This window comes from Miscanthus floridulus, chromosome 7 (assembly GCF_019320115.1).
Source record: "Miscanthus floridulus cultivar M001 chromosome 7, ASM1932011v1, whole genome shotgun sequence".
NCBI lineage: Eukaryota > Viridiplantae > Streptophyta > Magnoliopsida > Poales > Poaceae > Miscanthus > Miscanthus floridulus.
Window position 1 is genome coordinate 119,802,541 of NC_089586.1, and position 70,794 is coordinate 119,873,334.

General features: G+C 46.7%; 3 protein-coding genes and 2 long non-coding RNA genes across 7 annotated transcripts; 3 read left to right on the forward strand and 2 right to left on the reverse strand.

Annotated features, from left to right (window-relative positions):
- Nucleotides 1–18,594: 18,594 nt before the first annotated feature.
- LOC136464482 (casparian strip membrane protein 3-like) lies at nucleotides 18,595–19,664 on the reverse strand. The gene is made up of 3 exons (XM_066463430.1): nucleotides 19,408–19,664; nucleotides 19,154–19,277; nucleotides 18,595–18,991 (listed from the first exon to the last, which is right to left on the reverse strand). The coding sequence occupies exons 1-3, from the start codon at nucleotides 19,662–19,664 to the stop codon at nucleotides 18,776–18,778; spliced, it is 597 nt and encodes a 198-aa protein (XP_066319527.1). The 3' UTR covers nucleotides 18,595–18,775.
- A 1,333-nt stretch (nucleotides 19,665–20,997) lies between these two features.
- Nucleotides 20,998–22,805, forward strand: LOC136464483 (photosynthetic NDH subunit of subcomplex B 4, chloroplastic-like). 2 transcript variants are annotated; one of them, XM_066463431.1, is made up of 6 exons: nucleotides 20,998–21,170; nucleotides 21,260–21,304; nucleotides 21,800–21,947; nucleotides 22,053–22,108; nucleotides 22,203–22,274; nucleotides 22,415–22,805. In XM_066463431.1, exons 1-6 carry the CDS (start codon nucleotides 21,066–21,068, stop codon nucleotides 22,526–22,528), a joined length of 540 nt encoding a protein of 179 aa, XP_066319528.1. In that variant the 5' UTR covers nucleotides 20,998–21,065; the 3' UTR covers nucleotides 22,529–22,805. The 2 variants fall into 2 exon arrangements, with proteins under 2 accessions (XP_066319528.1, XP_066319529.1); XM_066463432.1 differs by having other exon boundaries at nucleotides 20,998–21,164.
- A 6,728-nt stretch (nucleotides 22,806–29,533) lies between these two features.
- LOC136464486 (uncharacterized) lies at nucleotides 29,534–30,582 on the forward strand. The gene is made up of 4 exons (XR_010761192.1): nucleotides 29,534–29,667; nucleotides 30,010–30,042; nucleotides 30,140–30,329; nucleotides 30,419–30,582. It is a non-coding gene; the product is annotated as an uncharacterized lncRNA (long non-coding RNA).
- Nucleotides 30,583–35,432: 4,850 nt separating this feature from the next.
- LOC136464487 (uncharacterized) lies at nucleotides 35,433–51,633 on the reverse strand. The gene is made up of 3 exons (XR_010761193.1): nucleotides 51,418–51,633; nucleotides 35,863–35,935; nucleotides 35,433–35,749 (listed from the first exon to the last, which is right to left on the reverse strand). It is a non-coding gene; the product is annotated as an uncharacterized lncRNA (long non-coding RNA).
- Nucleotides 51,634–61,468: 9,835 nt separating this feature from the next.
- LOC136464488 (uncharacterized) lies at nucleotides 61,469–69,342 on the forward strand. 2 transcript variants are annotated; one of them, XM_066463433.1, is made up of 6 exons: nucleotides 61,469–61,701; nucleotides 61,796–61,891; nucleotides 62,451–62,669; nucleotides 62,774–62,870; nucleotides 63,198–63,260; nucleotides 69,054–69,342. In XM_066463433.1, exons 1-6 carry the CDS (start codon nucleotides 61,501–61,503, stop codon nucleotides 69,245–69,247), a joined length of 870 nt encoding a protein of 289 aa, XP_066319530.1. In that variant the 5' UTR covers nucleotides 61,469–61,500; the 3' UTR covers nucleotides 69,248–69,342. The 2 variants fall into 2 exon arrangements, with proteins under 2 accessions (XP_066319530.1, XP_066319531.1); XM_066463434.1 differs by having other exon boundaries at nucleotides 61,808–61,891.
- The last annotated feature ends 1,452 nt before the right edge of the window (nucleotides 69,343–70,794 follow it).

Consider the following 70,794-nt stretch of genomic DNA (forward strand, 5'->3'; position numbering starts at 1 on the left):
GCGGCCTTTACTCCTCACAAGACTAGTTTTGTGAAGAATAATGGTCGGTTTTGCACTAGTTGCAAACAAGTTGGTCATGTAGAGCAAAAGTGCATGAACAAGAAGTCACAAACTAATGTATCCTACATTAAGCTTGATTCTTTCTATATGCTTACCAAGGGTACAAATAGTGTAAAGGCTAAGTTCATTGATAAACCATGGATGGGCTCAAACAAGAAAGTCATTTGAGTGCCAAAGAGCTTGGTCACTAACCTTCAAGGACCCAAGCAAGTTTGGGTACCTAAAAAGAACTGATCTTCTTTTGTAGGTCAATTACAAAGCCGGAGGAAGACATTAGGTTCTTAATAGCGGATGCACTCAACACATGACCGGTGATGCAAGAATGATCAACTCAATCAACACTAATGACAATGATGGTTATGATAGTATCACATTTGGTGACAATGGCAAAGGCAAGGTGAAAGCTCTAGTTTGGTTTTGGTGAATTGATGAAACCCTAAGTGCTAACCTAGTTTATCAAGTGATCATGAGATAGGTAGCACATTTCAAGTGGAGAAGCTAATGAAGATCATAACATGACAATGGTGATGGCATGGCGATGATCAAGGGCTTAAACTTGAAAAGCAGAAAGAGAAAAATAAAAAGCTCAAGGCAAAGGTATAACTTGTAGGAGCTATTTTGGTTTGGTGATCAAGACACTTAGAGAGTATGATCACATTTAGGTTTGATAGCCGTACTATTAAGAGAGGTGAAACTCATATTGGAATGCGGTTATCAAAGTGCCACTAGATGCTCTAACTCATTGCATATGCATTTAGGATCTAGTGGAGTGCTAACACCCTTGAAAATGGTTGTGAAAATATGCTAACACATGTGCACAAGGTGATATCCTTGGTGGTTGGCACATTTGAGCAAGGGTGGAGAAGTTAGAAGTGAAATGGAGTTGGTCGAAATGATGCTGGCGTCGGTCAACTGACCGAACGCTGGGTCGCTCTACGACCGGACGCTGAAGGGCTGCGTCCGGTCGTGTTGTCGGTCGGCACAACGATTAGGGTTAAGCACCGGACGCTGGGCTGTGTCCGGTCAAGCATGACCGGACGTGTCTGGTCGGCAAAAACATGTTTTAGACCCTTACTGTAAACGATCGGACGCTGGGGGTCCAGCGTCCGGTCAGCTCTGTTGGAGCGTCCGGTCAATATTTTGACCGTTGAGATCAATCGTTCACTGTTGAACGTAGGGGACACGTGGCCGCCATCGAGCGACTAAACGCTGAGGAGCAGCGTCCGGTCAGTTGGACCGGAGCGTCCGGTCAGCCCGTGTTATGCCCAGTGAAGGGGTATAACGGCTCTATTTCGTGGGGGCTTCTATTTAAGCCCCAAGGTCGGCTGTAGCTCACATCTTTGGCCATTTTCATTGACATAGCAACCTTGTGAGCCTAGCCAAAGCCCTCCCACTCATCTGCATCATTGATTCATCATCATAGTGAGATTGGGAGTGAATCCAAGTGCATTGCTTGAGTGTTTACATCTAGAGGCACTTGGTATTCGTGTTTCACTGCAGATTTTGCTTGTTACTCTTGGTGGTTGCTGCCACCTAGATGGCTTGGAGCAGTAAGGATCGTTGAGCGGAGGGTGGTGATTGTCTCTGGCTCCAATCGTGGTGATTGTGAGGGGTTCTTGACCTTTCCTCGGTGGAGCGCCAAAAGGTACTCTAGTGGATTGCTCATGGCTTGTGTGATTCTCATCTTATGTTGGTTGTGCGGCACCCTATTGAGGATTTGGCGTGTGAAGCCAATTAGCGTGTGAACCTCCAAGTGAGTGAATCGCCACAACGAGTAGTAGCTTGCGGGCAAGCAAGTGAACCTCGGTAAAAATCATTATGTTCATCATTGATTCCGAGGTGATTGGTCTTCATTGTTATTCATCTTTGTGATTAATTGGTTCTTTCATCTACACAGCGGTATAATCTTCTTGATCACTCTCTTTATATTACCGCAAACTAATTGTCAAGCTCTTTAGTGTAGGTAGTTGTGAGAGCTTGCTTGCTTGGTTAGTGTGGCTCTTTAGTTAGCCTTTGAGAGCACACTAACATAGAGTAGTATCATAGCTATTGTGTGAATAGATACTATCTAAACTAGAATTGTGGTAGCTGGCTTGCATTTTGAGTAGGCTAGCGCAACACTTGCTTCACCTTATAATTGTCTAACCATTTTGTTAAGTGTTGTTGTAGAAATTTTTATTAGGCTATTCACCCCCCCCTCTAGCCATTAGGACCTTTCAAGTGGTATCAGAGCCGAGGTCACCGTTATTTGAGGCTTAACAACCTTTAGTGTAAAAATGGCTTAAATCAACAACACCAAGAAGCCACCCCAATTTGATGGTACAAATTATCCTTATTGGAAGTCAAAGATGACCACACACATCAAGTCAATCAATAAAAAGGTGTGGAAGGTGGTAGAAACCAAAAATGAGATTGGTGATCCGGAGAATCCCACCGCTGTCGAAGAAGTGCTTCTCCAAAACAATAACATTGCTCTAAGTGTTACTCATGAAGCAATTGATGAGAGAACATTTGAGTAAATCAAGAATATTGAGATGGCTCATGAGACATGGAAGAAGTTGGAAGAATCATTTGAGGGCACTCAAGTCGTGAAGGGTGCAAAGGCTTACATTCTCAAAGAGAAGTTTGCAAGCTTCAAGATGAAGGAGGATGAGAGTGTGTCGGAGATGTTTCATAGGCTTAAAGTGCTTATCAATGATCTCAAAGCAGTTGGAGAAGAGGTGAAGGATAAGGACTTCTCTCACAAGTTCTTGACATGCTTGCCTTCAAGATTTGGCACATTGGTCACAATTCTAGTGAGGAGTGGTTTGGACACCATGACACCAAACTAAGTGTTGGGAGACATCATGACCGATGATACATATAGAGATGAAGATGAGAAGGAAGAAAAGAAGGAGAAGAAAGATGAGAAGAAGAAGAGAGTGGCATTTAAGGCCACATCATCTAAGGGCAAAGCTAAGCAAGAAACATCAAGTGAAGAAGATGAATCATGGGATGATGATGATGATGAGAAGATGGCTCTATTTGTCAAGAGATTTGGCAAGTTCATGGTGAAGAAAGGCTACCATGCTAGAAGAAAGAAGTCTTCATCCAAGAACAAAGAAGAGTCAAGAAGGTGCTTCAAGTGTGGAAGCAAAGATCATCTTGTTGCTCAATGCCCATACAATAGTGACAATGATGATGACAACAAGAAGAACAAGAAGAAGGACAAGAAGGAAAATAAAGAGAAGAAGGACAAGATGGCATTCAAGAAGAAAAAGGGTGGTTCATATGTAGTCACTTAGGATAGTGATGCTTCCTCAAGTGATGATGATGATGATAGTGATGATAATAAGACCACCAAGAAGAAGGTTCTTGCAAGCATTGCCATCAATGAGAAGCCTTCTCTCTTCGAATCTTCATCATGCTTCATGGCTAAGGCCACTAAGGTACAATCATGTGATGATAAAAGCGATGAAGAATATGATGATGATAATGAACATGAAAATGAAAATGATAGTGATAGTGATGATGATGAACCTACTAAGGATGACTTATTTGACATGCTAGAAGATGCTAAGGAACACTTTGACATCAAGAGAAGGGAATGCAAGAGCTTGAATAAGGAGGTAAAAGCCCTTAAGCAAGCCCTTGATGAGCTCAAGGCAACTCATGAGAGGCTAGAGAAAGCCCATGAGAAGCTTGGCAAGGCTCACAAAAAGCTTAAAAAGGCTCATTCCACTTTGCTTAATGAACAAGATAAAAAGAAGCATGTTGAAACTTGCAATATAGGTTTGACTTATGATATAATTGATGAATCACTATCTATGCCTATCATTGTTGCTCCTACTAACCCTTCTTGTAGCACTTCCACTTCTACCTCATCTAGTAGTGATGGTCTCACTTGTGACAACTCACTAGTAGTTGAGAATGAGAACCTCAAGAAGGAGGTCAATAAGCTCACTCACACCTTAGCTAAAGCTTATGGTGGTGAGGACCGCTTGCTTATGTGCTTGGGTAGCCAAAGAGCTTCTCTCTACAAAGAAAGATTGGGCTATACCCCCAAGAAAGGTAAAGCGGCCTTTGCTCCTCACAAGACTAGTTTTGTGAAGAACAACGATCGGTTTTGCACTAGTTGCAAGCAAGTGGGTCACAAAGAGCAAGAAGCAAAAATAAGAGCAAAAATGCTAATGTATCCTCCATTAAGCTTGATTCATGCTATATGCTTACTAAGGGTACAAATGGTGTAAAGGCTAAGTTCATTGGTAAACCATGGATGGACTCAAAGAAGAAAGCCATTTGGGTACCAAAGAGCCTAGTGACTAACCTTCAAGGACCCAAGTAAGTTTGGGTATCTAAAAAGAATTGATCTTCTTTTGTAGGTCAATTATAAAGCCAGAGGAAGGCATTGGGTTCTTGGTAGTGGGTGCACTCAACACATGACCGATGATGCAAGAATGTTCAACTCAATCAACACCAATGACAACGATGGTTATGATAGTATCACATTTGGTGACAATGGCAAAGGCAAGGTCAAAGGGCTTGGTAAGATTGCAATATCCAATGACATGAGCATATCCAATGTGTTGCTAGTAGAGAGCTTGAACTTCAATTTGCTATCCGTGGCACAATTGTGTGATCTTGGATTCAAATACATATTTGGGGTAGATGATGTAGAGATCATAAGTGTAGATGGCTCTAATTTGATCTTTAAAGGATTTAGATATGAGAATCTATACTTGGTTGATTTCAATGCTAGTGAAGCTAGATTATCTACATGCTTGTTCACTAAGTCTAGCATGGGTTGGTTATGGCATAGAAGACTTGGTCATGTTGGAATAAAACAATTGAATAGATTGGTTAAGCATGACTTAGTTAAAGGCTTAAAAGATGTTGTGTTTGAAAAGGATAAGCTTTGTAGCTCTTGTCAAGCCAGCAAACAAGTTGGAAACACCCACCTAAGAAAAGCGTGATGAGCACTAGTAAAGCATTTGAGTTATTACACATGGATTTGTTTGGGCCAATACAATACACTAGTATCGAGAGAAACAAATATGGCTTTGTGATAGTGGATGATTACACTAGATACCCATAGGTATTCTTTCTAGTGGACAAAAGTGATGTATTTGCAATATTCAAATTATTTGTCAAAGGCATTCACAATGAGTTTGAAACAACCATCAAGAGAGTTAGAAGTGACAATGGTAGTGAGTTCAAGAACACTAGAATTAATGAGTTATGTGATGAATTTGGAATTAGACATCAATTCTCGGCCAAATACACTCCACAATCAAATGGCCTTGTTGAGAGGAAGAACAGAACACTCATTGATATAGCAAGGTCTATGCTTAGTGAGTACAATGTGAGTCAATCTTTTTGGGCCGAAGCTATCAACATGGCTTGCTATTGTAGCAACCGCCTCTATTGTCACTGATTGAAAGAGAAGACACCATATAAGCTCTTAAATGGTAGAAAGCCCAACATTGCATATTTTTGGGTCTTTGGTTGCAAATGCTATATCTTGAAGAAAGACACTAGATTGGGCAAGTTTGACAAAAAATGTGATGAAAGATTCCTACTTGGCTATTCCACTATAAGCAAAGCATATAGAGTTTGGAATTTGGATAGTGGTACTCTTGAGGAAGTTCATGATGTTGAATTTGATGAAACCAAGGGTTCACAAGTAGAGAATAAGAACTTGGAAGATGTTAGAGACATTCAACTCTCAAATGCCATGAAGAACATGGATATTGGTGAATTAAGGCCTAGGCAAGTGAATGATGATGAAGATGATCAAGTACAAGTGCTCTCCAACTCAAATGTGCAAGATGATACAAATCAAGCTAGTACAAGTGGATCTCATGACAATGAACAAGATCAAGTGGCTAGTATATCATCTCAACCCAATGATCAAGCAAGTGCAAGCAATCAAGTTCCAATCCTCCAACCAACCAATGTTGTAAGAGATCATCCATTAGACACTATCATTGGTGATATTTCTAGAGGTGTACAAACAAGATCAAGATTGGCATCATTTTGTGAACACTTCTTATTTGTGTCATCCATTGAACCAAAGAAGATAGATGAAGCATTGAAGGATGTTGATTAGGTGAATGCTATGCATGAAGAATTGAATAACTTTACAAGAAATCAAGTATAGGAATTAGTAGAAAGACCAAAGGGATACAATGTAATTGGAACCAAATGGGTCTTTAGAAACAAGCAAGATCAAGATGGGATAGTAGTAAGGAACAAAGCAAGATTAGTAGCACAAGGCTATACTCAAGTTGAAGGTCTTAACTTTGGAGAAACATATGCCCCGATTGCTAGATTAGAAGCAATAAGAATCTTGCTAGCCTATGCTTGTGCCCACAACATCAAGCTTTATCAAATGGATGTCAAGAGTGCATTTCTAAATGGCTACATCAATGAAGAAGTATATGTTGAGCAACCTCCCGGTTTTGAAGATGATAAGAAGCCCAACCATGTGTACAAGTTGAAGAAGGCATTATATGGCTTAAAGCAAGCACCTAGAGCATGGTATGAGAGATTGAGGGATTTCCTACTCTCTAAAGGGTTCACAATGGGCAAGGTTGACACCACTCTTTTCATCAAGAAGATTGGAAAAGATCTATTTGTATTACAAATCTATGTTGATGATATCATACTTGGATCAACCAATCAAGAATTTTGTGATGAGTTTGGAAAGATGATGGCTAATGAGTTTTAGATGTCCATGATTAGAGAGTTAAGTTACTTTCTTGGTCTTCAAATCAAGCAATTAAAGAATGGTACATTTGTGAGTCAAGGCAAGTACATCAAGGACATGATTAAGAAGTTTGACATGAGTGAAAGTAAAGCCATTAGCACACCAATGGGAACCAATGGCAACTTGGATAGTGATGCAAGTGGAAACATGGTGGATCAAAAGTTGTATCGGTCTATGATTGGAAACCTACTCTATGTGACTGCATCAAGGCCGGATGTCATGTTTAGTGTATACATGTGTGCAAGATTTCAAGCCTCACCAAGGGAAAGTCATTTGAAGGCTACAAAGAGAATATTGAGGTACTTGAAGCATACACCAAATGTTGATTTGTGGTATCCCAAAGGAGCAAAGTTTGAGCTAGTTGGTTACTCCGACTCGGATTATGCGGGATGCAAGGTTGAAAGGAAGAGCACATCGGGCACATGTCAATTGTTGGGAAGATCACTTGTCTCATGGTCATCAAAGAAGCAAAATAGTATTGCATATCAACCACCGAAGCCGAATACATATCCACCGGTAGTTGTTGTGCACAAGTACTTTGGATGAAGGCCACTTTGAGTGACTTTGGAATCAAGTTCAAGAAAGTGCCATTGCTATGTGACAATGAGAGTGCAATCAAGTTGACAAACAATCTAGTTCAACATGCAAGAACAAAGCACATTGATGTCCACCATCATTTCATAAGAGATCACCAACAAAAAGGGGACATTTGCATTGAGAGTGTAGGCACCGAAGATCAACTTGCCGACATATTCACCAAGCCATTGGATGAGAAAATGTTTTGCAAGCTAAGGAATGAGTTGAACATATTGGATTTCTCAAATATGTGTTGATGCACCCCCACTAATATGGCATGCCTCTCCTTTGAGCAATCCAAGGTAAAAGTTGATTGGCATGACATACATCCTTGCTAAGGACATGTTTAGTGCATCTAGTCATATTTTCAATCTAATTAGGACCTTTCAAGTGGTTCTATTTTATTAGGCTCATTCATGAAAATCAAATGAATTTGATGTTTATATGGTATCACTATTGCTTCTATGCTTGATTTGATCTAGTGATAGCATATGACATGTTTATGGGCTTGTAAACCTAGTGTTTAATCTAGAAAATGAGCTATAAGTGTTTAACTCAATATGGTACAAGATAACTCTTATTTAGAGGTGTGAAGAAGCTTGTCCTTGGATCAAACCGAGTTAAATATCTTTGGCAAATAATCTAGACTAGACCAAATTTGGGAAAATGATCCTCACCCCATTAATTGACATTGATAATCTCGATCCTACAAGTAATACTATCTATATTTTGAACCTTTGTGGTCATTGATGACAAAGGGGGAGAGAAACAAAGAAAAAGGGGGAGAAATATCATAAAGAGAGAGAAACATAAAGATATACTTGATATATGACATAGGGGGAGAAAAGTGAAAAAGGAAAGGGATCATTAAAATTTTGAGCACACAAGTAGGGGGAGCAAGCTCATAAACTTATATGGTGCATTTGAATGTGCATTTCATATGTTTGCTTGCATGGCATAAGTTTTAAATTCAAAATATCCATGCTTGTGTGATATATGCTAGTTGAAAGATTGAATGATGAAATGAAATCACTATATAACTTTCTTTTCCAAGTAAGTTTTTACAAGTGGTATCTTTTCCAAGTATGTTTCCAAGTGATATAAAGCTAACCATGGTGCTAAGGATGGTATATTGGTGCACTCCGATTGGTATCACGCTTCAAAGGTCCATCTTTTATACCTTAGCATCATGTGGTAGACATTGACTCCTATATTTCCTATCTAAGCATATGTGCAAGCTTCAATCCAAACTCTTAGCACATATGTAGGGGGAGCAATTGCTACTATTTGGGGTTCATTAAACTTGTCCATATCCTTTTACACATGGTAAATATGCTTGGGCAAACAACATGGATTCAATTGAATTTCAATTCATATCTTTGTATAAGGGTCGTCATCAATTACCAAAAAAGGGGAGATTGAAAGCTCTAGTTTGGTTTTGGTGAATTGATGAAACCCTAAGTGCTAACCTAGTTTATCAAGTGATCATGAGATAGGTAGCACACTTCAAGTGGAGAAGCTAATGAAGATCATAACATGACAATGGTGATGGCATGGCGATGATCAAGGGTTTAAACTTGAAAAGAAGAAAGAGAAAAACAAAAAGCTCAAGGCAAAGGTATAACTTGTAGGAGCTATTTTGATTTGGTGATCAAGACACTTAGAGAGTGTGATCACATTTAGATTTGATAGCCGTACTATTAAGAGGGGTGAAACTCGTATCGAAATGCGGTTATCAAAGTGCCACTAGATGCTCTAACTCATTGCATACGCATTTAGGATCTAGTGGAGTGCTAACACCCTTGAAAATGATTGTGAAAGTATGCTAACACATGTGCATAAGGTGATACACTTGGTGGTTGGCACATTTGAGCAAGGGTGGAGAAGTTAGAAGTGAAATGGAGTTGGTCGAAATGACGCTGGCATCGGTCAACTGACTGGACGCTGGGTCGCTCTGCGACCGGACGCTGAAGGGCTACGTCCGATCGTGTTGTCGGTCGGCACAGCGATTAGGGTTAAGCACCGGACGCTGGGCTGTGTCCGGTCAAGCATGACCGGATGCGTCCGGTCAGCAAAAACATGTTTTGGACCCTTACTGTAAATGACCGGACGCTAGGGGTCCAGCGTCCGGTCAGCTCTGTCAGAGCGTCCGATCAACATTTTGACCGTTTAGATCAATCGTTCACTGTTGAACGTAGGGGACACGTGGCCGCCATCGAGCGACTAGACGCTGAGGAGCAGTGTCTGGTCAGTTGGACCGGAGTGTCCGGTTAGCCCGTGTTATGCCCAGTGAAGAGGTACAACGGCTCTATTTCTGGAGGCTTCTATTTAAGCCCCATGGCCGGCTGTAGCTCACATCTTTAGCCATTTTCATTAACATAGCAACCTTGTGAGCCTAGCCAAAGCCCTCCCACTCATCTCCATCATTGATTCATCATCATAGTGAGATTGGGAGTGAATCCAAGTGCATTGCTTGAGTGTTTGCATCTAGAGGCACTTGGTATTCGTGTTTCGCTACGGATTTCGCTTGTTACTCTTGGTGGTTGCCGCCACCTAGATGGCTTAGAGCAGCAAGGATCGTTGAGCAGAGGATGGTGATTGTCTCCAGCTCCGATCGTGGTGATTGTGAGGGGTTCTTGACCTTTCCCCAGCTCCGAGCGTGTAAACCTCCAAGTGAGTGAATCGCCACAACGAGGAGTAGCTTGCCGGCAAGCAAGTGAACCTCGGTAAAAATCATTGTATTCATCATTGATTCCGAGGTGATTGGTCTTCATTGTTATTCATCTTTGTGATTGATTGGTTCTTTCATCTACACAGTGGTATAATCTTCTTGATCACTCTCTTTACATTACCGCAAACTAATTGTCAAGCTCTTTAGTGTAGGTAGTTGTGAGAGCTTGCTTGCTTGGTTAGTGTGGCTCTTTAGTTAGCCTTTGAGAGCACACTAACATAGAGTAGTATCATAGCTATTGTGTGAATAAATACTATCTAAACTAGAATTATGGTAGGTGGCTTGTATTTTGAGTAGGCTAGCGCAACACTTGCTTCGCCTCATAATTGTCTAACCATTTTGTTAAGTGTTGTTGTAGAAATTTTATTAGGCTATTCACCCCCCCCCTCTAGCCATTAGGACCTTTCACAAGGTCAAAGGGCTTGGTAAGATTGCGATATCTAATGATATGAGCATATTCAATGTGTTGCTAGTAGAGAGCTTGAACTTCAATTTGCTATCCATGGCTCAATTATGTGATCTTGGATTCAAATGCATATTTGGGGTAGATGATGTAGAGATCATAAGTGTAGATGGCTCTAACTTGATCTTCAAAGGTTTTAGATATAAGAATCTATACTTGGTTGATTTCAATGCTAGTGAAGCTAAATTATCTATATGTTTGTTCACTAAGTCTAGCATGGGTTGGTTATGGCATAGAAGGCTTGGTCATGTTGGAATGAAACAATTGAATAGATTGGTTAAGCATGACTTGGTTAGAGGCTTGAAAGATGTTGTATTTGAGAAGGATAAGCTTTGTAGCTCTTGTCAAGCCAGCAAACAAGTTGGAAACACCCATCCTAAGAAAAGCATGATGAGCACTAGTAAAGCATTTGAGTTATTGCATATGGACTTGTTTGGGCCAACACAATACACTAGCATTGGTGGTAACAAATATGGCTTTGTGATAGTGGATGATTATACTAGATACACATGGATATTCTTTCTAGTGGACAAAAGTGATGTGTTTGCAACATTCAAATCATTTATCAAGGGCATTCACAATGAGTTTGAAACAGCCATCAAGAGAGTTAGAAGTAACAATGGTAGTGAGTTCAAGAACACTAGAATTGATGAGTTGTGTGATGAATTTGGAATTAGACATCAATTTTTGGCCAAGTATACTCCACAATTAAATGGTCTTATTGAAATGAAGAATAGAACACTCGTTAATATGGCAAGGTCTATGCTTAGTGAGTACAATGTGAGTCAATCTTTTTGGGCCGAAGCTATCAACATGGCTTGCTATTGTAGCAATCGTCTCTATTGTCACCCATTGAAAGAGAAGACACCATATGAGCTCTTGAATGGTAGAAAGCCCAACATTGCATATTTTTTGGTCTTTGGTTGCAAATGCTATATCTTGAAGAAAGACACTAGATTGGGCAAGTTTGACAAAAAATGTGATAAAGGATTCCTACTTGGTTATTCCACTATAAGCAAAGCATATAGAGTTTGGAATTTGGATAGTGGCACTCTTGAGGAAGTTCATGATGTTGAATTTGATGAAACCAAGGGTTCACAAGAAAAGAATGATAACTTATAAGATGTTAGAGGCATTCAACTTTCAAATGCCATGAAAAACATGGATGTTGGTGAATTGAGGCCTAGGCAAGTGAATGATGATGAAGATGATCAAGTGCAAGTGCTCTCTAACTCAAATGTGCAAGATGATACAAATCAAGCTAGTGCAAGTGGCTCTTATGAAAATGAACAAGATCAAGTGGCTAGTACACCATCTCAACCCAATGATCAAGTAAATACAAGCAATCAAGTTCCAATCCTCCAACCAACAAATATTGCAAGGGATCATCCATTGGACACTATAATTGGTGATATTTCTAGAGGTGTACAAACAAGATCAAGATTGGCTTTATTTTGTGAGCATTTCTCATTTGTGTCATCCATTGAACCAAATAAAATAGATGAAGCATTAAAGGATGTTGATTGGGTGAATGCTATGCATGAAGAATTGAATAATTTCATAAGAAATCAAGTATGAGAATTGGTAGAAAGACCAAAGGAACACAATGTGATTGGAACCAAATAGGTCTTTAGAAACAAGCAAGATCAAGATGGGATAGTAGTAAGGAACAAAACAATATTAGTGGCACAAGGCTATACACAAGTTGAAAGTCTTGACTTTGAAAAAATATATGCACCGGTTGCTAGATTAGAAGCAATTAGGATCTTACTAGCATATGCTTGTACCCACAACATCAAGCTCTATCAAATGGATGTTAAGATTGCATTTCTCAATGGTTACATCAATGAAGAAGTATATATTGAGCAACCTCTCGGTTTTGAAGATGACAAGAAGTTCGGCCATGTGTACAAGTTGAAGAAGGCATTGTATGGCTTGAAGCAAAAACCTAGAGCATGGTATGAGAGATTGAGGGACTTCCTACTCTCTAAAGGGTTCATAATGGGCAAGGTTGACACCACTATTTTCATCAAAAAAATTGAAAAAGATTTATTTGTGTTGCAAATATATGTTGATGACACCATATTTGGTTCAACCAATCAAGACTTTTGTGATGAGATTGGAAGGATGATGGCTAATAAGTTTAAGATGTCCATGATTGGAGAGTTGAGTTACTTCCTTGGTCTTCAAATCAAGCAATTGAAGAATGGTACATTTGTGAGTTAAGGCAAGTATATCAAGGACATGATCAAGAAGTTTGGCATGAGTGATAGCAAAGACATTAGCACACCAATGTGAACAAATGACAACTTGGATAGTGATACAAGTGAAAAAATAGTGGATCAAAAATTATATCGGTTTATGATTGGAAGCCTACTCTATGTAACCGCATCAAGACCAGATGTCATGTTTAGTGTATGCATGTGTGCAAGATTTCAAGTCTTACTAAGAGAGAGTCATTTAAAGGCTACAAAAAGAATATTGAGGTACTTGAAGCATACATAAAATGTTGGTTTGTGGTATCCCAAAGGAGCAAAGTTTGAGCTAGTTGGTTACTCCGACTCGAATTATGCGGGATACAAGGTTGAAAGGAAGAGCACCTCAGGCATATGTCAATTATTGGGAAGATCACTTGTTTAATGGTTATCAAAGAAGCAAAATAGTGTTGTATTATCAACCACTGAAGCCGAATATATATCCACTGGTAGTTGTTGTGCACAAATACTTTAGATGAAGGCCACTTTGAGTGACTTTGGAATCAAGTTCAAGAAAGTACCATTGCTATGTGACAATGAGAGTGCAATAAAGTTGACCAACAATCCAGTTCAACATGTAAGAATAAAGCACATTGATGCCCGCCACCATTTCATAAGAGATCACCAACAAAAAGAGTATATTTGAATTGAGAGTGTAGGCACCAAAGATTAACTTGCCGATATATTCACCAAGCTATTGAATGAGAAAAGGTTTTACAAGCTAAGAAATGAGTTAAATATATTGGATTTCTCAAATATGTGTTGATGCACCCCCCACTCATATGGCATGCCTCTCCTTCGAGCAATCCAAGGTAAAAGTTGATTGGTATGGCATACATCCTTGTAAGGACATGTTTAGTGCATCTACATATCTTTCATATTTAATAGGCTCATTCATGAAAATCAAATGAATTTGATGATTATATGGTACCACTATTGCTTCTATGCTTATTTTGATCTAGTGGTAGCATATGACATGTTTGTGGGCTTGTAAACCTAGTGTTTGATCTAGAAAATGAGCTCTAAGTGTTAAACTCAACATGGTACAAGATAACCCTTATTTGGAGGTATGAAGAAACTTGTCCTTGAATCAAACCGAGTTAAATGTCTTTGGCAAGTATTCTAGATTGGACCAAATTTGGAAAAATGATCCGTACATCTTGATTGACATTGATAATCTCAACCTATCTAAATTTTGAACATTTATGGTCATTGATGACAAAAGGAAAGAAAAACAAAGATATTAGTACTATAGGGAGAAAAACAAAGAAATAGTGTACTAAGATAGTGAAACGACAACAAGAGAGAATTTAACATAGGGGGAGAGATATGACAAAGGAAAGGGATAAATTAAAATTTTGAGCACACAAGTAGGGGGAGCAAGCTTATGAACTTGTATGGTGCATTTGAATGTGCATCTCATATGTTTACTTGCATGGCACAAGTTTTAAATTTTAATATCCATACTTGTGTGGTGTATGCTAGTTGTAGGTTTGAATGATGAAATAAAAAACTAGCATGCATAGGTTATCTAGTGATTTCATTTCTAAGTGGTATCAAGCTAACCATGGTGCTAAGGATGGTATATAGGTGCACTCCGATTGATATCATACTTTAAAGGTCAATCTTTTATACCTTAGCATTATTTGTTAGACATTATCTCCTATATTTCCTATCTAAGCATATATGCAAGCTTCAATCCAAACTCTTCGCACATATGTAGGGAGAGCAATTGCTACTATATGAAGTTCATGAAATTTGTCCATATCCTTCTACACATAGTAAATATGCTTGGACAAGCAACATGGATTCAATTGAATTTTAATTCATATCTTTGTGAAAGAGTTGCCATCAATTACCAAAAAGGAGAAGATTGAAAGCTCTAGTTTAGTTTTGGTGAATTGATAAAACCCTAAGTGCTAACCTAGTTTATCAAATGATCATAAGATAGGTAGCACATTCCAAGTGGTGAAGCAAATGAAGATTATGATATGATGATAGTGATGCCATGGTGATGATCAAGTGCTTGGACTTGAAAAGAAGAAAGAGAAGAATAAAAGGCTCAAGGCAAAGGTATAAATGATAGGAGCTATTTTGTTTCGGTGATCAAGACACTTAGAGAGTGTAATCACATTTAGGTTTGATAGCCGTACTATTAAGAGGGGTGAAACTCGTATCAGAATGCGGTTATCAAAGTGCCACTAGATGCTCTAACTCATTGCATACGCATTTAGGATCTAGTGGAGTGCTAATACCCTTGAAAATGATTGTGAAAATATGCTAACACATGTGCACAAGGTGATACACTTGGTGGTTGGCACATTTGAGCAAGGGTTAGAAACTTCACCAGCAAAGTGTCCATTCATAGAGTGCGGATAGTCCGACGGTGCGACCGACGCTCTCTATAGAAAAGACAGAGGTCACTCTAAGTGACCGGATGCTGGTCCTTGTTGGACCGGCGCATTCGGTCGGTGGTAGCAGTGAGCGTGTGGTTTCGATCTCATGACTAGACACTGGCACAAGAAATGACCGGATGCTCAGGGCCTGAGTTCGGTCCCGCTGACGTGGTAGTATAGAGGAGACAGTGAGTGACCAAACACTGGGTGTGTCCGGTCGGGCATGATCGGACGTGTCCGGTCGTGAGTGGATGCTTACTGGAAATGACCGGACGCTGGGATCCTGCGTCCGATCGAAATCTAACTGACGTGTCCGGTCATCACTTGACCATTGAGATCGGGTGATCAGTGTTTGAAGCTGATGACACGTGGTAAGCATCAGGCGACCGGACGCTGGGGTCCTATGTCTGATCGATATGATCGGAGCGTCCAGTCGATATGATCGAAGCGTCCGGTCACCCCGTGTTGTGCCCAGTGAAGGGGTACAACAGGTCTATTTCGTGGGGGCTTCTATTTAAGCCTCATGGCCGGCTCAAGCTCACTCTCTTGGCCATTTGCATTGATATAGCAACTTTGTGAGCTTAGCCAAAGCCCTCCCATTTATCTCCATCATTGATTCATCATCTTTGTGAGATTGAAAGAGAATCCAAGTGCATTTCTTGAGTGTTTGCATCTAGAGACATTTGGTGTTCGTGTTTCACTACAGAATTCACTTGTTACTTTTGGTGGTTGTCGCCACCTAGACGGCTTGGAGCAGTGAGGATCATCGAGCAGAGGTTGGTGACTATCTCTGGCTCTGATCATGGTGATTGTGTGGGGTTCTTGATCTTTCCTCGGTGGAGAGTAAAAAGGTACTCTAGTGGATTGCTTGTGGCTTGTGTGATTCTCATCTTGTATTGGTTGTGCGGCACCCTATTGAGGGTTTGACATGTGATGCCAATTAGCGCATGAACCTCTAAGTGAGTGAATCGCCACAACGAGGACTAGCTTGCCGGCAAGCAAGTGAACATCGGTAAAAAATCATTAAGTCATCTTTTGATTCCGAGGTGATTAGTCTTTATTGGTATTCATTCTTATGATTGATTGGCTCATTCTTCGATACGGCGGTATAACCATCTTGCTCACTCTCTGTATTACCATAAACTAGTTATCAAGCTCTTTAGTGTAGCTAGTTGTGAGAGCTTGTTAGTTTAATTAGCGTGGCTCTTTAGTTAGTCTTTGATAGCACACTAATTTAGTGTAGTGGCATAGTTATTGTGTGGATAGAAACTACATAAACTAGAATTGTGGTAGATAGCTTGCATTTTTAGTAGGCTAGCGCAACATTCGCTTCGCCTCATAATCGTCTAACCGGTTTATTAAGTGTTGTTGTAGAAATTTTTAATAGACTATTCACCCCCCTCTAGCCATTAGGACCTTTCAGTTTCTCTGGTATCTAGGTCGGCCTTGGCGTTCACGCCCGCACCCCACGCAGCCAACCAGGCAGTAGACAACAGCCATGCACTAGATCCAAAATTGCTGACATCAACACATCCCATGCTTTTTGAAGTGAAAAAGTCATATCTCCTAAATCAAGTATCCAAATTAAAATCCGATTGTCCCATCATATTTCTTGTAATAAACTCTTTAAAACAAGACCTGACATAGATATATTTTGATAAAAAATTTAACGAATATTTATCTCATGATGAACCTTATTTAAAGATAATCGTCGAACATCACATGAACATCATATGTATACTACGCGAACATCATATATATCATGAAGATGTAAAAAATAATAATAAAAATAAAATTAGTGAAGTAATTAATTATAGTCAAATAAAAAAAGAAAAAAACACTACCGAACTTCAAAGATACATCATAAAACATCACATTAAGACTATACGAATATCGCTAAATATAGCATAGAATATCATATGTATACTACGCGAACATCACAAAATACATCGTAGAACATCACATTAAGACTACACAAACATCGCTGAATATAGCATAGAACATCATATGTATACTACGCGAACATCGCAAATATCTTAAAAATATAAAATAAAATAATAAAATTAGTGAAGTAATTAATTAGAGTCAAATAAAAAGAAGAAAAAATGCTACCGAACATAAAAAAATATCCTAAAACATCAATGTATGCTTACTGAACATCACAAAATACATCGTAGAACAACGCATTTCTACTCACGGACATAAAAAAATATATAATAGAATATTACATGTATACTACATGAACATCACGTGTATCTGTAAATAAAAAAGTGAACCATATAAAAAAGAAATTTAAAATATAAATGTTAACAAATAAAAAGATAAGAAAACAAAAAATAAAAAAAATAAAAAACTAAATAGAAGCAAGGAAAGGAAACAAAAAAGGAAAAGAAAAATAAAAGGAAATAAAAATCAATAGAGTAAAATTAATATAGTAAAAGAATAAAGAAAATAAAAAATGGCAAAAGTCCAAAAAAAAGAAAAAAATAAATGAATGAAAGGAAAGAAAAAAATAAAATGAAAACATACAATAAAAAATAAAAATAAAAAAAGCAAACAAAAAGAATAATAAAAAAGATCAAAAAGAAAGAAAAAAGGAAAAAAGAAAGGAAAAAATAAATAAAAGAAAATAAAGAAAAAATAAAAAATGAATAAAAGATGGAAAGAAAGAAAAAAAGAAATAGTAGAAAGGAATGAAAAAGGAAAACAAAAAAGAAATAGAAAAAAGAAAAAGGAAAAAACACATGTACCATAACGCTACCATCGAAGTCAGAATCGCACGACTGGCTCATCGCTCCAACTTGAGCCGAGCTCGCTCCAGCGGATGGGCTGCGCAAAAAATAAAAAATAAAAACGGAAGAGCGGGGGAGTGCGGAGGGGGGTCGGCGCGGGGCTGCTATTCGACTGGTCGGCAGCGAAGATTTTCGGTACAACTCCCCGCCGGAATGTCCCTGTTGCCATTTTTACCCTCGAGGAAGCCAATGGCGCCGCGCCTCGTAAGGGCGGCTCCAGTGTGCAAAGCGAACCGAGCATGTCAAACATTTCGAAGTGTGTAGTGTGAGCATCGACTGCTGGGACCCACCACTCACCATGCAAGTGCCACGCGGAAGATTCTGCATCGCTCGTTTGGTCTCTCTCTTCTCATGCATGTACAATGCTGATTATTTTATGCTGGAGGGTTCGACTCATCTGCGTGGTTCGTTTTGACAACGACGGTTCACACGCTCCAGTGTTCACGGTTCACTTTTCTTCTCCTCGGTTCGATTTCACCGGTGCATTGGAGGTGCTCTAAAGCCGTACATCAACAGATAACCTTTTAGTATGATGCTATAGTGGAGTAGTGGATATGATACAAGTAATGAACTTAACAAGAAGGCTCAAAATGAAAAATTAGGCACAAAGACACGACACTAGTGCCTTATTTGTAAGCCACCTTTGCACGATGTTACAGCGACCAGTACGCACAGACATGCAACGCCTTGCACGCGACCAGCAGGGAAGTACGCCCGGGGGTTGACCCTGACGGATACTTAGGTGTGTGGCCATCTAGCTCCGGGCCAGCGCGGCGGCGGAGAGGAGTATGAGCAAAAGGAGCAGGGCCATGGCCGCGAATGAGCCGATGAGGGAGCCGGAGATGCGCTCGCAGAAGGAGTCGAACTGCTGGCAGATGGCGAACCAGTTGGCCCTGGCGTTGCCCTTGTGCGCCAGGTACACGACCGCCGCGGCCGCCGATGCCGCCGCCGTCACCAGCGCCAGCATTGCCTTTGTCAAAGAGTGCCAAAATTCAGTTGGTAATCACTTGGACCGCTGTTCTGATCGATCGTGCACCTACTACACAATGGGCTGATCGGCGATCGCGATGCCCGTTGGGTACGCTGCCGTGTATTATGCAGAAATTAAGACGAGCTATGGCATGTCTCTTACCGCATCAAAGAAAACCAAGACCAGCCTACTGTACTTCGCCCTGCTCGCCATGACGTGCACGATGGACAGAGGTATGGACAGGACCAGGTACGCGGTGACGATCGAGTTCACCACCACGAAGAACCTGACAATGCAAATGAAACAATGTATGCACGTAATTTAACAACGCAGCTCAGAGCACCGGCCTGTGTTGACCAAGAAAACACAATCATCAATTAAGTTGGTGGACCGGTTTAAAGGATCGATGCACGTACGTTAGGGTCGGGAGATCGCTGTACTGCGCCTTGAACCGGAGGAACTGCGTGAAGAAGGGCAGCGTCTGGTTGGTGGTGCCCATGGCGATGGCGCTGCCCACGGTGGCGATCACCGCGACGAAGCGGAGGATGAGGTCGAGCACGGCTAGCCCGCGGGTAGCCGCCCTGCGGCTCCCGCTGCTGGCGGCCACCCCGAGCACGGCGGCCTTGGAGGTCTCCCCGCCGTGCTCCGACACCGGGGCTTTGCTGTCCTCCATCGTTGACGCGCCGAGACACCGCCTCTCGCCCTCGCCTTCGTCTAGTGAAGGCGGCTACCTGCGTCAAGGTTTACTGGTCTGGATGTTGTTGGACGTTGCTCGCACGTGTTTATATATATATACGTGCAGGAAGAGCTCCGTGGAGTGTGCATGTGGATGTGGATTAGGTGATTCTGATGTGAGCACGTGATGCGCGCGTACGTGCCGGGGAATGCAGTTTGGTTGGCAACAACTCTCACTTGCTCCATCAGATCAGGGCTAACGACATCAGCTTGCTTTATGTCAGTGGACGGCAGCGTCTGCGACGACACGCTCCATGCCTCTGCTTCAACTCCTCCCAGCTCCATAGCACGGGATGCTTTTATGCTCTAAAAGCTAACTTAGCAGATGGATGCAATGCAAGGCTAACCATTTTACTTAGCAGATGGATGCAATGCAAGGTGCCCCGTCCGCTGATTTTTTTCCCCACCCCGCACGTGCACCTCGTCCCATCGCACCGCCCATTTTTGCAACATGTGCAACATTTATATGAAACAATTGCAACATGTGCAACATCCCATAATCTATTTTTGCAACATCCATATGAAACAATTGCAACATACCTCTGTAATGTCTGAAACACTTAAAACATACGCTTGCAACATGCGTTTTCATCGCAACATTTCGAGGCCACTACGTCATCGAAAGCGGCCACGACCTTCTGGTGGGGAACGGCGACGTCAGCAGCACCTTGGCATCACCCCCAACAGCACCTCGGCGTCACCCTAGCATCATCTCGACGCGTGCGGGAGACAAGGCACGGCGCGTAGCGAGCTAGAGTTGGCGTGGCGGGGGGATGGAGTGTAGCACGTCAACGGAGAGCGTGGCGCGGGATGAAGTGCGGCGCTGATGGGGGAGCCGCGCTGCGTGGGATGGGGTGCGCGGTGGGGAAGACGGCAGGAGCGAGCGCACGGCGTAGCAGCACGCGATGGACGAGCACAGGAGTGGGAGATATTTTCGAGAAAGGTAGGGAGACGTGGAGAGGAAGTAGGCCTGTTGGGCCATGGTAGCGAGCAGACCCGAAAAGCCTTAAGCAGTGCAGTGGGCTTCTAATTAGCCAGCTTGTTTAACGGCCTGCTCGGCTAGAAGAGGCCCATCAGTTTGAGTTCTCATTTGGGCTGCACGACACCAGGCCGAATCAAATAAACAAGGCAATACACAGCCAGGCTACTTTTGAGCCCAACAATGCTTTATGTTCAGACCCAAAAGTTTCTGTTCTTACGTCAGCCCACGATGGAGATCGGAGAACATACTTGGACACCCATTTTCCATCTTATCCCCTGAAGATCAGCGAGCCAAACATGAGCCCATCCGCCCCAGTCTCACTCCAACCAAAGCCATCGGAGGAGCAGCTGAACGACCATGGCCTCGCCGCTGCTCAAGTCACACTCTCAGCTCGCCGCCGCTGCTGCCCTGCACTCCGCGAGGAGAGCTGACCGCCATGGCCGCTGCCCTGCGACAGTACACGTATCGTTCTCTTTCAAATCCCATGTTCCGACTGTTTCCACTTTTCAGTTGCTTCAAGTTTCACATTTATGCATGATGTTTCTGTGCAGATCGGCAGGTTCCAGGACCACGGGCTCAGGTCCGGCCGTTCTAAGGTACATGACCTCTTATCCTGAAACGAAAAATATGGAGAAATGTTCATGTTCACGTAGTAAATTCGAGGCAAGCCTACAGCGTTGCATAGAAATGGCGTGCTTCGTGCTGACAGCCAGGTGATAAGGATGTAAAACCATATGGATAAACAGAGTACAGTGTCGTATGCCTATGTTTCTATGCAGGCCCTTTCTGAAATCTGAAGAAACAGACTAACCGAGTGCGATACTATGGCCCTGTTCGCTTGTCTTATAAACTGTACTTTTTAGCTTGTTTTTTCAGTCAGAACAGTGTTTTCCTCTCACAATAAATCAGTTAGAACAGTGTTTCAGCTTGCTTTTTTCAGCGAAGCGAACGGGGACACGTTGTGTTACGTTAGGTTGCTTCTATAAATAAATAGTACTGCTACCCATGAGACCATGACATGAATGAACAGAGTCCAGTTGCATTGACGGTTCGCTAATGTTCAGATCTATGGATCTTGTGCTGCGTTGCAGAGATCCGGTTCAGCGAAGGTGAGCGCCTTCCCGTCGCTGGACGTGGTGCCCCTGATGGTGACGATGGTGGAGCACGTGGACATGTCGCGGGACTACGTCGTGACCAAGTCCATCTGGCATCTCAGCGACGCCGCCCTCAAGAGCGTTTGTGAGTCCTGCTCCTGCCACCGCCACCGTCGTCTCAGCACATGAGCTCCGCGCGCCCTTTGATCTGAAACCGCTGACCGTTTCCCTCTCGATCGATCGCGCGCAGATACCTTCTACGCCATGTTCACGGTCTGGGGAGTCTGCTTCTTTGCGTCCATGAAGGCAAGCATGCACAGTACTAACATACACCATGTAATTGCACTATTTCCTCGAGTGTTCATGACACACAGCTTGCTTGTGGGTTAAATCAAAACAGGATCCCTTCTACGACAGCGACACGTACAGGAGCCAGGGTGGAGATGGAACCGTGCACTGGTACTACGATAGGGTAAGCACGCACGCAGGCACCTTTGCACAGTGTCTGTATGTGCCTCTTTTTCTTAGGCTGCATGATCGAAGAATCAAAGCAGTTAGCCTATCCTAGCCACAGATAACTTTACTGACATCTTGTGCAATGTTCATTGGCAGCAAGAGGACCTGGAGGCGTCTGCGAGGGAGGAGCTGCTCAGGGAGGAGCTGCTCGAGGAGATTGAGCAGAGGGTTGGGGGCCTCAGGGAGCTGGAGGAAGTAGTCACAAAGTGATTATAATACGGGTGTTACTAATCAGTTCTCTATCAGAACTTCGTTAGCAAATAAGTTCAGACTTCTTTGCTGTCCTGCTCAAGTCTGTATATGGCCCAAACGCCTGGATGAACTGCGCTACTGCAGTGCAATAGCAGGATACATACAGTTTGTTTTCTTAAGGGAAACAGGAGGGGAGTGCACCCCTACTGCATGTTTTTAATAAAAGAAAGTTACAGTATTTACAGAAACAAGACAGGCCCTACCCAAGGATACATGTAGTTGGCCAGTAGCACCACATTGTCAGTGTTTGCGTCAGTGCTTAATGACGTGTCCACACATTTTAGTCCAGATAATGAAGGATTGGGTACGATAGCATCTGGACCCCTTTCTGCTTTACAGTTCGGCCAACTTCGAAGTACAACTGTGCAACTACAGAACTCTGTGTATAGTACATGGCAAACTAGAACTGTAGTTGTACAGCATCGATCGCCGCTTGGCGCAGACAGTTCAGAGGCGTACAGGTACATTACACAGGCACCGCCTGGCGTCTGCAGCCTGCAGGCCTCGCCGGCAGCTACGCGAACGGCGCACGCAAGCAGCGGTGAGCGGTGCGCCGAAACACGCAGCGGCGAGGGCCGGGCCGCGCCGGGGGAGACCGAGGCTGCAACGCTGACGAGTGGCCAGCAGTCAGACGACGGGCCGGACCCCTACCGGTCACGTACGGCCTACGAGGAAACTGGCTGATGCCTTGTTTAGATTCAAAAAATTTGGCAAAATGGACACCGTAGCGTTTTCGTTGTTATTTGACAATTAGTATCCAATCATAGTCTAATTAGGCTTAAAAGATTCGTCTCGTGGATTTCGTCTAAACTGTGTAATTAATTTTATTTTTTATTTATATTTAATGCTTCATGTATGCGTCCAAAGATTCGATGTGACGAGAAATGTAAAAAATTTTGCAAAATTCTCAGAGAACTAAACTGGGCCTGAAACTGGCTGCTCGCTGTGAGAGTGAAACACCAGACCAGCCGGCTGCTCCTCCTCATAGAACACTATTCATCAACCAGTCGCCTTTTCTCTCGTGAACCAGCGAACGAGGCCACTACGACCGAGGCCAGCGGCAGCGTCTCCGATGCACGGCTTCGCAATCAGAGCCATGAATTTTTGAGCTGCCGATGAGCGATGGTAGCACGCCATCTTTTGTAAGAACAAACTTTACTGAACTCTGGCTTAACCCCACCCCCCACCCCCATTCCCTTTTAAACACATGGGCCCACTTCGGCCTACCCCATATTTAACTTGTTCGACTTCTTTTTTCAGCCGATTGTTTTTTCTCTCACAATAATTCAGTCAGAACATTATTTTTTAGCCAGTTTCAGTCGAAATTCTGCCAGCCAAACAGGGCCATAGAAGCAAAAACATGGTAGGAATGAGAAAAGATATGTAAATTGTACCGGGATGCAACTACAAAACAAAGGATTGAAAAACATAGGAATTTAAAAAGAAATAATCATTTGGATGGACTCTAGGAAAAACGTAAGATTTTTACCAAAAGGTTTGAGTGGATGCTAAAGTTCGGTTAGTTTCGCGAGCTGAGCAGTGGGTTCTCTACTGTGTAACTTGCCTTTCAAGTTCTCAGGTAAGACGTGAGTGCTCGTATTTTTCTGAATTTATTTTAGAATTTAATGGTGTTATTTTTTACTATGATTGGTGAAAAAATGAACATGCTGAAATGAAAACAAAATTTGGTGTGCGAAAGTCTTTAACTTATACTCCTTCCTTCGAAAATGTGATAACATATTTTAATTTAACTCTTCCCAATTCAAACTTCTCCAATTTAGACCAACTTTATTAAAAAATACACTAGTATCTACAACATAAAATTAGTTTTATTGCATGACCGTTAAATATGTATGATTACACATTTAGTTGATATCATTATAGATGTTCGTATGTTTTCAATAAACATGGTTAAAGTTAGATAATTTTTTCTTAGGACAAAACTAAGAACGCGTTTGGTTTGTTCTCCCAACACTTTGTCGCCTTGTTGAACGAGAACTTCGAGCAAGCCCGCAAGAGAAACAAAATAGCTCACCTACCTGGGAAAGCTTTTTGTACAGAAGCCCACAAGGCGGTCCCATGGGCATGCCTCAAGCTAGGCACGGCACGACTCAACGGCCATCGTGCTCGTACCGACCCAGTCCGATGGTTGGGCCGTGCCTGGGCTACTTCCCCGGCATGACCCTATTATTGGTGGCCCGATACCTCATATATAACCTCCCATCCCAACTTCTAAACCCTAGCTCCACCCTTCAATTCCATAATTGTCGCCTTCTATTCCACTCATTTCCCTTTGTTGTTACCCTCCTGTGAGAGCATCTTGGCCAACACTCAGGGCGCGTTTGGCCGGGCTCCCGCCGGCTCTGGTTCCCACACTGTAGCGCGCAGGAGATGGAGCCGGAGGAGCCAAAAAAACGAGATTCTCCGGCTCTGGCACTGTCAGTGAGAGAGGAAATGAGGAGAGAGAAAAACGGCTCCGGTGAACAGTGTCGCTACAGGAGATGAACAGGGGGAGTCAGAGGAGCCGGCCAAACGGGCTCTCAGCTGCGACTCTCCCCCTGTCGGAGCAGCGAGGTTGCAGCGTCGCGCCCCCAGCCCACACGCGAATGTACGTGGTGGCGTCTCAACCATGGCCATCCCGTGGAGGCTGCAGTGGTGGTACACCTCGGTTATGAGATTTGATTCGATTTGGCTGCTAGTTTCATTCTATTTGTATTGGCTGCTAGTTTGATTCTATGTGTATGTGAGCAATGATGGATGATGGATTTGAAGATACTAAGAACTTCCTGATATGAAATTTATGTTTCTTTGCTTTGTTAACTATAGTCGGACCGGCACGACACGTTTAACTAGTTTAGTGTGAGGCCTGGGCCCATGGGATGGCACGACACAACACGATTAATAACTAGGTCGTGCCTGACCTAACCTTAAGTGGGCCATGCCTCATCGAGCTGGCCAATCCGTGTCATTCGTTTGGATATCTATGGCTTCTCGTTGCTCACACCAACAAGGTGAGATGAGGTGTCATTTGGAGGAAAGTGGCCTAAAACACCCAATATTTCCAAATGAAAAGAAAGCATTAGCCTACTTGAGAACCCAACTAGTTAAGATTAGTCCATTCTAAGGCCCCGTTTGGCCGGGCTCCGGCAGCTCCGGCTCCCGCACTGTTCACCTATCGGCCCGTGGGCGGCCGACAAGACGCTACACTGTTCACCGGAGCTGTTTTTCTCTTTCCTCTCTCACTGACACCATCGGAACCGGAGAAACTCGTTTTTCTGGCTCCCACGGCTCCGGCTCCCGTTGGCACCTATCGGCTCGTGGACGGTCGATAGGATGCTACAGTGCAGGAGCCGGAGCCCGCGGGAGCCCAGCCAAACGGGCCCTAAACTGCTCGGAAGCTTGTGCGGGCGAGATTCGGCTTGCTCTCGTAGGAGAACCAAAATGGCGCACCCGCCTAGCTAGGCAAGCTTCTCGTTGCTCGTGCCAACCGCCCAGCCGAGCGAGCTGAGGTGTTCCTAGCGGAAAAAAGCGTCCTAAAACACTCAATATTTTGAAACAAAGAAAGCGTTACATTTAAGAACGGACATTGATCAGAGATCCCAATTACTTAAGATTAGCTCGTCATAAACTGTTCAAGAACTTGTATGGGCAAAGATTTGGTTTGCTCCCGTAGGAGAACCAAGATGGTTCGCTTGCTGGTAGAGCGAGGTGAGGTGCCACTTATAGAAAAAAAAATCATAAAACATCCAGCATTTAAAAAAAAAGACTTGAGAACGCACATTGGTCAGGGATACTAATTACTTAGGATCAGTTCGTCCTAAACTGCTGAGGATCGGAGCATCATTCCGCTACTGTCATCTCCGGCGCCTCGCAGTCTCTGCAAGGCGCCCAAAGAACAAGAAAGACAGCAAAGGAGACTCCGTACACGTTTCAGAGAATGGAAACTCCACATCTATCAGCCATCTGAATTCGATCTCGTACGTACGAAAATCTGCAGCTCCCTCCAAGCCGCATGTAGTACTCATCATCCCCACCCACCAGGACTGTGGTACCTGCCACATATAATAAGAAACTCAAAGAAACAAAGCGCGAACAAAAAGTGATTATTGGAGATTTAATTCAGAAATGTGCAAGCTGCTTTGTATGCTTATTACCTTGATCACTTCTTAGACTAACTGAAGACCAAAAAAAGCACAAAAAGAACTGACCGGAGGATCACACCATCTGAGGTCCTGCATGAGAGAACGAGGCCATCGTGTAGCCAAAGAGAAGAACCTGCCGGTCGATCGATGATGCGGCCTCACAGTTTGCAGCATATGCACACATGCATCATGCATGCGACGTTGTTCCTGACTAGGGATGAGGGATCGATCGAGGCATCGGCCGGCAAGTCATCCTTGGCTACATAACAAAATACAACCTCATCCCCACATGCAAGCCCTCAGATGAAATACTTATGACGAACTGATGAATGCAGCTGCTGAATCTGAATGTACAGAAGATACATTGCCATATTGCATCACTTGCTTGCTAACTATAAGCTGATGAGCACACGATCGAGCTGCTGGCAAGCAACAAGATGATGCATACAACACACTGATGAGATGCATGCATGGCTGTAGAAAGAGGAGAGCTACCAGAGGAGGATGAGAACGAAAGGTCCTGCTGCGTAATGCTAGCTGTGACTGTGAAGCTTCATCTTGCAAGACGAGACAAGCACAAGCTGCTTCTATACATAGGAGTATGTGGGCGTGGCGTTAGAATGGACGACAAGCCGATCAATGTCTGCGTTTTGTTGAGTTCGATCGTATGAGGGTGTTTGGATCTAGCTATTAAAATTTAGAAGGTATGTCGGACAGATGTTGCATGGGGTGTTCGGATACTAATAAAAAAATAAATAACATAATCCGTTAATACTCTACGAGGCGAATTTTTTAAGCCTAATTAATCCGGCATTAGCACATGTCTACTGTAGCAAAACATTGTCAAATCATGAACTAATTAAGCTTAAAAGATTCGTCTTGCAAATTAGTCACAAACTATATAATTAATTTCGTAATTAATCTATATTAATACTCTATACATATATCAAACATCCGATAGAACAGCGACTAAAAATTTAGGAGTAACAACCAAATAGCCCCTTAGTACGGAGGAGCGAGCGAGAGCGAATGAATTGAAGGTTGGTGAGCGTCTATAAAGCGAGGTGGTGCTGAGGGCTGACGAGATGTGTCTTTAAGAGTGTTGGGTGCATGCATGCATGCAGCGCGCAGCACGGCCCCCGGCCTGCATGGATTTGACGCTGCGGTACTGACAGGTCTACCACAAGCCCGCCCTAGGCCGCTCATTGCATTTTCTTGTGAGCAATCCATCGAGAGGTACCGTTGCATTTGCGCCTATACACATAGGAGTACTACTACAAGGGAACGTCTGTTGTCTATATGCCACTTTTTTTCCGGTACATGCATGTGAAACTGTCGCCTTACGTACGCTGCTGCCTCGTCACAATCATCATCAGTCGATCGAAAACGCGAAAAAAAAACAGCGAAATGAAACGCACTGCATTCATTCTGCACGCAAGTGTTGCATTGTGCCCATAAGCTAGTTGCCATCCATTCTGCCATTTTGAGAGTGTTTACCGGCTGAACAATCTAGGGTCGGCTGAAACGGAGCTCGTCTCATCTTAAGTACGTTCGGAGTACGTACGAGTACGGTGAATGTATAATGTAGCAGCACCGGCGGCAGACATGAAGGGGGTGTTTGGTTCCAGGGACTAATTTTTAGTCCCTGTCACATCGGATGTTTGGACACTAATTTGGAGTACTAAATATATTCTAATTACAAAACTAATTACACAGATGGAGACTAATTTACGAGACGAATCTATTAAGCCTAATTAATCCATCATTAGAGTATATTTACTGTAGCACCACATTGTCAAATCATGCACTAATTAGGCTTAATAGATTCGTCTCGCAAATTAGTCTTCATCTATGTAATTAGTTTTGTAATTAAAATATATTTAATACTCCAAATTAGTGTACAAACATCCGATATGATAGGGACTAAAAAAATAGTCTCTGAAACCAAACACCCCCGAAGTGAATGAATGCAGAGCGGTGTAAGAGTACTTGCATCGACCAAGAATCGGCTCGATCCAAACAACTTTTGCCCTTGTTTAGTTGCTACCCAATTTCCAAAAAGTTGCTACAGTACCTGTCACATCGAATGTTTGCGGCTCATGCATGGAGCATTAAATGTAGACGAAAAGAAAAACTAATTGCACAGTTTGGTGGGAAATTACGAGACGAACGTTTTAAGCCTAATTAGTCAATGTTTGGACACTATTTGCTAAATAAAAACGAAGGTGCTACAGTAAACCCAAAATCCAAATTTCGCAAACTAAACAAGGCCTTTTACTGCCTAGTACGCGAGCACAGGACTACAGGTCACGTTTCACATCGGCAGCGGCATAAAAGGACTTGCAAGGCAGTAACCCTGTAAAATCCAAGGCCACGGACACGGAGAAAAAGTTAGAAGCCATCCAATCGAGTGAAATTTTCGTATTTTAATCTCTTTTGAAAACAATTTCTAGAAAAATACCCACACCAAAACAATTTCTGAAAATAGACTTTTTAGGCGTCTTAGCACATGACGCCGAGATATGAGGCTCGGCGTCGTGTCACGCCACGCCGAGGTTCTGCCACGTCACGGACGACCGGGGTCGTCGTCGCCACGTTGGCGCGTGGGTCCGAGACGTCGGCGTCGTGTCAGCCGACGCCAAGTACCCAACATCGACGCGGTCGGACAGAGCGCCGAGCTCTGGCCCCATCCGGAGCGCGGCCCAGGCGGCCCAACAGAGGACGGTGGCCCAAAAGCTCGGCGTTGGGTCACTTAACGCCGAGCCTCCAGACCTCGGCGTGATCCGACTCAACGCCGAGGTCTGGACCCTTTAGGCCGCGCCGAGGCCCCTTCTTCTTCTTCCCTCCCCTCCTCCATTCCCCCACGGCTCCCAAATCCCCCACGGCCCCCACGAAACTCTAACCTCCAAAATCGACCCCCGGTGCCCGGATCTCGTCTCCCGAAGCTTCCTCGAGGTAATGGTCCCTGCCCTCCTCTATTCTATCCGCGTAGATGTGCTTACATTGTCCCTAATCATTTGGAATCATGGTTGTTTGGTGATTTGGTATATTTGTGTTTGCATTTGCAAAATGTATGGCTTAGGATGATTGAGTGCATTGTTGTTTAACTGTTATATGTTATGAACATGTTAGGTTAGTTTGGTTTCTAGTTATTTTGGTCATTAGGGTTATTTGTTTATTGTAGGTGTCATTAGGGTTAGTTATTTGTTGGTCATTAGGGTTACTATGTATTTTATTAATTTGTTGGTCATTACATTTCAATTTGTTATGACCAAGGCGTTTTCTTCGTAACGTTAGGATGCCAAGACGTGGTAAAGCTCGTATTCCAAGGTAATCCCAATGTTTATTCATTATCTGTGCAACAAATAGAAAACCCTAGGTTTAGGTTTGGTTCTCCGTTAATATGACTAAATTCTTTCAATTGTAGCTATGGTCGCCAGAGGGCAAATCCCTACGACCTAAAGCCTCTCCCTGAAGGTGTTCCTCGACCAATGTGCTTTTGTGGTGATCCTTGCAAGGTAGACATCTCTGAAGATGAGGAAACATATAGGCAGAGGTACTGGATGTGTCCCAATTATGCATGGGAACCTACAAAGCAACAACGCCGTGCATCGTTTGTGAGGAATTTTTATTTTGTTAATTAATTTTCTTGTGATATTAAGTATTGCTTATTTATTTGTTTTGTAACAATTTGTTTTTCTTGCAGACCGTTCCACCACTGTGTGACTTTGAGCAGTGGATTGACACTGAGATCAAGGAGTCGGACAAGCAGCGTCTAGAAGGCCTGAAGGAGTGGGATGCGGAGGTTAAGGAGAGGTTTGAGCAGAGACGCAGACTGGAGGCTATAGAAAAGGAGCATAAGGAAGAGGAGGAAAGGAGCGTGTTGCTGCGTACCGGGCGGATAGGGAGAAGAAGATTGAGCGTGTGCGCCGAGCGAAGGCAGCGATGGAGGAGAATCCCGATGCCGAGAGGAAGGGAAAGTGGCCTCGTTGCACTCAGTAGGTATTTGGTTCATTCACGAGCGATGTCGTGTAGCCCTGGACTTTTTTTACTATGTTGTAATGCACTCTGCTTTTATTTCAGATGAACTTATTCCCTGGAATTTTTTTATTATGTTGTAATGCACTATGATTTTATTTCAGATGGTCTTATGCCATGTGCTTCGTTAACTATCCGAAGACTGTAGTGGTACTGTTTGTATAACTGAAAAGACTACTTGTGTTGTTGCAGTCACTGAAAGGGCTACAAGTACTGTTGCAGTCACTGAAAGGGGTACTAGTCTATTTGAAAACTCACTGAAAAGCCTAGATTCGTTTACTGTTGTATCTGTAGACGCAATGAATTAATATCAGAGTGATGTACTGCATTAAGATATAGTGACAAAACACAGGTGTAGCCTTTTCAGATGAAATGACCAGTCATGGTTGTAGGCTTTTCAGATGAAGCATCTAGCCTTTTCAGATTCAATAAATGAGTAGGCACACATGTTTTTTGTCATGTAGCATTCATGGTGAACCTGCCTTCATATCTATATATAGTGCTCCATGTCTTGCTCCACATCCACACAACTTGTTTTCTGGTTTAGTTTTAGCAAATGTCGAGCGGAGGTTCCTCGAGTGGAAAGGGTTTAGGTGGAGGGAGAGGAAAGGGGGTGAGGAAGGGACCTCCGATTGTGTGGAAGGGTTCTCTGGGTCCTGATTCTTTTGAAGAAGCAATAGAGGAATTTCCTTTGGAGAGGAAGAGTGACTTCACCCGTGAGAGACCTCTTAGATCATACGATAAGCGCATTGAAGATTGGCCAAAATGCCGCCACGGTTTGGATTGCGTTGTGCAGATGTACAACGACTGTGACGGTGGAGGCCGTCGTTTCTTCAGATGCCCGCAAGGATTTGTATTGCCTTTGAACTCTCTCCTTTTTAAGATTTGCATGTAGTTTCTAGTAGTACTTATTGGTAGATGGGTTTTCAGGATTCAAGCTGTCCAGATAACTGTGGCTTCACTAGATGGGTCGACCCTCCTCCTATCTATCCCCATCAACAGTACATCACATATCTACAGGGACGCATCTTTGACCTAGAGTATGGCCCTGGAAGTGGTAACAGGGACAAGTCGGACGACGACAACAGCAATGATGCAGAGGAGGCACTATGCAATAATCCGTACTGCGAGTGCACGAACCATAAGAAGGACGGACCTCCTTCTCCACCGCCACCGCCTCTGTCAACTGGATCATACTATGGGGAAGGCGCAACTCAGTTCAATATGTGGGAGCATTATTAGGACCAACATTTGTTAGTCAATCCGAATGTGGAATGCTTGTATGAGTTGTTCTTTTCAATCTCGTAAGCCATGCTAGGTTTAGTTTGCAACATGCCATTGTTAGTTTTTATTTGAGTGTGTTCCCTTTGTAATGTCTGTATCACTTGTTTCTTTCAATCCCCTAAGACATGCTAGGTTTAGTTTGCGACATGCCATTGTTACTTTTGATGTGAGTGTAATCGTTGTGCCTCCGCTATTTCATAAATTGCAGTTTACCTACCTCTAAGTTTCATGTACTATGGTTGATTCCCAAACTGAATAAAAAGATTTGAGTCTCCCTAAAAATAGGGGATTGAAATCGAACCAACAATCGGTTTTTCCTGCAGGAACAAATATACAAACATAAATATAACTTGTCTACTCTTATTAGTATAACTCGTGTTAGTCGAAGAGGAATCGTTGAGAAAGATTTTTCATTTGAATCATGCAAATAGGATCGCAACATATACCAAATGGTTTGGGTCGGCATTTACGTGTTGAGCTGAGGCTCCCCTAGGGTTTGGGGTGTGTGAGGTGGGCTGAGGGAGTCAGCCCACGCCGACCCTAGGGTTTGGCGGCCGTGTGTGAGGTGGGCTGAGGCTCGGCATTGAGTCGGCCCACGCCGACCCTAGGGCACGCCGACCTAGGGTTTGGCGCCGTGTGGTGGGCTGAGGCTTGGCGTTGAGTCGTCCCACGCCGACCCTAGGGTTTGGCTCGGCTTTCTGCGAGTTGGGCTGAGGCTCGGCGTCGAGGCGGCCCACGCCAACCCTAGGGTTTGGAAACGGCCGTGGCCCGGTTTGGGCCGAACCTCGGCGCTTAGTCATAACACACCGAGCTTGGGCACCTCGGTGCTTCGATGCAAGGGTTTCCAGGAAGCACCAGGGGTCGGCGTGAAATCACTAAACGCCGAGCTTCGACACCTCGGCGCTTCAGTGAATTGCTTTCCAATACGTACCAGGGGTCGGCGTCAAATGACTAAACGCCGAGCCCCTAGGTTCACCAATATATCATCTCTTCTTTGCGTGCTTCGTCCCCTTTGCGTCCCCTTCGCTAGCTCCCCGACTCTCCTAACATGTCACCGTGGATCTTCTTTGCGTGCTTCGTCCCCTTTGCGTCCCCTTCGCTAGCTCCCCGACTCTCCTAACATGTCACCGTGGATCCAACAGAGGTTGATCGTAACATGAAGGATGGGGATGATGACACCCCTGTTCCTTGTGAGTTGCGACGGAGGCCCTTAATAGCTGGAAACATGAAACATGGCGACGTTCCACACATTCACATAACACATGACCACACCGACAGACATATTCATTCAACATCCGTACATACAAAAGGTCCAACACATTAAGCATCCAACATAGTCCAACACATTCAACATCCAACATAGTCCATACATGTTTCATCAATCAACAAACATAGTCCAAAACATAGTACAAGGTCCAATGCATACATAGTCCATGCACAAAATAAAGCATATGAAGTCTTTGGATCTTTTATCGCTCCTTCTACCTTAACGTGGACGGCGAGCGTAACGCTTTCCCCTCCCAAACGGATAGGTACCTGGAGTGTACCTGTCCACTGGTCTAAGCGTCCTATGTGGACGTCCAGAACCGGAGGGGCCTTGAGTTCCTTGGGGTGCATCTCCAAGCTGGGACATGCCAATCTCATCATACTCATGATCATACTCTCCCTGTCCTTCATCAACTTCATCATCATAATGACCATGTCCTTGACCACCCTCTGCAGTAGAAGGTCCAGCACCAAGCTGTTGTGGGACTGCCACATCCGGGGAACGTCTACATCCTAGGCGTGCAGCTACCTTTCGTAGGCGATGCATGGCACGCTGCATTTTGAAAGCACTATTAGTAAGTGGGGTTGGTCGCAAAACTATATAAAGATGTAACATCAACTGAATGAGAGAAGACTACCTGAATGTGTTGTCGTAACATGGAGGCCTCATCAGGATCGCCCACAGGAATCATCAATGCCCTTCCTTGGTCGGCCACTGTCCTCATTATCTCCATGCTCTATGCAACAAAAACAATAATTTATGTCTCTATCACAGTAAAGACCTCAGAGATTGAAATAGTTGTATCACTTACAGCTCTGGCTAACGCAGGGGCGATCTCAACTTGCCTGCCTTCTCGGGTAGCTTGGCCATATGGGTTGTTGCCCTCATCCTCGCTCGCAATGTCAGCAATGTCTTGCTCCATCCAAGCGGGCCTCAATTGAAGCCTTGTTCGTTGACCAAACCAAACAAGGTAATCATGGAATGCCTTGTCACGATGGACGGCGTGGATGCCCATGTTGTTCTGCTCCATCAACATCCACTCATCAATGTAGCGATGGTGCTCCAGCTGCCAGTTGGTGATCTTCTTATTTTTTTGTCTGTTGAACCTGCAAATTTTACACCAAATCGGCAATATGAAGGCCTACTCAATGATTCTTTCATGTGAAACGAACAAAATATTGTATGTTACGTACTTGTGGAGCTGCCAACCGGTGGAGAAATCATCGGGCGGAGAAGGCTGCAGCCTACCAAACTGCCGTGCTACATGGTGAGGGAGATGGTACTCAACTGCATAGAAACAAATAAGGGGGGTCCTCATCGTCCAGACGTCCTCGTCTGCCATGCACAAGGCGCTCAAGTTGAGATCCGTTACTTGCCTCCGCCGATATGGGCTCCATTGAACCTGTACACAACGTCGTCATCAATTAGTCGACGCTCAATTTGTGCATATATCCTCGATTAGGGCAACAGGGTGGGAAACTTACATGCTGTGGCAAAAGGGTGTCCAGCTCGTTGGTGAAGCTGATGTACGCGTGGCGTGACACGTGGTATGTTCCATGGGCTCGCTCGTAGAGGTGTGCCACGGTAGGGGCGACAACTGCGTCTCCTTGAGGAAACCAAGGTTGTGGGGGATCAAGCTGATGCGGTCTCCCAACTGGAAGCCTCTCCCACATCCAAATCTGCAAAAAAAGAGTGGAAACATGAATGTTAATCACTTTTGTTAAGAAAATACATTGAATTGTAGTGGTAACTTGTACAACTTTGCTTTATTACCTGCAACAGTGTGATGCAGCCTGACATTGTAGCATGCGAGCCTCCAGGACGGCGGCAAGCCTCACAAAGCTGACGGTACAGGAAGGCAAGTATAGCCGAGCCCCAACTCCTATTGCCGGCATCCTCCCAGTTCAAAAGGCACGGAATGTACATCCAGGACGCCGTGTCTCCAGTGCCGTCAGGGAAGAGAACCGTACCTAACATGTGGAGGACATAGGCCCGACAGTAGTATGTCACGGTCTCGGCGTCTACGTTGGGTGGGCACTCCCGAAACTGCTGACGAAGCCACCTCAGGGACACCCCACTGCTGCGCCGTTTCTTGCCAGCCTCAACTGCCGCTAGGGGCCGTCCTAAGAAGTGCTCAACCCGCTGCTGCCATCCTTCAGACTCCGTGTCTCCTGTCACTGGGAATCCTCGGATTTTGACTCCAAGGATCATGGCAACGTCCTCGAGAGTGACCGTCATCTCCCCGCATGGTAGGTGAAAGCTGTGTGTCTCCGGACGCCACCGATCTATCAACGCCGTCAGCGCCGCTGGGTTGAAAGGTGGCGTGCCTCGACGACAAACACGAGCAACGGTAGCAAGGTTCGCCACCTTCAGGAGGGGCGTGTACCTCTCGTCGTAGACCATGGTCGTAGAGGCCTCATGTGTCATTGGCCTCAGCACATTCAAAACCTACAAAAAAAACAAGCATGAAAAAGTATTAGTGCATGTCACTTTATAAAGAGCATGGACTATAGAGCAAAACATGAACAATGCAGTGTTTTCATACGAATTGTTGAATATACCTCTCCGTTCTCGATCCTCCGAGCCCGGTGGTGCTCATCGAACCTTGGATCAAGAAGGGGGAACCGATCCATCCTGCAACATAAGCAATGACAAACCATTAGTGTAAGTTAAAGCATGTGTATGTGGTACGAAGTAACATAAAAATAAAAAAAACAAAAGTAAACCAATGTACCATTACACAAAGCAATTCTAGTAGCTAGCTTGATGGATACCTGTTGGCTAAGTAGTTCAAGACATTTTCTCTTATTGTGGCCCGGCTTATGTGTAACACCCCGGTGTTACGATCTCGTTTAGCACTGCAATTTAGGCCTAAGAAAATTTTTGAATCAAGTTTTCTCGTTTTTTATTTATTTATTTATTTAAAACGTACTCGAGGCGATAAGCGAGTCCGGTGTGCTTTAGTTTTGTGGACTCAATTAAACGCTTAAGTTAAATCACGTCGTGTCCTCGCTCTGCCGTGCAGCGCCGAGTAACCACTGCCTTCGTTGTCCCATCTAACTGCTAACCTTATCGCGCTGCCTCTGTCTCTGATTATGTTTGCCTGCCCCGCGTGTCCCTTCTCTGATTGGCATTGCGGTTGTACTAGACGCGTAGTAAGCCACGTGTGCCTACTTTCGCATGACTTTGTTCGGAGCGCCTTAATGGGATTTGCCGAGTCGCTGTCCGCTCTGTTTCCTTGCTTCGTGGCCTGCTTTGCTCTGGCTGCTCCGTCGCATCATTCAGTGTCTCTGTCTGCCTTTGATTGTCCTTGAAGCCTGCGCTGCTGTCGTCTCGGTACCAAGGTCAAGCTGCTGCTGCCGGGCACTGCCTGCACGTGGTTCTGTCCCGCATCGCGCCGATGAAGGTGATGTCTCCCTCTCTCACGTCTGCCTTCCGTGTCTCCGTAGATTGTCGTGTCTGCCTTGATTGTCTGTCATGCGTTCGCGTACGACATTGCCTCCTTGGCGTTGCTTTTTCCTTCTTTTTCTACGCTACTGCCACGCCACCGTCGCCCTATCTCCCCGGCCGCGCGAGCGCCTCCACCTCACTCCCTGCTGCCCCCACGCGTCTCCCCCTTTCCTCCCTGCGTCGCCATGGCACACCTCGCTGCCGGTGCTACCGCAGTCGCCGACGCCCTCCTCGGTTCCCGCCACCATCGCACGCAGGTGCGCCCAGGGTCGCACGCCGGGCCTCCGTGGTGGACCGTGGTCCCGCAGAGCGTTGCTCGTCCCGTTGCCGTGTGCCCGCAGCCGCCAAGCCTGGAGCACCGCCGCGGTCCCGCGCTGGACCGGGCCGCAGCGTCGTCGTGGCCAACCACCGACGCCAGAGCCGCTGCACCTACGTGTCCTCTCCTTTCTACCCACGCGCGCAGGCGCAACCGAGCCACCATGGCTGCGCGCCGAGCCGCCGCGGCATCTGCTGCACCGCCGGGACCCGCGCCGTCCCGGAGCCACCCGCGAGCCATGCCGGACCGCAGCCGCAACGCCTCATCGGTTCGCTCGCATCCGCCTGGCTGCGCCGCGTCCCCGGTCCCGCGTTGGACCCGTGGCTCCTCGACGCCGTGCCGCAGCGCCGGCCGAACCACAGCCACCACATCCTGGAGAGTCGCTGTTTTTCTTCCACCCACAGCAGCGCAGCCGCCCTTCCTCGGTCCGCTCCGAGACCGCCGCCACCACGATGCTCCATGGCCGCTTCCTTCGCCGCTCTGCTAGCGCCGCTGATTTTTCCTCGTGCCGCTCCACCTCCAGCATCGGAGCTCCCTGCTGCCCCGTCGCCGAGCAGCCGCGCCCCCAATCGCAGCGACCGCCGTGGCCTCACGCCGCACCGACCGCCGTCGTCGGTTTTTCCACACCACGCGTGAGCACGCGCCGGCCCTCTGTGCTGCCTCACTCTCTCTGCCGAGCTAGGGCCTGGCGTGGGTGCAGCCGAACGTCTGCTCGCCGCGCGGCCGTGCAACTTGTCCTCACCCGGCTGGAGGCCCGTTGGCCGGAGTCGGCGGCCGGTTCCGATCCGCTCCTCTGCTTTGTATCGAAGGGGAGAAGAGGAGAAGGTGAGAACGTATAATTAGAAGTTTTTCGGGGGGTTAGGTGTGGACACGGTGACTCACGTGAACAGTAGGAGACGAAATAGATGGGAGCATCGGGGCGTTTTTGTAAAATGATGCCGCCACCGCTAGGTTTTCCCCTCGTGGGCCGGGCCTACTCGCGCTGGACTGCCCGCACCGTTCTGCGTCGCGCCTGGGCCGCGCGCGCCCCGCCCGCCTAGGCCGTTCGCCTGCGCTGGCTGGCATGCCGTCGCTGCTGGGCCGGCCTGTTGGCGCCGTGTCCGGGCCGCTCGTTGCCGCACGGTGGGCCGGCCGGTTGCCAGCGCTCCTGGGCCGTGCACCGCTGGGCCACGCCTGGCTGACGGGCCGCGCGCGCAGCTGCTGGGCCACCGTGCTGTGTTGGGCCACGCGCGCGCCTGCGGGCTGAGTTGGCCGCCCAGGCCTGGCCTTGTTGCTCTGTTTTAGTTCTGTTAATTTAATGCCTTTCTAAATATTGGTCTCTAGTTTAAATTATAAAATCAATATTAAATAATATAGGGATCCAAAATGGTAAAACCGATTTTGTTAGTTTTCTAAAATCATGACCTACTTATTAGTATATTTTGTTCACATAGTTCGATGATATTTTTGGAAGCCATATAATTAATCTAAGATATTGAATATTGCAAAATATAAACTTGTAGGAACTTTCGTGACAAATTGGTAATAGTATTAGATCTGAAATCTTTACAGTAGGTTCCTAGCAATATTAGCCGCTCACCATAATTTTGTAGCTCTAGAATAATGGGTTGCTAGATAAATAATAATGTCCTATTGCGAATAGAGAAACACCGTTGGTTTATATAACTAAAAGAATTGTTGAGAAATAATGCCTTGTTCTACAACATGGATATGTAGCCTAAGTATGGTCGTCGTTAGATCTAGCTTGTTAACGTGAGCGGCGTAAAGCGTATTTATACGAGTCACGATTGCAGTCAATTAATTATATCTTTGCATGGCATTACATTGCATATCATAATAGGGACGTCGGTGGATCACAGAGTCGTCGGGAGTTGCTGGAGGAATGGTGCTTTTGGAGATCATGTCACCATGATGGAAAGCTAACTTCTGATTATATTTTTCCCAGGCAAGCCCCGGTGCATAACCCCTACTTTCTGTAGTTTAAATTATAATTGTGCATTAAGTTTTAAGGAGTTGAATGAAACCCACTTGCATATACATCTTTATTCCTATGAGTCTTACTAGTATGACAGGATCGTGTAGATTGCTATGCTATAGGACCCCGGTAGAAGTCGAGTGATTGCCTGTCACTCGCGAGAGATAGGAAATATATTAGTGGATTACTATCACTTGGAAAATATGAAAATGGTGACCGGGCAGGGATATGGTTTGGGTATTGGTGGGTGTAAGAAGTTGTGTCGCCGCGGAGGCGGGTCATAGCTTGGTTACACCGTTTCTCCCTGTCTGGTCGATTAAGGACCGATCGTGCATATGACTCTAGGCAGGTCACAGACTTATTATCCCGAGCACATACTTGTGTATGGGCGCTTGGAAAGCTTGTTGCTCTCTTGTCGCAGATCCGGCTCTTTCCGGACCGACTGTCAGGGTTTTGTTTTGGTGGAGGAGGTCCTTGCGCCGCACTGAGTCCGGGACTCAGGGGTGGGGGCTTGGAGTCCCAGTTTGGACGGGGACCTGGACACCCGGGATAGGAGAGTGATGGGTTGGTCCTGCTTGTGCCCGGGGTACAAGCGGGGCGTGTGTTTTCGGGGTACCCAGCTGGGGGCATTGATTCGCGAATCGCCGGGCTATCCGGTACGGCTTGTCTACGGTTTAGCATCGTAGTAAGAACTAAAAGATGAAAGATGGAAGATGGACAAAGGAAACCTGATTGCTTATCACCTGCTTGAAAGTAGCACAGGTGCTTACATAGAATGGTTAGTTAATGAACCAATGCGGCTTTAATAAAAATCGAATATAAGGACGCACGCTTAGTAATGCTTTCTGCAAATGCAACCCACAAACCAGATAGCCTTGCATATCCTTGGAGTCTGTTCTTTTCTCCTGTCGGATAAGTCTTGCTGAGTACAATTGAGTACTCAGGGTTTTATTTCCCCTGTTGCAGGTAACAGGTGGACGCTTGAGCTGACCTTTGTGTGTGGATTCCTCCTGGTGGGCTCAGAGAGGATTTCCTTTACGCTGCGATCGTAGTTGTTATTTATAACTCTCACCAAATACTTTTATAAATGAAAGTTTCATAATCTGTTGCCGTAGTCTATATATATCAATACTTCACCATGTCATTAATAGATGTTTATTTCCGCTGTAACTCTGTTCACATGTTTCTATTCCGCTGTTCAATTAAATTATTTATAACTCTGATAACATGATTTCATTCCGCTGTTATATTAATAAATATTATACTCTGATGTTGTATTAAAAGTGATGTAAGAAATGGTTACGAATGATGTAAGCTTTATTCTCTCATTTGTGATTCTGGTGGCAAAAATGTGGATTTTCGGGTTCTCCCCTAGGGTGTGTCCGACGGAACCGAGTAATCTAGTGTTCTCCCCTGAGTGCTTAGTGTCTAATGGAAGACAAGCACTCCTGTGAGGCATTAAATTAGGCGGTTCTACCACAGGTGGTATCAGAGCACAAATGAGCAAATAAAGCTTCGAAAACCTTTTCTAAACAAAAATTTGACAACCCATTGTTGCAAAAAGTTAGGGCGTTTATATGCGAAGTTATATAAGTAGCCCTATTACTATGGTTATGTATCCAGGATAGATGGCACTCAGCTGACTTAAATAGGGTTAATCAAGTTTCTGCAGGTACACTGACTCGAGCATAGTCCGATAGTATTGGCTAGTTACAGGGAGAGAACGATGTGCCAAAACTTTGAGAACGGTTGCCCTATATGTGGTAACAGTGAAAGGACGTATAGGACGTGCATTCATGCATATCTTGCCTATGCATTGTAGTACTCGTATTACTTGCAGATACGCCATCCATAGGTGTCACGCATGTCGTATTGTGCATGACTAACTTGTCCTGTTCTAGAGTTAGGTCTGAACTGTGGCTTCGTGTTTCGCGTTCGCCCGTGGTTCACGCCGGTCGTGACCCATGTCTCCCCATACCCCTTTCTGCGCTCTTGTCGGACCCTTACCCTGCAGCCGTACTAGTCAGTAATGGCATCGCACGTCGCTCGCCTCGAACTCGTGGAATTTGGTCGATCCGCCGTAGTGATATCGCGCGGGAACCCTGGTGCACCGCGCCAGGACCACTGAACGCTCCGCCTTTATAAGTAGAGCCTGGCTTAGCCATTGGTACCACCACTCAGCGCACTTTAGCTCGCTTAGCTTCTCCTTTGAGCCAGCTTTTCACTCAGCCTTCCTTGCAACCACCGCCCGAGATGGCAGGAGCCTGGGTTAGCACCTACTGCCTGAATGTTGAGGGGTTTCCCAAAATCCTACATGCCACCCTGCAAAGGCTCGGAGTCAATGATCGCCCCGAGTATGAGGGCCGTGAGTATGAGGAGCATGGCACTGAGCGGTGTGAGGTTACCGTCTACATCGGGAAGAGTGAAGAGTTCCCCGACCTCACCGAAGCCTGGAGTGTGACCGCAACCGGGTTTAGCTTCACCGACACCTACCAGGTTGTGGCCCGCAAAGCCTTACGGTACCTCTGCCAGATTTATGAGGAGCCCATTGCCCGTACTCCCATGCGGTTCTTTCCACCTTTGGATAGGAACCGGCGGGCATGGAGGGCTCGCATGGAGGCTTTGCAAGGGCGGGATGTGCAAGAAGACAGTCCCACTATGGTGCACTTGACCACGTACCTGCTCGCTCTGGATGAGCAGTACGACCGTCAAGCCTTGGAGCTAAGGGCGTGCCTTCGGCGCGCCGAGGAAGCCGAGGTCTTCAACCGGATGCTCCAGGTGCAGCTCGCCGAAGCGCATGCCAGCGCTGCAGCTGCTGAGAGCCGAGAGGCCACCATGGAGGAATCTCTGAAGGAGGCTGAAGATCGGCATGTCCATCAGCTGGGTGAGGCCTATCTGTTCACTAGGGCCAGGCGGAGGTCGCTGGTTGATGGAAGGCAGGATGCCCCGATCTTGGAAGGGATCCCTCTCCACCCGCCAGAAAGAAGAAGAACTGGTGTTATAGCACCGCCCGCACCTCCACCCTCGGAGGTGTCAGATGAAGAGCCCTTGGTTCCTCTCACTCAACCATTGCCCCGCGAGGATGTAGACTAGTTGCCTTGGGACGTTGTGCCCGTAGTAGTAGTAGTGTTTTTCATCACTATTCCCCAGTATTGTACTCTTGTCTGCTGTTCGTCCTTCGGAGTTGTTGAGATCGTTCGATCGTAGGTGAATGCTGTGTCGGGAATAGGAGCCTGAATGCCTGTACGTTGTACCCGTGTAAGATCGTTGGAACATGCATTTTTATTATTTCGCTGTGTTTATTGCGTTCATTTACTTTAAAGTCTTGTTAGGCTTGCTCTAAGTTTTCAAGGGCGATGATAAGTGAGTTACAAGAGAAGTTGGCATTCAGATGCCAAGCAGGTCAGCCGTGATTGGATGTTATTGGACACTGTAGCGACTAATTGTGGATGTCCCAACAGAATACTTGAATCTTTTTAAACCAAATCCGTCGTTGGATTTAAAATTCCTTGTCCCTTGTTGTGGAGGGAAACCTTTGTTGTTGAATTTTTCCCTTGCGATACCCCTTACTCTGTGGTCTATGACCCCACTGCCTTCTGGGCGTGTAAGTTGGTAATAGTTGCCTGGTTAAAAGCTTATGGTGCCGCGACGAAACCGAGGGCTCCATGTGGAATAGCTGCCACATGTGACGCTGCTTGGCACGCACTGGTATCGAGGTTGTTAACCAAGTACCTTTACCAAGTTACACTGCCGTACTGTTTTGTTTTAAAGTTTTCTCCTTGAAAATGTTCGGGTGTTCAAATGGGAAATCCATAATGGGGATGCAAAAGTGTCTTTCAAGGTAAAAAGGAGATGGTTTGGAGAAAGGAAGTATGACATGATCTGGGTTTACAGAAAAGACGGATGTGGTCAAGGAAGGTCAGCAGTGGATAGTCGGGAGTAGTTGCAAAAGTCAGAGTGGACGTTTTGTCCCAAGCCATGTGCTTAGTTGACCGTGCTACGCATGCCGGGTTACTTCGCTGCGTGCCCTGCGAATGCCGTCAATGTCGGGTCCATTATCGTCCCGCTTTCGCGTGACCGCGACATCGTGCAGTGCTCGCTGTCTTTGTGCACTGTGCACTTCTCCTTTCCCAGCATCCGGTCGGCTCTCTACCCCGCGCCGTTGTTCACCGTACCGGACCCCCCCTTCTCCTCCCTCTTTTCTTCTTTTGTGAACATGGTCGCCCGCACGCCTGCCTCGTCGAGCGGACTCCCTCTCCTCTCCTTTATTTCCTCCTCTACCGCTCGTGCAGGAAGCGCACCATGTCTCCGACTTATCTCCACAGCATGCACTGTCTGTGTATCCCATCCCCGCTGCATCCGCCGTCGGTGTGTTGTTTTTCCCTCTCCGTTCGCCTCTATAAATACCCTTGGTCCTTGCTCTTCTTCTTCATTCCCATTCCTCTCGCATTCCCAGCAGAGCTACGAAATTTAGTTGTCGTTGTGAAGCTAGGTTCGGCAGTCTGAGGTGATAGTGTGATCTGAGAAGAAGGAAGGATCCGATTCGTCGAAGAAGTTCAATTTCCCTTTTTGGGTAGTCAATCTTAGGATTCACGATGTTTTACTTCTCCGTCGACTGTTTCTGGATCTGTTGGTGCTACGCCATGTTTTGGATAATCATCTTACTGTTGTTTCTCCATTGCCCTCATCTATCCCGACTTTGGGAGTAGGTCTTGGTTGTATCAAGTTTCTCTTAACCATGTATCCCTAGATCCCCGTGTGGTTTAGAATTCGAAGTCGTGTAATCTTTCGTGTAGTCCCTGGTCTACGGAATGTAATCGTGTTTCCCCTTTTATGGTTCCAGTTTCGAATCTCAGGACGAGATCCTTTTTAAGGGGGGTTGGTTGTAACACCCCGGTGTTACGATCTCGTTTAGCACTGCAATTTAGGCCTAAGAAAATTTTTGAATCAAGTTTTCTCGTTTTTTATTTATTTATTTATTTAAAACGTACTCGAGGCGATAAGCGAGTCCGGTGTGCTTTAGTTTTGTGGACTCAATTAAACGCTTAAGTTAAATCACGTCGTGTCCTCGCTCTGCCGTGCAGCGCCGAGTAACCACTGCCTTCGTTGTCCCATCTAACTGCTAACCTTATCGCGCTGCCTCTGTCTCTGATTATGTTTGCCTGCCCCGCGTGTCCCTTCTCTGATTGGCATTGCGGTTGTACTAGACGCGTAGTAAGCCACGTGTGCCTACTTTCGCATGACTTTGTTCGGAGCGCCTTAATGGGATTTGCTGAGTCGCTGTCCGCTCTGTTTCCTTGCTTCGTGGCCTGCTTTGCTCTGGCTGCTCCGTCGCATCATTCAGTGTCTCTGTCTGCCTTTGATTGTCCTTGAAGCCTGCGCTGCTGTCGTCTCGGTACCAAGGTCAAGCTGCTGCTGCCGGGCACTGCCTGCACGTGGTTCTGTCCCGCATCGCGCCGATGAAGGTGATGTCTCCCTCTCTCACGTCTGCCTTCCGTGTCTCCGTAGATTGTCGTGTCTGCCTTGATTGTCTGTCATGCGTTCGCGTACGACATTGCCTCCTTGGCGTTGCTTTTTCCTTCTTTTTCTACGCTACTGCCACGCCACCGTCGCCCTATCTCCCCGGCCGCGCGAGCGCCTCCACCTCACTCCCTGCTGCCCCCACGCGTCTCCCCCTTTCCTCCCTGCGTCGCCATGGCACACCTCGCTGCCGGTGCTACCGCAGTCGCCGACGCCCTCCTCGGTTCCCGCCACCGTCGCACGCAGGTGCGCCCAGGGTCGCACGCCGGGCCTCCGTGGTGGACCATGGTCCCGCAGAGCGTTGCTCGTCCCGTTGCCGTGCGCCCGCAGCCGCCAAGCCTAGAGCACCGCCGTGGTCCCGCGCTGGACCGGGCCGCAGCGTCGTCGTGGCCAACCACCGACGCCAGAGCCGCTGCACCTACGTGTCCTCTCCTTTCTACCCACGCGCGCAGGCGCAACCGAGCCACCATGGCTGCGCGCCGAGCCGCCGCGGCATCTGCTGCACCGCCGAGACCCGCGCCGTCCCGGAGCCACCCGCGAGCCATGCCGGACCGCAGCCGCAACGCCTCATCGGTTCGCTCGCATCCGCCTGGCTGCGCCGCGTCCTCGGTCCCGTGTTGGACCCGTGGCTCCTCGATGCCGTGCCGCAGCGCCGGCCGAACCACAGCCACCGCGTCCTAGAGAGTCGCTATTTTTCTTCCACCCGCAGCAGTGCAACCGCCCTTCCTCGGTCCGCTCCGAGACCGCCGCCACCACGATGCTCCATGGCCGCTTCCTTCGCCGCTCTGCTAGCGCCGCTGATTTTTCCTCGTGCCGCTCCACCTCCAGCGTCGGAGCTCCCTGCTGCCCCGTCGCCGAGCAGCCACGCCCCCAATCGCAGCGACCGCCGTGGCCTCACGCCGCACCGACCGCCGTCGTCGGTTTTTCCACACCACGCGCGAGCACGCGCCGGCCCTCTGTGCTGCCTCACTCTCTCTGCCGAGCTAGGGCCTGGCGTGGGTGCAGCCGAACGTCTGCTCGCCGCGCGGCCGTGCAACTTGTCCTCACCCGGCTGGAGGCCCGTTGGCCGGAGTCGGCGGCCGGTTCCGATCCGCTCCTCTGCTTTGTATCGAAGGGGAGAAGAGGAGAAGGTGAGAACGTATAATTAGAAGTTTTTCGGGGGGTTAGGTGTGGACACGGTGACTCACGTGAACAGTAGGAGACGAAATAGATGGGAGCATCGGGGCGTTTTTGTAAAATGATGCCGCCACCGCTAGGTTTTCCCCTCGTGGGCCGGGCCTACTCGCGCTGGACTGCCCGCACCGTTCTGCGCCGCACCTGGGCCGCGCGCGCCCCGCCCGCCTAGGCCGTTCGCCTGCGCTGGCTGGCATGCCGTCGCTGCTGGGCCGGCCTGTTGGCGCCGTGTCCGGGCCGCTCGTTGCCGCACAGTGGGCCGGCCGGTTGCCAGCGCTCCTGGGCCGTGCACCGCTGGGCCACGCCTGGCTGACGGGCCGCGCGCGCAGCTGCTGGGCCACCGCGCTGTGTTGGGCCACGCGCGCGCCTGCGGGCTGAGTTGGCCGCCCAGGCCTGGCCTTGTTGCTCTGTTTTAGTTCTGTTAATTTAATGCCTTTCTAAATATTGGTCTCTAGTTTAAATTATAAAATCAATATTAAATAATATAGGGATCCAAAATGGTAAAACCGATTTTGTTAGTTTTCTAAAATCATGACCTACTTATTAGTATATTTTGTTCACATAGTTCGATGATATTTTTGGAAGCCATATAATTAATCTAAGATATTGAATATTGCAAAATATAAACTTGTAGGAACTTTCGTGACAAATTGGTAATAGTATTAGATCTGAAATCTTTACAGTAGGTTCCTAGCAATATTAGCCGCTCACCATAATTTTGTAGCTCTAGAATAATGGGTTGCTAGATAAATAATAATGTCCTATTGCGAATAGAGAAACACCGTTGGTTTATATAACTAAAAGAATTGTTGAGAAATAATGCCTTGTTCTACAACATGGATATGTAGCCTAAGTATGGTCGTCGTTAGATCTAGCTTGTTAACGTGAGCGGCGTAAAGCGTATTTATACGAGTCACGATTGCAGTCAATTAATTATATCTTTGCATGGCATTACATTGCATATCATAATAGGGACGTCGGTGGATCACGGAGTCATCGGGAGTTGCTGGAGGAATGGTGCTTTTGGAGATCATGTCACCATGATGGAAAGCTAACTTCTGATTATATTTTTCCCAGGCAAGCCCCGGTGCATAACCCCTACTTTCTGCAGTTTAAATTATAATTGTGCATTAAGTTTTAAGGAGTTGAATGAAACCCACTTGCATATACATCTTTATTCCTATGAGTCTTACTAGTATGACAGGATCGTGTAGATTGCTATGCTATAGGACCCCGGTAGAAGTCGAGTGATTGCCTGTCACTCGCGAGAGATAGGAAATATATTAGTGGATTACTATCACTTGGAAAATATGAAAATGGTGACCGGGCAGGGATATGGTTTGGGTATTGGTGGGTGTAAGAAGTTGTGTCGCCGCGGAGGCGGGTCATAGCTTGGTTACACCGTTTCTCCCTGTCTGGTCGATTAAGGACCGATCATGCATATGACTCTAGGCAGGTCACAGACTTATTATCCCGAGCACATACTTGTGTATGGGCGCTTGGAAAGCTTGTTGCTCTCTTGTCGCGGATCCGGCTCTTTTCGGACCGACTGTCAGGGTTTTGTTTTGGTGGAGGAGGTCCTTGCGCCGCACTGAGTCCAGGACTCAGGGGTGGGGGCTTGGAGTCCCAGTTTGGACGGGGACCTGGACACCCGGGACAGGAGAGTGATGGGTTGGTCCTGCTTGTGCTCGGGGTACAAGCGGGGCGTGTGTTTTCGGGGTACCCAGCTGGGGGCATTGATTCGCGAATCGCCGGGCTATCCGGTACGGCTTGTCTACGATTTAGCATCGTAGTAAGAACTAAAAGATGAAAGATGGAAGATGGACAAAGGAAACCTGATTGCTTATCACCTGCTTGAAAGTAGCACAGGTGCTTACATAGAATGGTTAGTTAATGAACCAATGCGGCTTTAATAAAAATCGAATATAAGGACGCACGCTTAGTAATGCTTTCTGCAAATGCAACCCACAAACCAGATAGCCTTGCATATCCTTGGAGTCTGTTCTTTTCTCCTGTCGGATAAGTCTTGCTGAGTACAATTGAGTACTCAGGGTTTTATTTCCCCTGTTGCAGGTAACAGGTGGACGCTTGAGCTGACCTTTGTGTGTGGATTCCTCCTGGTGGGCTCAGAGAGGATTTCCTTTACGCTGCGATCGTAGTTGTTATTTATAACTCTCACCAAATACTTTTATAAATGAAAGTTTCATAATCTGTTGCCGTAGTCTATATATATCAATACTTCACCATGTCATTAATAGATGTTTATTTCCGCTGTAACTCTGTTCACATGTTTCTATTCCGCTGTTCAATTAAATTATTTATAACTCTGATAACATGATTTCATTCCGCTGTTATATTAATAAATATTATACTCTGATGTTGTATTAAAAGTGATGTAAGAAATGGTTACGAATGATGTAAGCTTTATTCTCTCATTTGTGATTCTGGTGGCAAAAATGTGGATTTTCGGGTTCTCCCCTAGGGTGTGTCCGACGGAACCGAGTAATCTAGTGTTCTCCCCTGAGTGCTTAGTGTCTAATGGAAGACAAGCACTCCTGTGAGGCATTAAATTAGGCGGTTCTGCCACATTATGGCAACCAGAGCAATGGCTCTTTTGGGTGTCCTCTACAAAATGTCTCCCAACCTTACTCGTGGTTGATCTACCTTTCGTGGCTCGGTCCATGTCCATCCTGAACCGCTTCCGCCGCCTAGGTCCTCTACTCTTCTAGAGTAAACCAAGATCAGCCACATACTTGGGGCCATCATAAGTAGGCCATTGACTCTCGTCAAGATATGGCTCGAACTGAGGATTCCAGGTGCTCATTAGGTTCCTCAAAGAGAACTCCGTGGCCATACGGGGAGGGACCTCAGGGTCAACACGTCTAAGGCAACAGGCTGTAATCATGTGGGAACAAGGCCTATGGTATATGATCAGTTTTCCACACGTACACTTGTTCTCATTGATCACTACTTTATGTTTTCGAGCACCACGGTCTTCACCACCAATGTTAGTTCCGCCACCCTCTAGAATCTCATATCCATGGTTGATCGGATTGAAACATGAACCCTTCTGTCGTTTAGACTTTTTTTTTGAGAAAGCTAGTTCCTGAGATGCTAAAAGTGGCCAAGCTTTGCCTGCTGTCCATAGAGACCTCGCATGCTTCTTCCTCGAAACGAACCAAGAATTCAACTTGTAGAAGGTGAATGAGGCAATAGCAGTCACAGGCAGACCACGACAACCTCTTAGAAGGCTGTTGAACATCTCTGCCATGTTACTAGTCATGAAGCCCCATCTCCAACCACCCGTGTCATATGCAAGTGACCACTTATCCTTCGACGCCATCAACTCGCTCAAGAATTGCCTGTCATCAACATTTGTGGCTAACTTCAGGGCATCTAACTTGTCTTTGAATAATTGAACCTCTTGCTGCCTGCAAACCTCCTCAAATAATTTGAAGTTGTCCTTTGTGTGATCACGCCTTATAAGATTCTGAGCAAGGTGTCTGGTGCACCACCGGTGATGTATTTGGCCGTAACCAGGAATCTCTTGTTCTACGGCATTCAGAATGCCAGCATGCCTATCGGATATCACACAAACATCACGTCCCAGACCAATTACCACTTGTCTTACTAGCCTGAGAAATCAACACCAACTATCCGTGTCCTCCTTCCGAACAATCGCAAAGGCCAATGGCACAAGCTGGTCCTCTGCATCTGTCCCAATACAAATAAGCATTGTGCCTTCAAATTTCCCTGTAAGAAAGGTCCCGTCAATTGAGACGACGGGCCTGCAATGCTTGAATGCTTCGATGCTCTGCCCGAACGCCCAAAACGCCCTTCCAAATACCTGGCTACCATTCCTTGTTTCACCCTCCTTAGGTAAATACTCGAAGTGCATCCCAGGATTTACGGCCCTCATTGCGTTCAACATTACAGGGAGGCGCTCATAAGCTTCTTCCCAATTTCCAAATATTATTTCCAGTGCACGCTGCTTTGCCCTCCATGCTTTCCCATACTTGACATAGTAATTATACCGTTGGAAGATGATCTCAACCAATGCAGACACCGTAATGGTTGGCATATGCTTCACCACGGGGCATAATTGCCTTGCAATGAACCTAGAATTGAGCTGCAGATGGTTCTCTTCTGCCTCAGCAGTGGCACAAACATGTGGTTGCTTCACTGAGGTAATCTTCCATTTGCCTGCCTTCGTCTTCCTAGCACATACTCTCCAACCACACTGTTGTTCTTCACAAGCAACAGTGTACCTCTTCTCCTTGAATGAATTGATGACCCTAAAAGGTCGGTTGTGTACAATGGAGTACTCTTGCAACCATGATTTCAACTCATCCATGGTAGCAAACAATATGCCCTTCCGTATGATGAGGCAACCGCTAACATCAGGCACAGTTGTATCACTTTGCCCACCATCAGCTACTGCCCTATGACCATGGCTAAGGTCCTCGAAATCACCAACTAGTGGATCTCTCCAAGGCAAGACCCTAGACAATATCTCTATTTCCCTTAAATTCAGACGACCAACAGGGCGATCGTCATCAGAGTCTTCGGCTATCTCCTCTATGAAGGACTCATCATCTCTAGCTATCTCCATGTCAAAACGGTTCGTAGCCCTAGCATCACCAAAATCTTCTTCACTACTAAGATCATCTTCGTCGCTAAGCTCATCCTCAATAGAAAAGTCTCCGCTAGCGTCGTCCAAACCTTCTTCTGCATCAACAATTACATAATCATCATCATCTTCATCACTATCATGATTGCCCTCACCATCGGCAACCGGATTCTCTTCCTCATCTTCACCGTAGCCTAGTTGTGTGACAAGTATTTCTTCTTCAGGCAAAGGACCATAACCTATGTGAGCGGGGGAAGATGGCCATGCTTCGAAGTTATCATTTCCTAAGCCGGACTCCTTACTTACTACTAAATCCAAAGATCGCACTTCTGAGGCCAATACAACTGCCTTGTAATCATTCCATTCAGACTCGTTTGTAATTTTGAGCAACCGCTTGATCCGAGGACCCTTCGACGACCCAACATCTATGACACCTTCAAACTGAACATGCACGTCTCCTTCATTCCAGCCTAACTTAACCTTCACTCGCTCCACTAACTGGGTCAAAGATGGTGTTTCAGAAAAAATCAACAACTCCTCACACATGTCCAGAAATTCCAAACTATCATCTCTTGTCCTAACAATACGGCCTCCATGATGCAACCTCACTAATTTATCCATCTACATCCATCACACAACAAGTAGTGTAACATATGAATATATTTCAATCCAATAAGTAGAAACTAAAATATATCATTTCATCGTTTTTCAACCCCAACAACATAATCATTTCTAGTCATAACAAATTGAAATGTAATGACCAACAAATTAATAAAATACATAGTAACCCTAATGACCAACAAATAACTAACCCTAATGACACCTACAATAAACAAATAACCCTAATGACCAAAATAACTAGAAACCAAACTAACCTAACATGTTCATCACATATAACAGTTAAACAACAATGCACTCAATCATCCTAAGCCATACATTTTGCAAATGCAAACACAAATATACCAAATAACCAAACAACCTTGATTCCAAATGATTAAGGACAATGTAAGCACATCTACGCGGATAGAATGGAGGAGGGGAGGGACCATTACCTCGAGGAACCTTCGGGAGCCGAGATCGTGGCACCGGGGGTCGATTTTGGGGGTTAGGGTTTGGTGGCGGCGCGGGGGTGAAGAGGAAGAGAGGGAGGCCGGCGGTTTCAGAATGAAGGGAGGAAGAAGAAGGGGCCTCGGCGCGGCCTAAAGGGTCCAGACCTCGGCGTTGAGTCGGATCACGCCGAGGTTTGGAGGCTCGGCGTTAAGTGACCCAACGCCGAGCTTCTGGGCCACCGTTCTCTGTTGGGCCGCCTGGGCCGCGCTTCGGATGGGGCCAGAGCTCGGCGCTCTGTCCGACTGCGCCGATGTTGGGTACTTGGCGTCGGCTGACACGACGCCGACGTCTCGGACCCACGCGCCAACGTGGCGACGACGACCCCGGTCGTCCGTGACGTGGCAGAACCTCGGCGTGGCGTGACACGACGCCGAGCCTCATATCTCGGCGTCATGTGCTAAGACGCCTAAAAATAGTCTATTTTCAGAAATTGTTTTGGCGTTGGTATTTTTCTAAAAATTGTTTTCAAAAGAGATCAAAATACGAAAATTTCACTCCAATCGAAGCTCGAAAGATTAGCGGCCACGGTACATGAAAGCATCAGTCATCAGACCTTCTGCCGAACCGACACGTGTCACGTCATGTTGGGCAACAGACAGCCTACGACGAATCTGACGGCCCTGTCTCTCCGCGGACGCCTTTTGCTTTTTTTTTTCTTTCGTGTCAGTTTTGATGAAACAGTACGAGAAGCAAGGAGAAATATCAAAACGTGACAGTGCAGCAGCTGTGTGTACTGTGTGTGCAAGGCCAAGCTCCCTAGCTCCAGCAGAGAGAGGATTAATGCATGCGGTTAGTAGTTCGATGATATCTCTGAGCTAAGCTAGCTTCCACGATTTATGCGGAGACAAATGTAACTTGTTGGAGGATTTCATGTATGCAGGTTGCAGGACGACGTACCGTACTTCAACATTGAACCAGCTTTATTTCATGATCTGCTTCATGGGAAGACGACAAAGCTAAAGGTTTCATTCTCACCGCGCTATATTAATTATTACTCCCCACTGCTCTCGCAAGACGAAGATCCGATGTGACCCGGATTAATTAGCAAGATGAACATCCAAATATTTGAACATCCAAATATTTGATGTGACATAGAATTAATTAGGTTTAATAAATTTATCTAGCGAATTAGTCACCGTTTATACAATTAGTTTTATATATCTAGCTCATGTTTAATTCTCCTGATGGACATTAAATATTCAATGTGACCCGAACTAAACTTTAGCGAGTGGATCCACACACTTCGTAGTTAATACAACAGCGAAAATCTGCCAAATGGTGCTGTTTTTTTTTTTTTGAAACGAGGAGGATTTCTCGATTCCCTTTGTAACCAACGGAAATACTTGCTTAGCACCGGCTTCGAGCCCGGGTGGCCAAGCTCACCACAGGAGCGTTTGTTGGCTCTTTGCTGTGACATTTGATATCGGAGAACTACCATGCAGGTCATCAGTAAAGTTTGCTTGCATTTGCAGGAATGCGGCCATACATGCAGGAGAGCGATTGGTGTTAAGAACAAAAAGGTCTTGCTTGCATACGTGTCCACCCTAATAAAAAAGTTATGAGCTGTTAAACTTAATATACAAAAGAAAAACGATATATTTTGCTTGGGAAAAAACGCTATATTAATCGGAAGTGTTTGGTATGTGTTTCAATAGGGTTTTTACCATTCATCAAATATTTAGAATATGTCTAGCCAACAACGGAGTGTTTTCGAAGCTCCTGTCACCTGATTTTTGTCCATACATTTACAATGTCTTTTAACTATATTTACACTGTCTTATTATTGTATTTACAATGATTCCTTCGTTGTTACTTATTGGAGAGAGTAATGTAATTTGGGATATAAGACAATTTCTACTTTAAACATATGCCAATTTTTTAAGAAAAATTTACAATTTTTTATGAATCGCAGATACCAGAGAAATATATGTCAAATTGTTCACAAATGTCAAAGACAACCTATCAAAATGAAGATCGAACCCATTCTCTTCTCTTCTACCTCCGGTAGGCATGGGCGCCACCGCAGGTAGTCAAGGTCGAGATGGGGCAGCGCCGCCGGTGGAGTCACAGACTGGAGGGGGTGCCGCCGCCAGATGCGCCCTGGCCTATGGGTGGCAGTCGAGCGTCGCTGAGGTGGGTGGCAGTCGCGGGAGGGCTGGTGCGAGCGTGATGCGACGCCAGGGGAGTAGGCGAGCGGAGGTAACAGGAGAGAGGGTCGGTGAAGGAGACGAATAGAGGCGTAGCACCACCAGGGTGGGTGTCGGCCGAAGCGAGTGTGTAACACATCTGGTGTTACGAGCTCGTTTAGAACCTAGAATCAAGGTCTAAAAGAAGTTAACAAAAACAAGTTCTCGGGTTTTAAAATTTTAAACTCGTAGGGGATGATAACCAACTTGAGTGTCTCATTTGATGGGGAGGGAAACCAAATTGAAATGTAATCCACTCTTCACGGTTAAGTCGGCAACCTAATGACTTATGTTTAGAATGCTATCTTCGTTAAATTATTTTGTGAAACATACTTAGATAGTGATTTAATATTTTTGCTCCTATGGGTTAGCATGGAGTATGTGCTTTTGCATGAAATAATTGTTGGTTAAAGTTATTAGGGTTTAGATCATTTAAAAGTTAAGACAAAAGTGCTAATGACTGTTAGCCCGAACTGAACCCTAGTTTTTTCTAAGTCTAAAAGAGTAGACAATGCGATTTCGGCATTCAAATTCTAGCAAAAGCATCTAAACAACATCTTCGTGTTTTTGCACCACTGATTGCTCCTAAGTAAACACTTGGGTGTAGCATAGGTTGGGGTTGAGCTGGGTGTCACGTTGCCCTCTAAAAATTGACTGAACTTCGCTAGAACGTGTTGAGGACATGTCTTTGGCTCTCTGTGCGCGAACCGACCTTTCGGTGATAAGCTTAACTTGGCGCTCGTTGACCTCCCTCCGCAGCTGTTCGTTGATCATAAACAAGGTCTCGTTAGGAACCAGGTAGCAAGAACTATCGACGAGTTTAAGCGGTCGCACTTTAGGCAAAGTAATTAGCCGTTTTCGCTTAGCTTTAAAATCCGTGCTCATCATTTTTGTGCTTGCTCAGCCCCGTCGGCGCGATCACCACGCACCGCGTGTGCCGCTGTCGCCGCATAGGTCGTGGTCGAACCGCTGCCGTTGCCCAGCTCGCGCACAGGGGGGATGTCGCGCATCGGCTGCAATTTGGGTCGCTGCTTCGCGCACGTCGTGCTTAGGCGACTGGCCGCGGTGCCGCGCGCGGCGCATGTCGTGGCCGTGGCAGTTTGGACTTGGCCAATGTGGCGCCCGCCTCACCCTTCAATCCACCTACCGCGTCGAGCATTCAAGCCGTCCTATGTTCGTCGTGTCTAGGTCATCGGTTCCGGCTCCAGTGGTGATGTGACACCTCCCTACCCGCCTTGATCAGCTAGCCAACGTCGGCGCGCCGCTCGGGTCTAGCTGCTTCAAGTCATGCACGCCGTGCCAAGCCTATCCATCGCATTGCCTGGGTGCACGTGTTGGTGGCAGCTAGTGGCCGGGGCCGTCGTCTTAACCCTCTTGCATTTGTTCGCCTGCTCTTTCACGCAACCACTGCGACCAGAGCTCTGTGCCGCCGCCGATAGGCTCTGCTAGCTCGCGGCTCCTCGGGCCGATTGCCTGCACTAGTGCGCGGCTTAGGGAGCCAGCTAGACACCCTACCTTCCCCATTCCCAGCCGAGTACCTACCTACCGTCAATTTGACGAATTGCTCATCGCCGGCCATCTTATCTCCGGAACAGACCACCGCTCAGGGGTAAGTCCCCAACCTGGAGGTAAGGGTTGGATTGGGGGTGTTTCTAGGCTCGCGTTGACCACCTTTAGCTTGTGCTCGCGTTGTCATGGCCAGGACCCTCGTCGGTAATGCGGTGACGCGACGGGACCGTCATGGAGCGTCGCCGCCGTGCTCGGGCTCACATGGCCGGGTCACCTCAACCCTCCCCGGCTTCAACCGCCACCACAGCGCAGACCGTGGTAAGCTCCGGATGCTTCTCCGCTACCGTTACTCCTCCGTTAGTGTGTAGGGCCGCCGGACCAGTCGCACCGCCGTGCGGATTCTCTGTCGACGTGGGTAGGTGAAATTAGTGCACGGTTGGACGTGCTACCGATTTCTTCCGGCGTGGTCGTGCGGTGCCGGCCGGAGTCACGCTGGCATGCGTGGGCGCAGCGGGGACCCGGTCGTTGCGAAAACGGTGTATCCTGGGGTGTTTTGTGTAAAAGTTGAGACTGATGGAACAGTGTAGCACGGCGTAGTTGAAATCGTGAGAGTATGAGCCTTCTTTTGCAAATGTGTCGAGCGCGCGCGGGCTTCCTCCGTGGGCCGTTGGCTAGGCCTGCTTGTTACGCGTGCGACCGCCCCATGCAGGTCACGCTGGGTTGCTGGGCTGGAATTGTCGCCGCCAGCCCTTTTCGTTTTCTAAGGCTTTTCCAATTTAGTCTCTAGAGTAAATTTGTAAATTCAATATACATTTGTGTAGAGATTCAAAAATTGTGAAATTAATTTTGTTAGAATCCTAATATCATGATCTATCTGCTAGTATATCTTGTTCACATAGTTTCGTGATATTTCCAGGAGTTAGCTAATTAATTTGAGATACTTAGTATTGTTAAATATGAACTTGTAGGAATTGTTGTAATGAATTGCTGATAGTGTTGACCCTACAAATTTCACCATAAGTTCCTCGTATTATTAGGTGCTCACTGTAATTTTTGTAGCTTCTGAATAATTAGTTTGCCGAGGTAACTAATGAGCCTTAGTTTATACATATAGTAAATAAAAGAAAATAAAGAAACACCGAGGAATTTTATAACAAAAACATTGTGGGAAATTAGCGCCTTGTTCGACAACATAGACACGTGGTCTAGTACGTTAGTCGTCAGAGCTAGCCCGTTAGCCTAGCGATGTAATCGTATTTTAAACGTTGCCGTTGCCGTTGATTAATTATATTTTCCGCGTGTATCCACGAATGTCATAATAGGACCAACGATGGATCTGGAGTCGACCAGAGTAGTAGAAAATATGGTGCCTTATTGATCGTGTCGCCATGATGGAATGCTAATATTTGGTTATATCCTACCCAGATAAGCCTCCGTGCATAACTCCTATTATTCTGCACTTTATTTTATGCTTGTGCATTAAGTTTTAAGGAGTTGAATGAAAACCACTTGCATATATATATATATATCCTTATCCTATGATAACAGGATCCTGTAGATTGCTACGCTACAGGACTCCGGTAGAAATTGAGTGATTGTCTGTCACTCGCGCAAGATATGAAATATATTATTGTTAATATTATCATGTTACTATCACATGGAATATATGTGGATAATAATTGGAGACTGGATGGGTCCATACTTTGGATTTGGATTCGGACTTGGTTAGGTAACCGAGCGAGGCTCTGGTTGTATTTGTCCCGCTTGTGTCGATTGAGGACCGTCTGTTGCTGTGAATTCTAGTCATGTCACAAACTTACTATCCTGAGCATATACTTGTTTATGGAAGCGGGAAGGCTCGTTACTCTCTAATCGTGGGTTCCGGCTCTTTTCGGACCGACTGATTGGAGGTAAGGATGGTGGAGGTCTAAGCACTACACTGAGTCCGGAACTGAGGAATAGGGGTTTTGAGTCCAAGTTTGGACAGGGACCTAGACCCCTTGACAGAAGAGTGGTGTGTTGGTCTTGCTTGTGCCTGGGGTACAAGCGGGGCGTGTGTTTCGGGGTACCTAGTTGGGATACATTGGTTCGCGAATCGTCGTATGATACGGTACGACTTAGCTACGATCTATCACCGTAGTATGAACTGAAATATGAAAGATGGTAAAATGGTTCTGATTGCTTACAACCTGCTTGAAAGTAACACATGTGCTTATATAGACTGGTTAGATAATGAACTAATAGTGATTGCTAATAAAATTGAATATAAGGATGCACGCTTAGTAATGCTTCCTGCAGATGCAATAACCCACAAGCCAGATAGCCTTGTATATCCTTGGAGTCTTTTCTTTCCTCTAGGCGGGTAAACCTTGTGAAGTACAATTGAGTACTCAGGGTTTGTTCTACCCTGTTGCAGGTGACAGGAACATGTGGAGCTGACACTTTGTGTGTGGAAACCTCCTAGTGGGCTCAGCGCGGATTTTCTTAACGTTGCGGATATAGAGTTTATTTGAAACTTCCACCCAAAATGTTTTACAATGGAAAAAGCTTTTAACCAGTTATGATGTATATAACAGATCATCATGTTAATGTTTAACTTGTCATTAAATTATTTTATTTCCGCTGAAACTCTGATAACATGATTATATTCTGTTGTTATAAACAATTAATATTATACTCTGAGGTTGCATGGAAAATGATGTAAGAAATGGCTAAAATGTTGTAAGCTTTATTCTCTCATTTATGATATTGTTGGAAAATATGGATTTTTGGGTTCTTCCATGGGGTATGCTCGACGGAAATACGTAGTTTAGTATCATCTTTTGAATACTTAGTATCTAATGAAAGACAAGTAATCATGAGAGATATTGGATTAGGCGGTTCTAACACATAGCGGGGGGAGGGGGGCAGCCGGAGCGAGCTGAGGAGGGAGCAGGCGCGGAGAGGTAAAATTCGCGTGCTGCGACCTCCCAAAACACGGATTTCTCAATATTTATCATTGTTGTTTGGCTTCAAGAGATATTGATTTTTTTTAAATACTAATTCTTTTGGGGTCAAGAATATTGATTTCTGTCCGACTCTATGTTTTTTTTTTTTGAGGAAACTGTCCGACTCTATGTTGACTCGTGTTGGAGCAGCCAGCAAATATACTCGTAGATATCCATGAGTTCAAATACTACCGGCACGAGTAGAAGCACATAAACACGGATAAGATATTTTGTAGCATAGTGGTAACTTTTTTTGAGAGAGAGCATCGGCCTGTTCGGCTGGTGCTGATACGATCGTATATGATCGTGGATTATTACTGCTGACTGATTTGATGTGAGAAAAAAAATACTATTCTGATTAAAATTTACGACCAAGCGAATTGGCTGCATAGTGGCAACTGGTCACACAAGTGATTGTTGAAGAGAGAGGATCCAAGGCTGTGCTGGACCACAAAGAAATATATATTTTTATAATAACTAGTAAAATTGTTGGTGCGTTGCAACGGGTCTCGAAGACTTGAACCAACTTAGGTACCGTTCCACTTTATTTTGTAAAAAAATTTAAGATTTCTCGTCACATCGAATCTTTGACACATATATGAAGCATTAAATATAAATAAAAAATAAAACTAATTACACAATTTAGACGAAATTCACGAGACGAATCTTTAAAGCCTAATTAGACTATAATTGGACACTAATTGTCAAATAACAACGAAAGTACTACAGTACAATTTTTTAAAATTTTTCGCCAACTAAACTAGGCCTTAGCGGGAAGAAACGGAGGATTACGTTGGCAGCCAACGCACTGGTGCCACGTGTTTCATTTGCAAACCGATGTCCATAGCTTGCCACCGCTTGGCTAGCTCCCACGGTGGTTGCGATAGCCGAGAGGTCCGAGTGCCATCAGTGCGATTTGCATCATCCCCAGTCCATCCGTCGATAAATGTGATCGTCCACTCCTGGTTGATCTTCGTCGTGTTCGCTACGTTGCCGCGTGAAAAAAATACTTGTCCATCAGAGTTAAAGGACCGCAAACAGGCTGAATGCTGAGACAGAGAAGAGATAAAAGAAAAGAGAGGAGAAGTAGACTATAAGCTTACAGTAACTTTGTAAAAAAGACAAGTGAGTTATATATTAATAGTGGAGATATAACTATTATATAAATAGATTGAAAAGGAGGCTACAAAAATTTATACAACCAGTAGCTGGTTGTATTATTAACCTTGCTCTTAGGTCCAACTCCATCAACCGGTCCCATTCTCTCGACGGCGTGGGTCCAACTCCATCAACCGGTCCCATTCTCTCGGCAGCGTGGGTGTGCGAGGAGTATGTGTGGGCAAGCAAGTACTTCGCATGGAGTTCTTTCACTAAGGCCCTGTTTGGCACGGCTCGCGCCGGCCCTGGCTTATCCGACATCGGCACTGTAGCAACACTGTAGCACGAAGCCGTTTTCTCTCTCCTCTCCTCCCCCTCTCACTCATCTGTTCATCGAAGCGGAGAAGCCGTTTTCTTGGCTTTTCCCCGCGTGCTACAGTACATAAAGTTGGAGAGAGAAAACCGGCTTTGTGCTACATTGTTGCTACAATATTGTTGTCAGATAAATCGGAGCCGGCAGAAGCCGTGCCCAAACGGGCCTAAGATCTAGAGCCTGGAGGTATGGCGTGTGATCGGCGTCCTTTTCGTCGGAAATTGTTGAGCTACGAGCGTCGCGTGTTTCCGGGAGCCAATTTGCTTGGAGCAGGCGGGATCAGATATCAAGACGTTCCATGCAGTATCAATCAGGAACGTGTACCCATGGGCGCGCGTACGCATACCACTTCCATCTTTTTTTTTTCGTGACGATATGGATGTATGTGTTCATGTCTTCTTCAATCCGAACGCCAAGCTTCAACTATATTACCCGTTTTATTTATAATTTTCCCAACCAAATAAGCATCCATTTTGTTTTACCAATGAAACACGTGTTCCACCTCATCTAGGACTCCATGCATGTTACCTCCTCAACAATAAAAACCCAAAATACAAGACACATATCATGTTTGGGTAGTACTACGGGCAAATATTTCAATACCTATTTTTGTCTTCTTCAACAACAAGACCTAAAAGAGAACCATTTCTACAAATAGGTCTTGAGAAAAGAGGATACTCAGATTTAGGTTGTGTTTCTTCTAACACCTAAAATAGGTATCCTGTATAGGTAGTCCGATACAATACAGTACTGTCGGAGACCTATTTTATATTTAGATAGCCTTATGGGTCACCTGTTGAAGATAGGACAGCCTGTTCGTTTGGCTGTGGCTTGTCGTAAACGATCGTAAATTTCCAGACAGAATAGTATTTTTCTCTCACACAAACCAGCCAGCAGTACTTCTTCACGAACCAGCAACAATACGAACCAGCCAACCGAACAGGCTGAGAAACTCATATACACGCGCAGACCAAAACAGAACCCAAACTGGACTCATGCCTAGAGGCAAACCACGTCACGTATGTAATCAAACGAAAACTGGACTACCACAAACGTGGAAACACACAGACATATAGACCCTATTGCTGGCTGAATCTTGGTTGAAATTAGCTAAAAAATATTGTTTTGACTAAAATGTTGTGAAAGAAAAATATTGTTCTGACTAAAAAAAGCCAAATAAATTGGATATGGGGTAAGCCGAACGGGACCATAGATTTTAGGAGACTTCCATCGTGAGTACAGGTAGTTAGTGAAGGGCCGAACAAAAAAAAATAAAGAGAAATTTTGTCTTTTATGTTTTGAAATCGGACTTCGTATCACGCTAGATAAGAGCTATTCTACCCCGTTTGAACACAGGTTATATTATATATATATAATCCGGACGGAAGAAACTCTCCATTATCCGGTAGTTAGAGGGAGATGGACAAAAAAAAATAGATGGACCAAAAAATATGATGAAATTTTGTCTCTTTATTATTAGGTATAGATAACAGAAATATACTCCTTTGGGTTCCTACCATATACGGAGTATATAAGTTGTTTCGAACTTGGGCAAAAGAATTAAGGTGAATGTAGACGGCTTCTTTAATTTTGAATTTGAACTTGGGCCGCTGGGATCGGTATTGTGGCAATAGATAGAGATAGCAGTGGGGCTGTCCAATTTACAGCTTGGGCGACTGATTTTCAGATGGGTTGTCTACGAACTAAAGCCTATATTCAGGATAATGGGCTCAAACATGTGTGTCGTCGGTTGTTGGGCTCTACCCAGGAAACACTATGCTGTGGAAGTAAAGTGAAATACGCTTTCAGAGTTGGGTTTCGGATCCAACGTGCACTCCGGATTTGGCACGGAAGCGGAAGCGAGACGCCGTCATGCTCTGCCAGGTCGCGCCACCACCGATGCCCCCCGCCGGTGGGCGGCGGCATTCGACTTCTGTGCCCCGCCGCGGCCGAACCCTCGCCGCCCTCTCGTGCCGCTGTGGACGGCGGCACATCATCGGTGCCTCCTCGGCTGCGGCTCTCCTTCCCTTCCTCGCCCCTCCTTCTCCGGCCGCTCCGCCCATCGACCCCGATGTGAGCTCCTTATGGCCCCTCGTTTAAGTTCTCTACGTCTAGTCGGCCTAGTGCCTGTGCGTCATAACCACTTTTGGTTTACTTGGATGGGCAGGTGATGCTCCAGCGAGTGCACCCGTCGAGGCCGGACTGGTATGAGGAGTTCTATGCCTCGGCCATGGATCAGGGGATGAAGTCATACGAAGCAGAGGTATGCAGTTTTGTCTCTAGTTATGATTCTACTTTTCCAGTTACCTACTGAATCAAAATAAATGAATCATGTACTCAAAGCTAACCAGTTAGTCTTGTGACAATGAGAATAGGTTTGCAAAGAGCATCCCTACCAGCTCTTAGGAGATTAGGATTAGCAGTTGGAAGCATCACTGGGTTTAGTGCAGACTGCACATAATACCACTGTTAATCTGCCACATCTCTGTTTACATGTTAGCTACTTATTTCTGTATCTGGGTTTCAGTCTGATAATATAACAACTTACCATGGAACATTTCTTCCAATGCATGTTAATGCCAAATTGCCAATGTTTGATTATGACTACGGGAATAATGATCTCATATTTACTATCTGTTAAAAAGAAGAAGTGAAATTGACACTCGTGCACTCGTGCTGCTGTTGTTTAAACTTCTTAAAGCCCGCCAAAAGTGTCTCTAGTGTTTGCTATTTCAAAGAACAAAAGTGCATTGTGCATCGGTACTAAATAACCATGTCATGGTCATAATCAGGCTAAACGTCTCGCTTGGTGAAGATTGCAGATTGCAGGATACAAAGCAAAGCTCTTTTCTCAACTGTCGCCTGCAGGAAAGAACATTCTGGAGCTTGGTGTTGGGACAGGGCCTAACTTCAAATACTATGCAAGTGAAGATGGGGTTAATGTAATTGGAGTAGATCCTAACAAGCACATGGAGAATTATGCAAGGACAGCTGCTGTGTCTGCTGGACTCCCGTCATCAAGCTTCACATTCAGAAGAGGGGTATTATTGTTGTCCATTTTTGGTGATGTTGTCCATTTTCACATTCTTAAACTTTGCTTTCCCGTTAAATATAACAACTGCATTTGATGTGCAATTCTATTTAGGTTGCTGAAGCCTTGCCAGCAGAAGACAATTCCATGGATGCGTTGATCGGCACACTGGTATTGTGCTCTGTAAATAACATCGACATGGCACTGAGAGGTAATAATTATACTTCATTAGCTAGGACAATGATGGCTATTTCCTTTTTTGTGACACTCTATTCGAATCACAACATGTAGAGGTCTCACTTTGGTTTTGGCAATATGGAAATACAGATAAAATGCAATACATTATTCCTCGTTGTAGCTATTTTCTACAAACTTAACATACACTTGATACATGATTCTTTGTAGTAGTATTAACTTTAGTTAATTCTTCCATTTCTATCTGCATGCTTCTGTTTCATTGCACCATTTGTTTGCAACAGAATGCTATCATGCCTACCATTTTGTACCTGTAACAACTAAAAGCCATGGTTCTGTGCAGAAATAAAGCGAGTCTTAAAGCCCGATGGTCTCTATGTGTTCATTGAACATGTTGCCGCACCAGGTACTCCAGATTAACCAGCAAAACAGCTACTCTTAGCACTCTGCTACTAATAGCGCTTTTTCAATATTTGTGGTATTTAATTAGCTTTTCCAAGAGCATAGAAGCACCGTCAAAGTGTTAATGTTATGGTCGGTAGGGTCTATAGGCGTAGATGCCTGGATACAAGTCCGGCTTAGCCGGCTGGTTGGCTAGGAGTCCGGCTGCCTTAGCCGGCTGGGTGGCTAGGAGTCCGGCCTGTTAGTTATCTGGTCCTAGAATATAGGACGGTTATCTATTAGAGTTGGTTATTGGATTGAGTTAGGTTTGAGTCGGTTGAGATCTACTTGTATAAATATTAAAGAGTTATAATAAAGGAGGTAACCTGGGATTGAGACTTACCGTCTCCCTTGGGTGCCCAGGCTCGTTACTGTTCATCGTCCTATCTTGCTGCAGCCACCACGGCTCCTGCCCGTCGAACCCTAGCACGCTCTCGCGTTCCTCGATCTCCTCCATACTTCCTTCGAAGCAAAGCCCGCCGCTGTACCAACCTGGTATCAGAGATCATGTCGACATCCGGGGCCGCTCCGCCGCCAATTCCGCCGCCAATTCCACCCACCTCGAGCCCCCCCACGTCTGGGGTTCCAGCCACATCAGGCGCCCTTGTCCCTGCTACATCGGGGGCCCTGATTTCCCCCACCTCGCAGCCTTCCCCGCCGCCGCCGATGTACGCGATCCCTGCGGAAGCTCTGACAGAATTCACCAATGCCATCCACGGCATTCAGAACCAGATGGCCCTGCTGAACTTTCAGATGACCAACATGGCGCAGCGCCTGACGGCCATTGATGGGCGTGACCTGCCCACTGCAGCGCACCTACCACAGTTGCCGCAGCCCGGCTTCGCTGCGCTGCCGGCCTCATCTGCGCCCGTACTCCAGGAGGCAAGATCTGCGTCATCCAGTTTGCTCCCGACGTCCACTGCAGCCCCGATGGCGACCTCCGCTGCACCAAGGGCGCCACCGACGTCGGCCAGCCAGTTCGGCGTGCCGATCACGCAGATTTGCTTCCCACCGTCACCATCGCCGATCCCCTCCTTCGAGTCCGTCATGGGGGGCATGCCAATACCGTCGGCTCCGGCGGTGTCGGCACCTGCGCGGATGTCTGTTCCTCTGCCGATGGAAGGGGCACAGGAGGGTCACGTGGTTCCCAAGTACCACAAGCTCGTGTTCCCGACATACGACGGCAAGGACGATCCCCTCGGCTGGCTGAACAAATGCGAGCAGTTCTTCAATGGCCATCAGACACGCCATCAAGACCGGGTCTAGCTCGCGTCGTACCACCTCACCGGCGTCGCCCAGCAGTGGTACCTGGTGCTCGAGTCTGATGCTGGGCGCCCAATCTGGGATGACTTCCGCACACTCTGTCAACAGCGGTTCGGTCCGCCCCTCAGCACCAATCATCTCTCCGACCTGGCGCGCCTTCCCTTCACCTCCACAGTTGATGCTTATATGGAGGCGTTCCAGGCACGGGCGGCACATGCAGGCAGGCTGTCGCCGGGCCAAAAGGCCAAACTGTTCACCGGAGGGCTGCCCGAGCACATCCGCGTCGATGTGGAACTCCACGATCCGCAGGACCTCCAGCGGGCGATGCACCTGGCACGTGCGTACGAGCGCCGGAACACGCCGATGCAGCTCGCGCTGCCACCTCCGCCACGCCGACGCACCACTGGAGTGGCCCCTACGACGCCTGCAGCCCCAGGGACGATCGCTGCAGCCTCCTCCTCTTCATCGGCAACGTCACAGCGCCCCTTCAAGAGACTCACACCAGAGATGGCGGAACGTCGCAGGCAAGGGCTCTGCTACAATTGCGACGAGCCTTATGTGCGGGGCCACAAGTGCGCTCGGCTTTTCTACCTCGAGGTCGCCGATTACATCGTGGAGGAGCCGGACGACGACGCTGAGGACAACAAGGCAGCGCCACCTGCTGCAGATTCGCCCCCTTTTGACCCTGATGCCCCTATGATCTCCCTGTCTGCCATCACAGGTATCCGCGACTCGGGCACCATGCAGCTGCGCGTCCGGATCGGTGCGCATGAGTTCACGGCGCTGTTGGACTCCGGGTCTACGCACAACTTCATCAAAGCGAGTGCTGCGCACCGTGCGGGACTGCGCCTCGTCGATAGCCGGGGGGCTCACGTCGTAGTGGCCAACGGCGAACGCATGGCGTGCCAAGGCCTGGGCCGCAACGTCCTTCTTCAGATCGGCAGGGAATCTTTCCGCCTCGACATGTTCTCCATCCACGTGCAGGGCTGTGACATCGTCCTGGGGATCGCTTGGCTGCGTACCCTGGGACCTATCTTGTGCGACTTCGCGACGCGTACCATGGCCTTCAACCTCCGTGGCCGCCGCGTTGTCTGGGTGGGAGTGGAGGCGTCGGGCTCGCAGCCAGCACCAACAGCCGACCCTCTGCTGTCCAGCACCCTCTTCACCGACACAGGATCTGAGCAGGACCTCTTGGAGCGCCTCCTGGACACATACAGCGACGTTTTCGCCGCTCCAGCAGGTCTGCCCCCAGCTCGTGACTGCGATCACCGCATTCATCTCAAGCCAGCAGTCGAGCCGGTGGCTGTTCGTCCCTACAGATACCCTCAAATTCAAAAGGACGAGCTTGAAGCGCAGTGTGCGGACATGCTACAGCACGACCTGATCCAGCCCAGCACATCTCCGTTCTCAGCACCTGTTTTGCTGGTCAAGAAACAGGACAACACCTGGAGGTTTTGCGTCGACTACCGGGCACTCAATGCTGTCACCGTCAAGGACAAGTTTCCTATACCGGTGGTCGAGGAGCTGCTTGACGAGCTTCATGGTGCCCGCTATTTCACAAAGCTAGACCTTCGCTCCGGATATCATCAAGTGCGTGTCCACCCCGATGATGTCCACAAGACGGCGTTCCGAACACACCATGGTCACTTTGAGTTTTTGGTCATGCCTTTTGGCTTGTCCAATGCTCCTTCTACGTTCCAGGCACTAATGAACTCCGTCCTCAAGTCCTTCCTGCATCGCTGCGTCCTTGTCTTCTTCGACGACATACTGATCTACAGTGGCTCTTGGACAGCACATATGCAGCACCTCCGCGCCGTCCTCGACGTGGTGCGCGCGCATCACCTACATCTCAAGCGCGCCAAATGCGAGTTCGCTGCAAGGGCGATCCACTACCTAGGACATGTGATTTCAGAAGCTGGCGTCTCCATGGATGTCTCCAAGGTGGAAGCTGTGCAGTCTTGGCCTCAGCCGCGTTCCGCCCGCGGCTTGCGTGGCTTCCTGGGTTTGGCTGGCTATTATCGCCGCTTTATCCAGGACTTTGGCGCCATCGCAGCGCCCCTAACGCAGCTCCTGCGGAAGAATGCGTTCCAGTGGACGGAGGAGGCAGCAGCAGCGTTCAACGCCCTGAAGGGGGCCCTGTCCAGCGCGTCGGTTCTTCATCTACCAGATTTCAGCAAGGCGTTCGTGGTAGACTGTGACGCGTCCGGCTCGGGCTTTGGCGCGGTGTTACATCAAGGAGCAGGTCCGCTGGCGTTCTACAGCCGGCCGTTCGCAGCCCGGCATCTTAAAGTGGCGGCATACGAGCGCGAGCTGATTGGGCTCGTCCACGCCGTGCGTCATTGGCGCCCCTACCTTTGGGGTCGTGCTTTTGTCGTACGTACGGATCACTATGCGCTGAAATACATGCTGGATCAACGCCTATCGACAATTCCACAAACTCAGTGGGTCTCCAAGCTTCTTGGCTTTGATTTCCGGGTGGAGTTTCAGCCTGGCCGCGCCAACACAGTCGCAGACGCCCTCTCACGGCGTGATGGAGATGTTCCCCTGCTGGAGGCCTTGACCAGCGCTGATGCATCGCTGGCAGCATTGTCTGTGCCGGCGTTTGACCTCTACAACGAGCTGCGCCATGAGTTCGACAATGACGCAGATCAGCGCGCCTTCCGCGATGCTGTCACCAATGGTGACCACGGTGCAGCGTGGACGGTGCGCGAGGGGCTGATCCTTCGGGGTGGCCGGGTGTACGTGCCCGAGTCGTCCGCGGTGCTTCCTGATCTCCTGCAGTTGGCTCACACGGTTGGCCATGAGGGCATCCAGAAGACCCTACAGCGCCTCCGCACGGACTTCGCCGTGGAACATGACCGGCGTGTTGTGCGGGATTATATCCGTACATGTGCTACGTGCCAGCGCAACAAGACTGAAGCTCTGCACCCCGCCGGTCTACTTCAACCTCTGCCGGTGCCGTCGCGGGTGTGGGCTGATATTTCACTGGACTTCATTGAGGCGCTGCCCAAGGTTCATGGTAAGAGCGTGCTGCTTACGGTGGTTGACAGGTTCTCCAAGTATGCCCACTTCATTCCATTGGGGCATCCTTACACGGCCGCTTCCGTCGCCCGCGCATTCTTCACCGACATCGTCCGCTTGCACGGCTTTCCGGAGTCGATCGTGAGTGATCGAGACCCTGTCTTCACAGGCCACTTTTGGCGTGACCTGTTCCGGCTGGCTGGGGTCAAGTTGCGCATGAGCTCCGCCTTTCATCCCCAAACTGACGGCCAGTCGGAGGCAGTTAACAAGGTCATCACCATGTACCTTCGCTGTACTACCGGCGATCGTCCTCGCGACTGGGTGGACTGGTTGCAATGGACGGAGTTCTGCTACAACTCCTCGTTCCACTCCGCCCTCCGCACGACGCCGTTCCAGGTGGTGTATGGGCGACCACCCCCGTCCTTGCTGCCATACGACCGGGGGACAGCTGCTACTGAAGATCTTGATGCTATGCTGGACTGCCGTGATGAGTTCCTTGCTGAGGTCCGGGACAGGCTACTCCAAGCGCAACAGTACGCTCGCAAGCATTATGATGCCCATCACCGGTTCCTGGAGTTTGCAGTAGGTGACTGGGTTCTCTTGCGATTGCTCAATCGTTCTACGCAGTCGTTGGAGCCGGCTGCGCGACGGAAGCTTGGGCCCAAGTATGCTGGCCCCTTTCAGGTGGTGGAGCGCATTGGTCAGGTGGCGTATCGCCTGCAGCTGCCTGACAATGCTCGCATCCATGATGTGTTCCACGTCGGCGTCCTCAAGCCCTTCATCGGCACACCTCCAACGTCAACGCCGCCACTGCCGCCGCTTCAGCATGGGCGCCCCCTACTTATGCCTGAACGCGTTCTGCGCTCCCGGCTGCAGCGCGGCTCCTGGCACATCTTGGTGCAGTGGGCTGGTCTGCCACCGTCTGAAGCAACATGGGAGTCAGTGGACAGCTTCCGTATGGCTCACCCTTCGTTCCAGCTCGAGGACGAGCTGTTTCCAGAGGAAGGGAGTGATGTTATGGTCGGTAGGGTCTATAGGCGTAGATGCCTAGATACAAGTCCGGCTTAGCCGGCTGGGTGGCTAGGAGTCCGGCCTGTTAGTTATCTGGTCCTAGAATATAGGACGGTTATCTATTAGAGTTGGTTATTGGATTGAGTTAGGTTTGAGTCGGTTGAGATCTACTTGTATAAATATTAAAGAGTTATAATAAAGGAGGTAACCTGGGATTGAGACTTACCGTCTCCCTTGGTGCCTAGGCTCGTTACTGTTCATCGTCCTATCTTGCTGCAGCCACCACGGCTCCTGCCCGTCGAACCCTAGCACGCTCTCGCGTTCCTCGATCTCCTCCGTACTTCCTTCGAAGCAAAGCCCGCCGCTGTACCAGTTAACATAACTGGTGGTTGATATTTCGTTTTTTTTCTACTACATTTGTATTACTGCGCGTTACTGATTGCTGCTTTTGTCCGTGACACAGATGGTACTCTGCTCCACTTTGTTCAAGGCGCGCTTGATCCCGTGCAGCAATTTGTAGCTGACGGATGCCATCTCACCAGGAAAACCGGACAAAGCATCAGAGATGTTGGGTTCTCGAGCCTGAGCCTGGACAGTGTCCGACTGTCAAATGCCTACATCATTAGCCCTCATGTTTATGGCGTAGCCTGCAAGTGAAGTTTTCCACCATCTTTTGAAACCTTTGTAAATGATGTCCTCCTGTATCTTCCATCAGTAAAGCGGTTTGTGGTAAGTAAAAGTTTGTTTCATGAGAGCATCTCCCAGACTCCCACGGTCCTTCTTGAACCACTCTTTAAATCCTCATTTAGAGTATTAAAAATCGTTCTTGCTATCTCTTCACCCTCCAAGTTCTCTCTTTGTTGTTTGGCACTTTGGTGAGACATCTCTGTTCTATATCTTTGGCGAGCGAGAAATCAAAGATAGAGGGTGATAATATTTATGGATTTAGTTGAAGAAGCTGTTGAACGGATTCTTTTTCGCCAAATCTTTATCTCTGTCAACACGGAAGGACGTAAAGAGGTTCAATGACGAATGGCACAGTTGTAAAAAAAAATGACGAATGGCATTGGCAGCGGCCCAGCAGCAAGTGCGGTCTTGCTCTTGTTTTGTTGATCTTGAGACTTCAAAAGGAATGGTGCTGCGGAAGCTATGGGCCCAACGGAGTCTGTATTCATTGGTGGGCTGTATTGTCTCCGTTTGCTGGCGCCACAGGTTCCAATCAATGCGCTTTGCTTCCGCAGGAGGGCTGGGCCTGGTCACGGGGTCCCTCTCCCGTTTCTGCGAAAGCCCCCGCCGCAGCAGCCACCAGCCCCTACTGTTTTCGGAACGAGACCCTCTAACTTCGACCTCAGCGACTGCAGAGTACAGTCGGAGACGGATCACCGTCCGCTGAGGATCCAACGGAGGCTGCCCCACCAAAGTCTATAGCAGGCCAATTCTAGTGGCCCATCGCAGCCCACCACGCCAATAACAGCGACGTCCGTCTCTTTCCCTCCTGCCGCCGTCTTCGTCGTCGCAGATGTGCTCCGCCTCTCTCCTCGCCGTCACGGCGTCCGCTCGAGCGACGCGAGCTCCGCCGCCTTGCTCGGAGCGGACGCCGCGCTCGAGCTGCTGCTCTTCCACTGCCTCCTCGAGTTCGCACAGGTCCAGCACGACGGGGCGGCGGCGGGCAGGGGCAGGGGAGGAGCATCAGGACCGCAATGTTCGCCTCCAGCGCTGGTCTGGCTCGTCGCCGTCGCAACTGCTGCAGCCGGGTCCAGAAGGTGGTCATGCGGGCTGGAAGCATGAGGTGGTTGGACCTTGGATTGAAGAATTCAGTGCTGTAATTTGTGCTTACAATGTGTTCTGTGAATTGTGCAGCTGCTAGCAACTGTGCAGGAAATTAGATAGGAAAGGACAAGTGGTAGCCAAATCAGAGCCAATTGTACGCATTTGAATTGTGATGAAAATTGTTCTGGAATGTAATGGTATTACTAGAATAAAGAGAAGGCATTGCATTTTTTGAAAGTTCAGATGCTGCAGAGCCAATATCAAGTCCATGTGACATGTGAACTCTTTTACTAGAAATTAGTCAACCAGAAAGATCATCAGGTTGCAAAAATCAGTAATATATTCTGAGTTCTGAACATATGGCAATATTTCTAAGAAAGTAGACCTGAACATGAAAATTATAGTGCTGAAGCTGAACATATATCACCAACGAA

Coding starts and splice junctions, on each gene's coding strand:
- LOC136464482 (XM_066463430.1), bottom strand. CDS start 19,664: ATGGAGGACAGCAAAGCCCCGGTGTCGGAGCACGGCGGGGAGACCTCC. Junction 19,278..19,407: donor AGCGATCTCCCGACCCTAAC/GTACGTGCATCG, acceptor TTGCATTGTCAG/GTTCTTCGTGGTGGTGAACT. Junction 18,992..19,153: donor TCTTGGTTTTCTTTGATGCG/GTAAGAGACATG, acceptor TCTTTGACAAAG/GCAATGCTGGCGCTGGTGAC.
- LOC136464483 (XM_066463431.1), top strand. CDS start 21,066: ATGGCCTCGCCGCTGCTCAAGTCACACTCTCAGCTCGCCGCCGCTGCT. Junction 21,171..21,259: donor GCTGCCCTGCGACAGTACAC/GTATCGTTCTCT, acceptor GTTTCTGTGCAG/ATCGGCAGGTTCCAGGACCA. Junction 22,109..22,202: donor GCTTCTTTGCGTCCATGAAG/GCAAGCATGCAC, acceptor AAATCAAAACAG/GATCCCTTCTACGACAGCGA.
- LOC136464488 (XM_066463433.1), top strand. CDS start 61,501: ATGCTCTGCCAGGTCGCGCCACCACCGATGCCCCCCGCCGGTGGGCGG. Junction 61,892..62,450: donor TGAAGTCATACGAAGCAGAG/GTATGCAGTTTT, acceptor TGAAGATTGCAG/ATTGCAGGATACAAAGCAAA. Junction 62,670..62,773: donor GCTTCACATTCAGAAGAGGG/GTATTATTGTTG, acceptor AATTCTATTTAG/GTTGCTGAAGCCTTGCCAGC.